The sequence below is a fragment of the Hypomesus nipponensis genome, chromosome 10 (assembly GCF_054491055.1).
Source record: "Hypomesus nipponensis isolate SF chromosome 10, ASM5449105v1, whole genome shotgun sequence".
NCBI lineage: Eukaryota > Metazoa > Chordata > Actinopteri > Osmeriformes > Osmeridae > Hypomesus > Hypomesus nipponensis.
In genome coordinates, this window is record NC_140370.1 from 12,890,959 (window position 1) to 12,960,115 (window position 69,157).

The window sequence follows — 69,157 nt, forward strand, 5'->3', positions numbered from 1 at the left end:
TCATTGATCATATCAATATTGATGATGATTGCGTGAGCACATTGGCGTTGTATCTGGTATAGTCAGGGGGGGGGGGGGACCATTCTACCACAGAAAAGGGGGTCACAGCCCTCGTAATCTAGAGCACTCCCACTAATGAAGGATCTAACCTGGCTTGGTCTAGGTGTGTCAACCTTCATCGCTCTCTTTAATTAGAGAGGCCTGCGTCCATACTTCCTCTCCTCTGAGGGCCGTGTCACACATCACTACACACGCCCCTGGTGCAGCCCACCAATCACCAGCCCGCATCATTCACTCCTACAAACACACACCCGTCTGTACACACAGACACACAGACACACAGGCACATAAACACACACTCACACGCCATTAGGGGTTGGAGGTGCTGGCTGTGCAGCTCTGGCAGAGGAACATGGAGAAGACATACTTCTATACTTTTGGTTTGTTTCGTGTCAAGCCTCATATTGCTAATCCAGCTGTTCTCAAATGTGCTTTGAAAGTGATGCATCTGTTCTCTCGCTTTCTTTCTTTCTCTCACACACACACACACACACACTATACACATCAATACCAGCCGAGTCATTGTGCTCCTCAATACACTGAGGATGGAGCATATGGGACCATGCAACTTGATAGTGTTGGCAGGTTGGCTATCAAGCCAACTGAATCACCACTGCAAAGGGCCATTGTTCCAGGTACTTCTGTGAGTGGAAATTGTAGTTCCTTTCTCTGAATAATTGCTGCTGTGTTAGTCACAACGACAGTTTGGACTGTGTAGTGTAGTCTTATACGGTCTCTGGTGACAAGGTTTTAGTGGATTAGAGTCATGTCATTGCTTTGTCTGTGAAGGAAGAACGATGGTATGTGAACACATGTAATATGTGACTTGGCATCCGGGTCCAGCTTCTACCCTAGTTGTGTCTATTCTCATTTCATCACGACCTACCAGCCCTGACCCCTGACCTCTGCACCAGCTGACCTGTCTCTCGCGCTCTCCATCACTGATTAGCTAGTATGGCTGGTGACTGACTACAGCAACCTGGACACTTGGTTACATTCACTGACACAGACAGCGTAACTTTCACACACACACACACACACACACACACACACACACACACACACACACACACACACACACACACACACACACACACACACACACACATACCCATAGACCCCACCTCCACCCACCACACACACAAACACACAAACATTCACACACACACAATCCAGAACACACACCTGCACTCACATACACAAATGCACACCAAAACACACCAAGAGCCTCTCCAGTCTGGGGTCGAGAGTAGGCTGACCCCACTTAATGAAGTGAACAGAGAACAAGGGGGAGATGGATAATTCATGGCTGATGTGGAAGTGTTTCCTCTAAGCTGGTCCCCAGCAACATCATGGGGAGTCTGACAGAAGAGAGGAGGGGCGAGGAGAGAAGGGAGGAGGGGCGAGGAGAGAAGGGAGGAGGGGCGAGGAGAGAAGGGAGGAGGGGCGAGGAGAGAAGGGAGGATGGGTAAGGAGAGCGGGAGAAGGGGCATCTACATACACGCAAGTGTACGAGAGGTTGGGGCCTGACCCGTATAGTGGAGAGACACACTCATGACTTCATGCACACCATGACTTCATGCATGCTAACCACTTTTGGGAATGGCCAGTGCACCGACCTACCTAAGTTACCATGGTGATGTTCTCTTCATCTGACGTGAGAGTGAGATAACAAGAGACAGGGGAATGAGACAGCGAGAGAGATGAAGAGGAGGTAGAGAGAAAGAGAGATGAAGAGGAGCGAGAGCGAGAGAGAGAGAGAGAGAGAGAGAGAGAGAGAGAGAGAGATAGAGAGAAAGAGAGAGAGAGAGAGAGAGAGAGAGAGAGAGAGAGAGAGAGAGAGAGAGAGAGAGAGAGAGAGAGAGAGAGAGAGCCCTGTCCCCATTCTGACCCTGGTGTGTTAAGACTCTTCTGGTTACATACATAAACCAGGTGTCTGTCTGACAAATGAACCAGCACTCTAATAACAATCACACCCCTCAGAGAGAGGCTTCATCTAAAGGGGCCCCCATATGTGTATATGCTATAAAGTAATGTTGGGGTAAGGGAAGGGGTAAAGGTTGAGGTTAGGACTGAACCTATTTTAAAATAGGGTGGTATATGGTCAGCACAGTTTGGGTAAATTGTATATTGTGTGAGATTCAAAATACGAACAATGACCAAAACTGTTTTGTCATCGAAAGTAATTATGGTCCTACCTGCTCAACAACAGTATTGTTCCAGATGAGGAGAGTGTATTCAGATTTCTTTTCTAATATCGTCTCTTCCAGGTTGTTTATTTGTGAGCCAGCCAAGTGGGATGCTGGGTAATGACACAGCGTTAAGTCGAAACTACAGGGATGATAGGCTAACTGAGGCACAAATGACTGCCACTGTACTCTGCAGGACCTTGAGTCACAGCATCACACAGCAGCACACAAACACCAGGACGTCTGCACACACACCCTCGACGATCACACCAGACGCCATTGACACAGACACAGACTCAGGCACAGGCACGCACAAACGCACACACACACACACACACACACACACACAGTCACCCACTTAACCCTGTACACAGAAAACTTCACAAAGAAAGTTCTGATGTCACCAGCCAAACTTCTTTGCTCTCTTTCACCGAGCTTCAACAACTCCTCCATCCGAGTTCCCCCTCCTCCGTCTCCCTTCCTCCTACCCTCTTTGTCTCTTTTCCTCTGCATTCATCCACCCCCATTAAGCCCATGCCGTTCTCCACGGTGGCAGCTCTCCTCTACTGTACTGTTGAACCGGGAAGAATGTTACGGAGCAGATGACTCCAGGCCCATTGGAAAAAGGGGAGGCTGCTAATTATGACTTTGCTCAATGGAGGACGGGGAGCGCACAAAGAAGCTCCTCTCTCTCCTCTGGGGTGACGCATACTGTAGCACTGCAGTCTGAAACCCACATCTCGGAGCAGATTGAGGCACAGTGTTCCGCTTTCTGCCATGGAGAAGGTGACAGGGGCCAGCTGGAGGAGAGACAGCTTCAGCTGATGGTCATTGGAAGAATCTTGGTAATGGTAAGAAGTATATGACACTATTCAGAGAGTGTTTCGGCGTCGACCACCCCGAAGGTTTCTGGGGTAAGAAGGTCTTTATCCACAAACCATCGCACCTGTCAATCCCTTTCTCACTTTGAAGCAGGGCAAGATAACCCAGAAAGAAATGGAATATAATTTGTTTTTCATATCCCACCCACCTAGCACACCAGGCAGGCTACAGCAAGCAGACATGACCTTCAAATGCTTTTTGTCTCGGCTATAGAGATCTGTTTTACTGAGACTTGCCAATATGTCATTGGATCAGAACAACCCATGTGTACAGTTATCAGAGCTTCATAGCAGGTATCATATTGACTGGCTGTCGCAAGTAACACTGGAACAAGAAGTAAAATACAATCTGATCCATTTAAGGTTTTTGTGGTTTGTGACCAACAAAGCTTGTCTATTATATATTTTTTTGTGGTTCTGAAGGACGTTCAAGGATCGCCTCCTTAACAGACAGTCTCTGTTCTGGCTTCCAACCAGCCTGTTTCTCTGCCAAGGCCCTAACAAGGCATGGATAAATGAGGATGGGTACTTGGGCGAAATGGATGGTTGAAATACGTTTTTGACAGACTCCACTCACAAGATATACAGAGTAGATAGTAAAATGGAGGTATAGTGTTTTCAGTGGGTTCCTCCGAACAATGCTTCTAGGGGATGAGAGGCCCTCAGAACAGAGAGCCCAGCTTTTGGGTTGAAAGGATGCTCAATGGAAATATGTCCCATCAAAGGATGATTCACACAAGTACTACATTACAAGAATGATATCTGGAGGCTTGAATAGGCTGGATAATTGCTTGTACCTTTAGAGGAGAGTGCTGTTGCAACAGTTGTGTTTAAAATCTTTGAACCTGGTCCCCCCACAGTGCTTACACTCTCTCTTGTTTCTACTGGACTAAATATTCTCCCACTATCCTAACTGGCTCTACTCCTCTCTTCTCTTCTCCTTTCCCCTCTCCTCTAATCTCTTCCATCCCACTCACTCACTCACTCACTCACTCACTCACTCACTCACTCAGCCTCCCTTCACAACAACCGACAAACAGAATATATCTGCTCTCTAAACCCTCTCTCTCTCTCTCTCTCTCTCTCTCTCTCTCTCTCTCTCTCTCTCTCTCTCTCTCTCTCTCTCTCTCTCTACATACATATATCTGCTACCCCTGTCCTTTGGCCTCTCTCTGTTGTCTTGATATTTCCCTCAGCAGCAGCCCTCTTCCTCCTCCACCCTGTGCTGTCCTGCTGCTACTCAGATATTAAAACAAATCAGCCATGAAATAAGCTCCTTCCTCCCTCCTCAGTCCAGCTGTCGGAGCTTGTTTCTCCCCACACCAGGAAGACTTACCCACCCACCTCTACCACGCGCCCCCTCCCTTCCTTTCCTCGCCCTATCCCTCTTCTCCCCCCTCATCCCCCATTTCTCTCTCCTCTCAAACATGGATCTGTCATTGTGTGTATTGATCTGGGTTCCCTACTGTACTCCAGAGCGTCTGGAGGACTGGTTTGGACTGGTGCACATGCCTCATCTGAAGACACCATCCCCCCACAGATAAGCTCCTCTGAGTAAGTAAACGTGCTGTAGCAGACCTGTGTGTTCCACCTGGACCCTCAGCTAGAACATGCTAATCATCATAATTAAGAAAATGTCCATCATCCAAACAAGAAAGAGAGAGTGAGAAGAGAAAAGAATGAGAGAGGGATATAAACAAAGATGGAGAGACCGTTGAACAACAAAAAAGAGAGAAATACGAGGCAGAAGAAGTAGTCCAACACAGGGATTATCCCTGGTCCTGGTCCTGGTCCTGGTCCTGGTCCTGGTCCTGGTCCTGGTCCTGGTCCTGGTCCTGGTCCTGGTCCTGGTCCTGGTGCAGGTATGGCCAGGCTTCTCTAGTTGCCATCATAGTGTAAGTGAATGGCACTGCCAGCAGCGGGTATATGCCACCTTCATAAGCCCATCCTGAACATTTAATTCAGCTCAGTGGTCCCTCAGGGACTCCCTCCAACTCAACACTGAATCTTCATGAAAGAAATGCTCGACGGGCACATCAGGCCCTCCCCTCCAGTGTCTGCCCTAATTCTTTTTTTTTTGAAGGGGGTAATGACAGTTGCCAGGGGGGTCTCTTCCCTGTCTCTCTCTCTCTCTCTCTCTCTCTCTCTCTCTCTCTCTCTCTCTCTCTCTCTCTCTCTCTCTCTCTCTCTCTCTCTCTCTGTCTCTCTCTCTCTCTCTCTCTCTCTCTCTCTCTCTCTCTCTCTCTCTCTCTCTCTCTCTCTCCCAATCCCCCTCACATAATCCATTCTTCTCTTAGTTGTCTAAGAGACAAACAAAAATGTTTTCCTTTCAGGTGTGTGTTTTATCAAAAGTATCAAGATTTTTATTTTTATTTGTAGATAAAGAGGAAACCTGTACAGGATATTTGGTAGAAGAAGTCTTCCGGATTCCTCGTTACACATGAGTGAATGTATTTCAATGTTCCAATTTACCAGTTCAAACTCAGTAGTCACCTCCAAGTTTTTTTTCCAACCAGGACTAATCCCATTATCAGTCTGTCCCCTGCCACCCCCACCTCTGCTGTCTCTAGAATCACTGACCCTTCATGTAACTCTGCTAATCCTGAATGCCAAACCGCATGCTTCTCAAACTGTTCTGTGGGCGTAGTAACAGCAACCTCCTCAGTCCTCAGCCATTGTTAGAAAACACAGCGGCCATATTTAATATGAGCTTCGCCAGCTTACTGCCCCATGAAAAGCCCTTTCTGAGCTCCTCTGGGAAGTACAGGCTGATCTGGAATCAGACTGTGATGTCTCCCTATGTGGTTGGAGGATAGATTTAGGCTGTGGGGGATCTGATCCCAGGTCAGTCCCTTCGGGGCTCCTCCACCCTGCCAGTATGAATACCCAGGCCTGGGGGCGGGATTTGCAGCCAGCGAGGGGGAGTGGTGTTAGAGAATGGAGAGCCGTGTCCCTCCCTATGCACTCTGACCCCGAGAGACCCAAGGCCGTTCTGGGAATGTGAGGCATGACAGGGTAACAAAGACCTCCTCTGTCCCCCAGGAGGGGGCCTGGTCGCTGGGTTGCAGGGCTCTGCAGGGTCCCCTGACTCCCCTTCGTTTGTCTTGCCCTTCAGTCACACTGGCCCACAGAGCGGGCTTCTTATCAGGGGCTGGGGAGACCTACGCTCGCGGGGAGTATGTGTGTGTGTGTGTGTGTTGAAGAGGCTTGGTGAAATGAGAATGGATGGAGTGATACGTTCCTTCTCCTTGGTAATAATGCAGCTGAGACAGACGTGCGTTACAGGCCCGCTGCCTCGTCCATTGCCTCATCCTTCCTTCATACCTCTGCCTCGTCCATCGCCTCATCCTTCCTTCATACCTCTGCCTCGTCCATCGCCTCATCCTTCCTTCATACCTCTGCCTCATCCATCGCCTCACCCTTCCTTCATTCCTCTGCCTCGTCCATCGCCTCACCCTTCCTTCATACTTCTGCCTTGTCCATCGCCTCACCCTTCCTTCATACCTCTGCCCGTGCCTCTTCTCTCAGTCCTTTGCCCCCCCCCCCTGCTGTGAACATGCTTCACATTCTTCTCCTCTTTTCTCTCTCTTGTTCTCTCTCTGACTCGGTCTCTGTCGCCTTGGGCCTGGCAAAGGCGGGCAGGCAGAGAATGCAGATTTGCATAATATCTTTATTAATCATAAGATTCTGCTGCCTCCTCACATTACTGATGCCAGTGTTGAGATGTCGCAGGGGGAGGAAAAGTTCTGGAGTGTCGAGCGTGCTGACAGGATCGATATGACACGTCATCACAGAGACGTTGTGTCACTCAGACTTGGGCTTGGGAAGAACAGGCAAAACTGTTGATTGTAACCTGTGTGTCTGTTCCATCTGCAGTTAAGTGTGCAGCATAGCACCAACTGTTTCGCCCAGTGCCAAAGTCTAACACCATTTCAATCACAGCCTGGGATTCATGCTAGCGCCACTGGAAACAAACCCCTTTTCAATATCCCAGAGGATGTGAAGAGATTTGAAAGACTTCCTGTTTTACTGGGCACAAGTACGTGCACTTTGAAAGGAACCATTTTAAGTTGTACAGTCGGTATAGAGGACTGAATGCTTGTATGGTGCGGTGTATCATTTGTACAGCTTATACAACTGTTCTCAATGGATTAAGTTGAAATCAGATTCATTTTATAGCAGGAGAAAAGCCTCATTGCTAATTGCCTTCCTTTTGGTTTGGAGAAAGAAGCTCGCCGGGGGAGAGCCACATGAGTTCTTTGAGACACAAATAAATGCAGACAATGTGTACAATTAATGTAAGTTAAACTGTACAGGAGGACTAATTTCCCACTCTTTTCCCCCCTCAATCGCTCTTTTCAGAGACAAGAGAACTTTCAGCCAATTACCACTCCGTTACCATGGTTATTACAGATAATTCCAGGTTATTTATGCTCAGAGTGCCAATCACGCAGCAGCCTCACCCCTTCATTATCTTAGCCAGGTTATTTTCTCTCCCCAACAGACAAGTGATTTAGCTGGCATGATTGTAATCACTATTGGGACCCTGCAGTTCAAGCATCCATTGCAAAATGGCAAGAAAAAGGTCTTCTCACTATGAGCTGAGGCCTGAGGAGAGGAGAGTGGAGTGGGTGTAGTTGGAGAGTTGGACCTCAGTCACATGACAAGGAATAACTAACTCCAACAGAACATACTGTAATACCTTACTACTTCAAGCAATATTGGCCTTTGCTCAGCTTGCTAACACAGTCCTGTGTCCAGCTGTGATCTGCTTGTCTCCTTACTGCCCAATTGGACGAGCAAGGAATCGAGACAAAGATAAGGTAACCAATCCGGTTTGCTTATTGGTCTGGGACTGCCAATCAGGTGTTGTTTGTTTGACAAAGACATATTGCAGGGTGATTGCAGCATCACTGCTCAACCTGCATGGACCAATGGCACAACAAAAGCAACCATCTCTCATGATAATTGTCCAATCACACAGAGGTCTGATTGCGTTTGTTGATGCAACCACTGATGTGTGAAGCTCTTTCTTGTTCAAAACAACACTCCCCCCCCCCCACACACACACCCACAGCCTCGTCACACTCCTCTTCCTATACCTTCTCTCCAGGGGAAGACAACCAGTGGTCGTCAAGGCCACCCCACCACCACTGTTGCAGCACTGGTTGGGTAAATTGATTCTTCTGATGTTTACCTTTCCTCCATCTTATTAATTAAGCCATAAATTAAGAGACGGACGGCTTTTAAGTTACTCTGTGGGGCTTTGGGAAGTAGCTGGTTAATTACCTGATTGTGTGCTTGGCTTGGAGCCATGGATTACAGAGGAGAGGAGAGTAAAGGAGTGGAGAGGAAGCAGAGGAGAGGAGAGTGGAGTGGAGAATTGGAGAGGAAGCAGAGGAGCGGACAACTGGGGAGAGAAGACAAGGGGAGGGGAAAACACAGGCCGGTTGTTTCTCTGATGTTTTCTCCTTGGCCATGAGAGGAATTGATTGCTGATTGAGACGGATATTGATGACTGGATGAATCACTGAGGAACAGGGGCAAGGCTGACGATAAGAAAGGGTCACAGTCATGACATTATCCCCTTGTACGCCCCCTTGCTTGGTAGTCTCACTGACAACATGACATCAGTCAAATGCACACAGTCTGTCTGTCTGCCTGCCTGCCTGCCTGCCTGCCTGCCTGCCTGCCTGCCTGCCTGCCTGCCTGCCTGCCTGCCTGCCTGCCTGCCTGCCTGCCTGCCTGCCTGCCTGCCTGCCTGCCTGGCTGCCTGCCTGCCTGGCTGCCTGCCTGTCTGCCTGTCTGCATCTCTCTGACTGTCTCTGCTGTTCTTCTCAACAGGAAAAAAGTACATGTGATAGAATTCTGAATTAGTTCCTCAGATTCGCTGGTCAAAACTGATAAGGCGCTGAAAGTTACAGACCCCGAGTCAAGAAAGCGAGATAGAGAGAAAGGAGGACAGAACATCTAACATTATCTCCTGACTGCCATCCCTAGCTCTGTTCAAAATGTCGGTGACCACCATCCAATTAATCTGCTTCTCTAATCACTCAGTCCAATCACAGAAGACCTCCCTTCTCTCAATCACCACTGTCTTAGTATGCTACTAATCTTTCATGTGGGGAAAGGATAAGAAAGAAAAAAGTGACAGTAAAGATTTCAAGCACAGATAAACAGCCTATATTTTTTCTTTTTCTGTACGCTAAAAAAAGAAAAAGGAGGATTTGTGGTGGATAAATGACGAAAAGCCCTTGATATGTAAATCAGAGCCCATTAATCACAGAAATTGGATAAAGATTCCCAACTGAGATTAAGAACAAACTCATTCTCACATGAGTGTCATGTTTAATAACCCTAGAACGCCATGGCAACTCAGGGTGGGGGTTGAGGTTGGGGATCTGGTGATGAAGGAGGATTGTATGTGTTAGGTGACACAGATACACAGACACTAGAGTGTGGGGGGTAGTGAGGTGAGAGAGAGAGAGAGAGAGAGAGAGAGAGAGAGAGAGAGAGAGAGAGAGAGAGAGAGAGAGAGAGAGAGAGAGAGAGAGAGTGAGAGAGAGAGAGAGAGAGAGAGAGAGAGAGAGAGAGAGAGAGAGAGAGAGAGAGAGAGAGAGAGAGAGAGAGAGAGAGAGAGAGAGAGAGAGAGAGAGAGAGAGAGAGAGAGAGAGAGAGAGAGAGAGAGAGAGAGAGAGAGAGAGGGATAAAAAGAGAAAGAGAGAGAGAATGTGAGTAACTGAAGGTGGAAAGAGCAATACAAAAGGAGAAAGGCTTGTGAAAAGTTTCTCTGGGAGCAAGGCACAGTCCGTGATTAGCAGGACTATAAGTGTGACCTCTGTAGTGTCATATGGCATTGTCTCTGCTGCCACCTCTCTACAATCTGGGTACAGAGCTGCTCCATCTCTCTCTGTCTTCACACACACGCATGCATACATGCATACATACATACACACAAACACACACAAGGATTTTCTCACTTGTACACACACAGTCCTTTCATTCATTTATTGCAGTGGAAGAGAAGACATGTTTTCCCAGGAACAAAGGAGAGAATGGCAGTAGTGTAAATGTAAGTGCTCTGTTGTTGTAATCTGCAGCATCTCAGGATTGATTCTGACAATCTTCTGGCTTTAGGGAGCCACACAACAGCCACACAGGACAACCAGGCCCTGCTTTCTTGCACCCCTGGAGCTCCACAAATTATGCCCATATTAATATTTCATCTTATGAGAGGCCAGGGAATGCCCTGTGTGCAACAGCCTTTGTCTCTGTGTCAAGTGAAATATGTTTGGATGAGAGGGAAGCAGATCAGAGGAGAAGGAGATGGGAGGGGGGGAAGGGGTGGATTCAACTAGAAGAAAATGTCAATGTTATTTTACATCAACAGTCCATCAGTGTAACCCACAGACGGGGTTATATATCCTGGCTAACTGGCATACCTGTCCCAGTCAGGGTCAAATATAGGTCAGGGGTATGAGGTCCAGTGGTAGAGCACACAAGTGGTAAGATTGTCAAGCCTGCAGAACCTTAAAATGACCTTTTGTGTTCGGCAGTCATTTATAAAACATGCTTTTTTGTTCCTCTGAGAACTGAACACAAAATACTGTCAGCACTGTCTGATGTGAAATGTGTGCAAAATGTATTAAAGCATAAAGGAGCAAGCAGAAGAACAGCCTTCGTTTTGTTGGACTGCAAACATAGACTATGATATTTGGTGTAATATCCCTTTATAGCAGGGAGCCAATCCCTTCAGAGCTCAGCATGGTCAGGTGGCTCACTAGAGGGCACTGAGGAGAGCCATTGGATGAGGAATATTCCTCTATACAAGAAAGTGTTTAAATTCCCTCTGCAGCACATTTGCATCGACGATGGCTTTCATTAACAGTGCTGCACCCAAACCGCTGCAGAAGACGAGGACTATAATGTCGAATTGGTTACTGAGCCTAACCGTCCCTCCTAGACTATTCTGTGGTAGCCCTTGTGATGGACAAAGAAAGCCATAAATCTATCTTATCCACCTCCATGGACAAATGGTCTGGCCGAGTGGCATTGATACAGGGTCATTGGGCTCATCTCACTGTGGTGTAATTGGGGGGTGTCTGAGACAGATGGTAACCCCCCCCCCCCCAACCCAAACAAAGGGCCAAGCCGTGACACAATGCTGGTGCTCGTCCTACGAGAGACAGATGATCCGTCAATGAGTGATGAGCTTTGACATGTCAAACTCAATCTGAAGTTTCTACAGTCATTTGTATGTGCTTGTCCTTTTGTCCTTCATTTCGCTCTCTCTCTCTCTCTCTCTCTCTCTCTCTCTCTCTCTCTCTCTCTCTCTCTCTCTGCAGCCCACTGAGAATGGAATTCACAGAATTGGAGGGTCGGAGGCTACAATAATTGGACTGGAGGCAACACTGTACAGAAGGCCTTGGCGTTAGGCTCCATGCAGGCTGCTGTTCGTTGTGCATTTGTGCTTCAGAATGCTTTTCACTGTCTCGCTTTGTCTGCAACACTTGAGATTTTGGACTCAAGTTCAAAAATCTTCCGGTGGAGTTTGTGTTGAGTCCTTGGATTTATATAAATTCGATATGTATAAAACTGCGTCTGACGAGAAACCAAATGGTTAACACTTCATGTCCCATCTCTGCCTCCCCCACTTACGTGTAGACCTCATTTCAACACGTTCAGCACCTCCTCTCAGCAACCCTCCCTCCCCGCGGTCGAATCGGCGGCTTCAAGAGAGATGCTGATTGGCCGACTGAAACAAGAGGCAGGGGATGAGAGCGCCAGCTGAGATTGCTCACCCTCTTGTTAACCCTCTTTGTGGTGAAACCAGTGTGTTCACCTTCAAGCACTCTCCCTGGCCCCCCTCCTCCCCTGGTCCTCGCTCCCCAGCCCCTCTCACTGACTGTATGATTACAGCCCGGTCGAGCCAAGAGAGGGCTCAGCCTCCCCTTTAAGTGATTACAAATTACAGTCCACGGATGAGGTAGCACTTGGGGTTACCGCGGAAACCAACAGACCAACATGACCGGGGTCCATCTCGACTTTTGGACAGTTGATGTTTCTTTGTCTCTGGACTGTGAAGGTGAGGAGGCCTTGTTGATCCAAATGTGTTTGCTTGTCTGGCAGGGGATATGTCCGGGGAAGTATGGTGGCGGTTTCATGTGGGTGGTTGTTAGATACTGGCAGAATAATGTGATCCAGTCTACTTCACAGCAGAAAGGAGGAGAGATGCAGGCGGGCTGAAGGGGCCTCTTCCGCTGGCATCCCCTCCAACTTGAGGCGGATTGCTTGCAGGAGGACACTGGGAGTGTTCCTCTGGAGCTGTTAGTGTCTCGCTGGAGAAACGAGCCCTCATCAGCACGATGCTGTGACTGCACGCCCGAGAGCTGCGCTGTGGATCCCTGTCAAGTGACAAGTCAGAATGTCCTTTTGGCAGTCAGAGAGAGAGAGAGAGAGAGAGAGAGAGAGAGAGAGAGAGAGAGAGAGAGAGAGAGAGAGAGAGAGAGAGAGAGAGAGAGAGAGAGAGAGAGAGAGAGAGAGAGAGAGAGAGAGAGAGAGAGAGAGAGAGAGAGAGAGAGAGAGAGAGAGAGAGAGAGAGAGAGAGAAGAAGAGAGAGAGAGAGAGAGAGAGAGGGGGGGGAGGAGGGAGGGATGGGGGGAGGGGGAGAATTGAGAGAAGGAGTGTGACAGCAGTGTACTAGCCAGCAGCATATGGTGAGGAACACCAGCCAGCTGTAACTAGGGGAGTCATTCACACACAGCCTACACGCTACACGTGGGCCACAAAGGCCCCCAGTGTCCCCCTGGTCCTGACAGGCCTCCTGAAGACGTCAGGGGCCTGGTTCCACTGTGTTGGGGGAATGTGGAGCTGCTCTTTAACTAGACAGCTGCCAGGCCTGCTATTCAAGCCAGCAGGAGAATGCACAAGCGGACAGTGGCTCTGTGACACTGCAGGCCTCTACGTCAGGGCCAGGCCAGTGAGAACGGAGAGATCTGTGCCAAGGGTGAGAGAGAAGGAGAAGCGGGTCAGGGTCTCTGGGTACCCTACCCTCTATGACACGCATTGTTTTTCAATACAGTGCCAACTGCCTGTCTGCATGAAAGCGGAGCGATCGTTGGTGAATGGTATTCACGTGGACGGAGTTTGGAACTGTCAAGGGATGAGCCGTTCCTGTGCTATGAAGCTGTCAGACCGTGAGGCTTCAGGTTCATCGGGTGACCGTGACTCAGGAGGAGTCTTCCCCTCTCCCTTTGAAGTGTGTTCCTTTACTACCGAGCATCACAGAACACTGGAGGATGTTAAGAACTCTGTGCATGCATGTCTGTCTAGTCCATTCTCACACTAGTCTAGTGCTTTCCAGTCCATAAGTAGGAGTGAATTACAGAACGAGGCTGGAGAATGGGAGTGCAGCCCAAGATAAGGACAGAGTCGTCACAGTGGGAGGAGCTCAGGCCCTCTAAGGACACTGCCAGCTGGCTGGTGATTGGTAGAGCCCCAGCCAATGGCTCTCTGAGACAAATGAGGTGTCATGGTGGGAGATTAGATAGATAAGTGGAGAGGAGGAGGAGAGAGGAGGAGGAGGCCTGTGCGGGTTTATTTCAATTTGGCAGAGTCGCCAGAGCGTGGCTTGGACTTCATCCCTAATGACTAGAGGGGGATGGGAAGACAGAATGGACGATGTGAGTGAGTGTGTGTGAGTGTGTGTGTGAGTGCGGGTGTGTGCAATGCGTGTGTGTGGGTGAGTCTGCTGGTTTGACATCAAGAACAAAACCAAATGTGTATGTACGTATGCGTGAGTGTGTGTGTCTGCTTAGATTATAGGAAGGGCTAAATCAGAGGCTTAGACGACATGCAGATAAAGCAGCCTGAAAACAACAGCTTTACTGAGAAACTCGATAAATATAGAAAAAACACGACACACATAGTAAAGACAAATAAATAAGTTTCCATTTGCTCTTGGAGCTCCCTTATATCCTCTTGGCCTTCTTGGTGAGGTAACTTTGGTAGTAGAAGTTGCTGAAAAGAGCGATGAGGCTGAGGGAGTAAGCAAATACCACAGCATTCATGGAGTCTGGGAAGTCACAGTCAGTGAAGAGGTTGTAGGTGGTGTGGATTGTCACAATGAGGAACTGGAGCTGAGTGAAAAGAGAGGACACATTTTTGTTTAAACCCACACACAGAGAAACATAAGTGCACAAAGGCAAGGTCAAATACGTATTGGTTTTTGCTGTTGTTGTGAAACTTGTCTAACCTAGATTCAGGCATATTTTTTAATTGTTCTTCAAGTCACAAACAGGTAGAAGTCACAAACTGAAAAATGATGATTTCACAGCAGATAAGCCCTGATGGCAGTTGGCTCATTCCGCGCCTTTTCATAACAACACACTCAACCTGACATACGTTGTCATCAGACTCTGACCAGAGTTGGGGCAGCAGCCTAACAAACAACTGTGTAGTTGTGTGAGTCAGCAGAGTTAATGGGAAATACATATGGTGCCATTGTCTGTCTGGACAGAACCTTAATCGCTGGGGCGATTTAAAATCCTGATTAGAGTCAAAGTCTGTTTGGATTCAAATCATTGCTCCGTACCCACCTTCAGTTTTCAAATAAAAAAATAGTTTAGACACTAGAACACTTAACTCTTAACTCTTCTATATCGTAAGATATAATTTAAAATATTTGACTTTGCTTTCAGTCAAATAAGGAACTAAATGTATGAGGGCATGATAATTACGAAAGACAATGGATTATTCTAATCTGGATTAGATGTTCAGTTAAAACTGTCCTCAGGTCCTTCCAGATGGGGGCTTCCTTTGAGGCCCAGGCTCAACAGACTCTCCAGGGGCCAGGCCTGGGGTTGTGGTTAGGGCCAGGCCAGGGTCCAGGCCTGGGGTTGTGGTTAGGGCCAGGCCAGGGTCCAGGCCTGGGGTTGTGGTTAGGGCCAGGCCAGGGTCCAGGCCTGGGGTTGTGGTCCAGGTCAGGAGGGGGGTAGGGTGGGTAAGAGCTATAAAGCTCTGATGCTGATTATCTCCCTGACTAACCCTGTTAACTGCCCTGCTATTGTCCTATCCTACCAACGCTTAATTAGAGAGCTTCAGGCACTGAGGGGTTAAAGCAGTTTGAGGTCCATGGGTTTATAGTTGTTAGGGCTCAGTCAATTAGACAAGCCTTGGTTGTATTAAGTGTGACAATGTTGATAGTCATCAACGGGACAGGATTATATTTTTAGTTAGGGTATTGTTAAGTCAATCCATTGATGACAACATCATTCTCCCAGTACAGTCTCCCCCAGTCCAGGGTTTTCTCTACAGAACTGAATATGTGGGATGGGATGGACTAAAAGTGTGGAGATAAAGATATATAGCTGTAGGCTTTCTTTGTCCAAGATGAGGCTTAATCTTTGTGTGTGAGTATATACTGTGTGTGTGTTCCTGCATGTGTGTGTGTGTGTGTGTGTCTCACCAGCTGCAGGGAGGTCAGGTAACGTTTCCACCACAGGAACTTTTGCATGTGAGGACCCACAGCAGCCAGTCCATAGTAAAGGTACATCACCACATGGACTAGAGAGTTGATCTGGCCTATGAGGAAGGCTGGGCAGACAAACACACACAAATACAAGGATGCATCAACATACAGTACTGTAAAAACACACAAAAAAACACACACACAAACACACACAAAAACAATGAACAGCTAGGATACGCACACTGGCCCCCGGCCACGTATTTGACTCCAGCCCACCAGTTGAAGATCATGGTGCCATGATGGTAGACATGCAGGAATGTCAGTTGGCTGTTCTTCTTCCTCAGGATGAAGAACACCTGGAAAACAATCACACACACACACACACACACACACACACACACACACGCACACATACTATCAACAGGCAAAAGTGCTTAGTGCAGCTTTTTGAAATCTCATCTGGAGCACAGATGACCCCGGTTGGAACCCTCTGGGTTCCTCTGTGTGTGGATCTATACTCACTGTGTCACTGAGCTCAATTACTTTGGAGAAATAGAACCACCAGCACACCTTGGCCATCTGGCACACACAGGAGCCGGAACACACACACACACACACACATGCACAAAGAAGATACATCTCAATGAGCTGTTTGAACTAATATGGACAATGGTGAGCTTTGATGTTGACTGATGACGTGAGCCTGTTGTAGTTACTCTCATTGCCAGCGGGCTGTGACTGTAGTCAACAGGTTGACAAAGCAAACTGTAGTTGGCCAACCAGGCTGACACTGTGAACTGAGAAAAGGGAGATAAATAGACAGAAAGAAAGAGAAGGAGAGAGCAGGTGAGATAGAGGGGGAGACAGAGAGACAGAGAGAGAGAGAGAGAGAGAGAGAGAGAGAGAGAGAGAGAGAGAGAGAGAGAGAGAGAGAGAGAGAGAGAGAGAGAGAGAGAGAGAGAGAGAGAGAGAGAGAGAGAGAGAGAGGGGGGGGGGGGGAGAAGAAGTAAATGAAAAAGAAACACATCTCTAATTGTAACCATATATACTCCACCCCAGTCTTTCTTTACATTTATTTACTAGGTGGCTAGATAGCTGCTAGTAAAACGATTTCTAGATAGGCTGGAAAGTTGGATGGAGATGAAGATAACAGGTAACATCAGTGGCTGGAAGAGCCTGGGATCATTGTGAATACCTCATAGAACATGTAAGCTGACAGGCAGACCATGGCGAAGTTGTAAACAATTAGCACAGGCTTCAGTTTGACTGGCTGTCTGTGTTCCATGAGTTTAGGTCCCGTCCATATGAGCAGCAGATAACACAGGAAGATGCAGCTGATTGGCACAGGGGAGTACACCAGCAACCAGCCATCCGTTCTCCTGTCTAAAACCCACACAAGAAAGACAACTATGGGACCAGCAAGGGCAGGAGATATACTGGTGAGACTCTCCCCCCAAAAAAAAATCCAGAGCAAGACAAGCCTTTTTTATTTTAAACATTGAGGACGTATTTCAGAAATGTATAGTGCTTTTATTCGTGTTTATTGGCTACTCAGCCTACCTCCATTCTCTAGAACTCCTTGGTAGAAGAGCTTGATTTTCTGCCATGTGGCCATTTGAGAAAACCTGCAACCAACAAGTAAATGCCATTTCTTTACTCACAGTGGACAGCATTTAAAAAAGTAAGACGATGCTGCCATCTATCGATTAAATGGTGCATAATGCTTTTGAGCAACAGACGCACTATTTGGTCTGAAGTGTTGGGTGGCTCAGGATGGCTGTATGCAGAGCCATAGAAAAAAAAAAATTATGGCTCTGGCTGTATGATAACATGGGACATTGTTTAACCCTTGTGCTGCCTTCGGGTCACATGACTCAAAGGTTCATAACGAACCATCGTTGTGTTTACTCAATTTGACCCAATACAAAAACTAATAAAAATAATTATATTTTAACCATCGCAATGTCCGGGGGGTCTGAGACAGCCCAACAGTTAAAAGAAAATGCTTCACTTTGTTTTTGTATGCGGTAAAATTGTCGCAATACGCCGGTGGGTCACAATGACTGATGGGTCAGGATGACCCGAAGATAACACAAGAAGCCAACCAATGTTGGTTAAGCTAAATAAGCTACTTTATCTTCTTGCTTCAGGATTTAGAAAATCCCTTACTGCTTTAGACTCGCCCTACAACAAACGTTACATCAGAGACAACCAAACTTTTAACAAACTGCGTAAATAATAGTAGCCTACCTGAACTGATAAATAAATATTACACAAGTATAGCCTAATATATTGATTCAACCTTTAACCTTTCATTCTATTAAAGGTTACATTAAAAAAAAAACGTCCCTTTTGTGTTATTAGTGTTTTAGTTATGTAGGATACTCTATCAAGAAATGTTAAACACAACGTATTTATAGGCTACATTTGCGTCTATCAAAATATTAAAGCAAACGTGCGCTTACATTGTCTATAGGGTACTCAGGCTACATCCATCCTACTTGCATAACATGCTGTCGATACATGCTATGGTTATTCACTTACTTCCAGAAGGTGACCCGATCCTCGCTAAATTGAAATCGGACCAGTTATTGATCAGAATAAAGTTATCTCCGTTGTTCTACCACAGACTTGCTATTGTTATTGATTGGAGTATGTAACAGTGACATGAGACGTCTCTACCCGTCATCCTACACCGAACTTTCATGTCCACCTGCTGGACATCGTGCATATGGCTTTGGTGTTAACTGAGGGAGGCACGTTAGGTCAAACCTGTAGGGCCAAACCCCGAGACTGTATCAACCAAGCTATGCAGTAAAGCTTGAAAAAAAAAAAAAATGTGGGTGAATATGCATTGTTTACGACACAGTTTCTACACAATGTTGCTTCATCCATTCATAATTTATGATTTTCTCGACTTTATTGGAACACACATACACACACTCCTTTAGTATCCAAGCAGACCACAACATTTGGCGACAGTTGACATGGTTTGTACACACTTTTCCCCAAATGTGTGGAGGTTTAATTCTCCCAGTGTCCCAGTCCTGGCTGGGTGACGGTCAGGCCTGATCTCTTGTGCAAACCATCCGCCTGCAGGCACCTCTCTGTGGTTTGACCCACAAACTTCATCAACTGCACAAGAGAGACCGTGTCACCTCGCCACATGGAGGAACTGGTGGACATTACCGGTGGCTAAACAACTCCATATCCAGTTCTGTTCTTAGATCACATTTCCACGTATCAAATGACCAAAAGTCAACACTGACGGTGAGAAGATACACAAAACAACTGTTGTTGAGAAGTCCCTGACTAACTAAAATATTAAAATAATATGGTAAACGTGCAGGTACATCACATTGATTTCCAAGTAATTTACATATTACATATGCCTGATGCTGCAGTTACTCCAGGTCAGTGAACAGTCTTCTAATTTAAGACTTGCTGCATGTCACTGTGAGAGCCATGATGTTGACTGTGCTGTTGATGAGGATGGTGATGAAGGTGGGGTGCGTTACCCCTCTCGTCTGCCTCGGAGACATTGGGTTGCACAACTACATCTGGAGCGGCACTGTTGAGACTTGTGGGTACTGTAGTCCTGACTGTGATAGGGTTTGTAATGTTGTCATTCTCACTCATCTCTGTGCTGCTCGTCGTGTCATTGCTCTGGGTGTTGTTCCCAAGACGACTTGACATTATCGAAATGTCCTTCTGCCAAGGGTGTGACATTACAGACCATAGAAATGCAATGTTAGAAATCAACTGGAAGATGCTATCCGATCCCACATGCGAGACCGCAGCCTAGATGAGGTTTTCTTATAGAATTCCAATCTGTGTGTGTAGGTCTACTCACAGTACAGTTGCAGATGTCTTTTTGGTAGGTGGCTCTGACCGCTGCTTCCACATAGGGGTAGTGGAGATAACTGTATGGCAGGACAATGTGGAACGTTAACCGTCCACACCTGGGAGAGAGAGAAGAAGGGACCAGAAAGAGGGAGGAGGAAATACAAGTCCTTTTAGGCTCATGTTGTAAAATATCAACTCAAAGATGTATACATAACATTCAACTGGTACATTTCCAAGGTGAAGCAACAGTGGGGTCCAGGCCGACCTGTCATAGACCAGGAAGTCATCAGACCTACCTTGACATTATCTTTTATTGTTTTTACTGTACAGCACTTTGTGTTTCACTTTGGATCTTATAGTGCTTTATAAATAAATTGCTTGCTTATTTACCTGTCATAGACCAGGAAGTCATCCTTGTCTCCGTTTAGGGCCTCCCACACGTCTTCCTGGAGGGGGGACTGCTGGTAGACGGGGATACCGGGGGGCGCTCTCCTCTTCAGCTCCCAGTACATGGCTCTGGACTGGGCGTCCTGCTCGTTCACAATCAGGAAGGACACACCTGTCATGTTGCTGCGCAGCACGCGCTCACGCAGACCCCCGAGTCTGGACAGGACCACACATCTCATCATCATCATCATCTTCATCACCATCTTCATCATCATCACCATCATCTTCATCATCATCATCATCATCATCACCACCATCATCTTCTTCTTCATCACCATCATCATCACAATGAACATAATTACATTTAGCAGACATTCTTATCCAGAGCAACTTAAAGTAAGTACGGGGACATTCTCTTTGAGGCAAGTAGGGTGAAGTGCCTTGACCAATGACACAACATAATTTTGCACGGTCAGGAGTCAAACCGGCAACCTTCTGATTAATAGCCCGATTCTCTAACCGCTCAGCCATCTGACTGATGATTCTAAAGGATTGGTATTTTTAGAACTAAATGGTGATCTATTATCAATATGAAACCATACTTGACATGCTTATATATCTGCAACCATGCAATACATATCCATGGTTGCTTTTTAAGTCCTTGCCTACTGCTCTCTGACAAGCCTATGATTCCATGATAATCACTAGTTTATGAAGATAGCCTCCCCTTATCTCAAATTTAGACTTTTCAAAGATTACATTATAGTCTTTAACTTTTTTAATTAATTGTAAATGAACAAAGGTCTGTTCAGACCCTTTCTCTCTTACTTGGAGGCCTGAATGAGACAGAAGTGTCAGCTGGCCTTCAGCAGAGCTACTATGACTACATCTCCCAGCAGCCCCTCCATAGGGCTCTGTCCTTGGATCGTCCAGTGAGGCGCAGGCTTGCAGATGCTGGAGGTGTTGCTGTCGCGCTCCAGGAACAGGGGCGATGCCCAGAGCAACTCTGGCAGGGCTGCCCACAGCCACAGAACCAAGACACCCCACATCGTCTCTCGTGTCCTCCCAAGCTTTACCTGAGGAACACATCCAGGAGTTACAGTACATTCAATGTATCTCCACCAAATTCCCGAGTGTTCATTCTAAATGACGGTGCTCACGGTCACTCATACCATGTCTCCTTAAAGGATTATACGCTATAAATACCACATGCTACGGATGAAGCATTGGCTTGATGAGAATGTAGTGTGAATAACCTCTTAGTCCAGTTTCACCCCCTTCCTCTCAGTGACTCAAACAGCTCAGTCCTGTTTTTTAAGCTGGAGTTTAAGCCCCCCTGGCCTTAAGGACTGCCCCCAAACTAACTGGCTAAACCAATCTGTTGAGGCTGCAAGTGATTGTGAAACCAACGTAGTCAATACAACGATACCCCACAGGTTAAGTTTGCTCTTCAGCAAAAAGGAAAGGTGTACACTAACCAATAAAAGTGCCAACATTATTAGTATTTTATAAATGCATATCACGTCAACTCTACATATTTAGCCCAGCAGAAGGCCCATTTATATATTTTTACACTTCAATAAAAACATTTCATAAAGTAATCAGTCGATGTTTACACTACCTGATGGGGTGATAGTGACTACCGTTAAGCAAAGTTTAGGCCATGTCCAAAAGGGTCAGGGTTGCTGTTGCAGTAGGGGGTGGACAAACATGGGACTAAATCTTCATTGTTGGCAGTTAGCCAGAGTGATTTCGATCCTTCAATATGTGGAAATTCAAGAGAAGAGAGTTCCTGCCCACGCTGCTCTCTCCAGTTAGGCTTTATGGGACCAAACCAATGATGAGTTCACTGGATGTTGATTTGCATCATAAAAACAAAAGGCAATCAATTATAATGAGTGGGTGGGACTTTGATCCGGTCAAAGTACAGACGAGGATGTCTGTGGTGCACATTCCATGAACACTGACTTCACTCACTTCATCTACAGGTATTTTAAACACAATACAACACATTTGATATAGGCTTTTATTCTTTTACACAGTGACTGTGTTCATCAAGGTATATTACATGTGTTCTAAAGTCCCTTTACTGTGTGAAAAAGATGAAGAAGTAGATACAATTGATCCAACTAGCATGAGGGTTGTTTTTGCAACCCGCTTCACCCCATCTGAGAAGAGGAGTGCTTGAACATGGTTACTATAGAAACCAGCCAAACCCGTCCTAAAACAAATCTGAACTTCGACACGAATGCCATCGAAGTCTCCCCTCCTTATGAATGGGGTCCCTTCAGATCACCGTGTGAACACGTGCTGATTTGATAACCTTGTGTTTGATAAAGCACAGGTGTGGAGGGGTACTGAGTGTACGGCTGGAACCTTTAAAGACTTTACTTGAAGCACTTTGAAGCAAAATCAGGCAGGTTTTGGTTTCATTCGCATACTTATGATGAGCGTGAAACAAAAACCTGAAGCAAATCCCTCTTAGAACAGAGGACACCTGCACACCACGCAGCCACATGTCCTCATCACCCAGCAGTCCAACGTGGGCCGGCTACGTCGTCATGGCATCCTGTGCATTTGCATCAAATGGAAAATACACATCACGGCAAAGGTCAAGTCTCTCAGAAGGGTGACCGGGCTTTGGAAGCCACAGGTCACAGACTGCCTGGTGTGGAAGGGTAATGCCTGTGCCTTCTGTGGCAGCAGGAATGAGGAGGAGGAGTCAAAGTCAAGTGTGCGGATCAGGACATGACTCCTAGTAGCTCCTCGTCATTGTCCCCATCTTCCTCCCCCTCAGGGCTGTCGCAGGACGTCATGAGGCCCAGTCCCAGCTCCGCCAGCTCCTCGCAGCTCATCGCCGTGGTGACCATGATCTTGGTCTCCAGGCGGTTACACAGTGTCCTGTAGGAGGGGAGCGGGTAGCCCATCTCCCGCAGGAACTCGTAGCCCTTGGTGCCCACGGCGCAGCGGATCTTCCGGGCCTTCAGCACGGTCTCTGGAGACCAGACGGCGCGCCGCGAGCGCTTGGTCAACGACAGGGCCCGGATCTGGTCCTCGTACAGAAAGTTCTGGAGGCCCTTCTCAATCTTGTCTAGTCTGTACAGGCGCTTCTTCATGTCCTCTGCCTGGAACACAATAGGTATGATTGAAAGGATTTTTAGGTTACAACAAACGTGTTTTGGGGGTTTTCTCTAGATGGTTCTACACTCGTAGTCTGAGTGTAGAACTGTCTAGATCTGGCAGAAGGTTCTGGCCACCCTTCCACTTGAACCAATTTTCCTTCGACCAGAATCTGATCGGGCCAATCACAACAGTTAAACCAGCCCATATCAGGTGATCTGGTTTAAGAGATATGTTTAAATAAAACATCCAACATTATGTTTTGTTGCTCTGATTTGTTGTATCGGGCCAGTTCCATTTTGAGGCATTTTGGTCTGAGACCGTTCATTATGCTCCTTAGAAATCGGAAAGGAAATGGAGAGGATCAAGACCCATTCGTGCTACAACGCTATGAATGTTGTTGTCAGCATTACATTACAGTCAACGACAACAGTTACGTTTGGTAGCATGTGCACACCTCTCTCTGCAGTCTGGCTGTATGCTGCATCTCCTGCTCCAGCTGTTTCTTGTACATTTGACACTTGGTACAGGGGTGCTCCAACTCCTCCATGTCTGCATCCTCATCCTCCATCCCTGGCAGAGGCTGACGCCTGGCATAGCCATGGTCTCCCACATTCAGATCTCTTTCCACTAGAATGACAGGACAGAATGACTTTCACATACACTCACACACAAGGCAAACTATACATATTTATATGTACTGTTATTTTCATTTAAATGATTCCCAATCCATATAAGCAACCATTTCAGTTTACAGTCACGACTTGATATTACTAATTCTGGTTAAAAAAGTTAGTTGTAGTATGCCTACCTGGCTCTGGTTTCAATGGCAACAGAATCTGAGGAGTGGCGATGGGATAAGGTGGGTCTCTAACACTAAATAAAGTAGGAATAGCGTTAGGTTTCAGCTTCTTTCCCCCTGCTGGCGACCTCGCTATTTCTTCAAACTGGCTGGGCTCAAAATGGTCCTGAAAAAAAATTGCGCAAAACATCAGTTCATAAACAAGGGCTAGTTTGGAATCACATGGAAGAAACTGCGCTGCTTGCATGCAATGGAACCAGTAGAGCTCCTTCTTACAGTCAGTTCAATTCAATGAAGACAAAATAGTCAATGTAAAACACTGTAGCTTTTGGAGCGTTATCGTTGTTAGCTAGGAAACTGTTTAGCTGCTCAGTACTTTACTTGGCTGGCTAAAAAAAGTTACTCATACTGCTGACCATTGAAACTTTACCTGACACAATCTGGAGTGTGGAGTGGGTACAAAATCACGCCGACAGTTAACCAGCCATTTCTTCTTTCGTACAGGATCTTTGGGAAATCGAAATAGTTGTTTCCCAATGGTTGTTGAGTTCGAACAGTTTGGAGCTGAACATCCACCCATAACTAGCAGCGAGCTAGCTAGCCTAACGTTAAAATTAGCAGAACTTTACAATTGTTATGAGAGGACAACAACAAAATACTATAAATATGTAGAAGAAACAAGAATATGTAGTGGAAATATAGACATGCCTTGATGTCCTTCCTGTAAACGTTTTTAAATTAAAACATTTATTTACAAAACGTTTCTGACTTTGTTTGAGCCAAAATGGCGCACCTGGCCTTAACCGTTGAGTTTACCGACGCAATAAGCACAGTATGTTCAAATACTGCCTTTGTAGAATTCGATTTTCAAGAGAATAATAGGAAATAAACAATGACTAATAAATAAAACTGGTATTAGGTATCGATCTGTATTCAATAAGTGGTCCCCTACTCACAATATTTTAAAGATTTTGGTGAGCAAAATACAAAATATGGTGTATTTTCAAACAAGTAATGTAACTACTGCCTTCGGGGTCCTTTATCCTAAAATGACGTTCGCCTCATGAACCAAAGCAAAGCGGAGCACGTTGGAGTATTTTCAGTTTTAGCGTCCTGCGCTTTTCTTTATTCGTCAATTCCAGAAATACTCAACTACCTTGCACAGATATAGCAACTAAACAAATGATGATATAATGATAATGAATTCCCCAGTATATCTGATAATTGAATACTACACGATTCAGTTCCATTGGTTGTTACGGTTAACCGTGAATTAGCGTCAACTAGCTTAGTAGCTAGCTCATTCATTGTAGTAGTATGCATTTGAAATCTTAGTATTCATACTTTAATATAGCTGTGTGGCACACAAAACTAGCCAACTAGCAACATAAACTCAGTTTGTTGGCCGAAGTAACTGTCATTAGGTGCTACGTACATTGTTAGTTACATTTATAAAAATCCACATGGATATGACGTCTTCTGTGGTAGTCCCAGTCATTGACGTACAGAATGATAACTTCAAAGAGCTGTGGCCTGCTATGGTCCTGGCCATGAAAACCGCCTCCTTCATTGCTGTCGATACGGTGAGCGCCATATAAGCTGTGATGAAGTGGCTATAACGAAGTACTTAAATAAACTCATACCACTTATCAACACTGGTCTCTCTGTCCCTGTTCTGATATAGGAATTGAGTGGCCTTGGATCCAGAAAAGCTCTACTGGCAGAGTAAGATCCATGTCATATTGTCTAACGAAGCAATGGGATATCAACAACTTTTGTCGCTGTAATGTTCAAATATCCAATTCTAATATGGCCATTTGTCGGTTATCAGATCCATAGAGGACCGTTATAAAGCCATCGTCAATGCGGCCCGCACTCGCTCCATCCTCTCCCTTGGAATAGCCTGCTACAAGAAACTCGACAGCAAGGTGCAACTACCCGTCACAGCTCCTGCCGAACAGTAATTTCAAATCTGATTGATCCATCACTTTGATTTGACTGACTAAACGTTCAACTTTGTTTCCAGGCAGCCGACACATACATGGTACAGGTGTACAATCTGACGTTGCTCTGCTCTGAGGAGTACATCATCGAGCCTCAGTCAGTGCAGTTCTTGGTGCAGCATGGTTTTGACTTCAACAAACAGTACGCGCAGGGGGTCCCATACCACAAAGGCAATGACAAGGTGAGAATCTGAAACACACACACACTCACATCACACACAATGATGGCGATTAAAATCCTCCCATTCACCAGCCCAAATATCTCAGATTTCAGGAAATGCAAAGTGAACAAGGATGTAAATGTTTAGGAATGTATTGTGTCCTAATCAGAGATATCTTCCTCCTTTCTGTCTAGGGAGGGCCTCCCCATGGTGTCACTATACGTAACCTGTTTATGGAGTTTCTGCGTGCACGCAAGCCTGTGGTGCTGCACAATGGCCTGATAGACATGGTCTTCCTGTACCAGTGCTTCTACGCTCACCTGCCTGAGAAGCTGGGCACCTTCACTGCAGACTTGTCTGAGATGTTCCCAGCTGGGATATACGACACCAAGTATGTCACTGAATATGAGCTCCGGTTCCCTGCCTCCTACCTAGAGTATGCCTACAAGAAATGGTTAGTATGCCACCATGGTTAGAATATTGTATACTGTAGATTCTTGTTTGTATAATATGCAATTTATTGTGCACTAAACCAGCACTGCTCTCCCAGGATGTAGTTCCATGTTTTGATGGAGGGTTCTTTTCTCTTGTTTTCCCTCAGTAAGCTGGACAACTCGAGGAGTGTCGAGGCTGGTGAGGCCGAGGCTGGTTCCGATGGTGCGGTTCATGTTTTCTTGGAGTTTTGTAACTACTCAGGTCACATGTCTAGCTATGTGGACTACAGGCCGTGTCTGGCAGGAAGCAGCCAAGAGGGATCTCTGACAGTCTGCGAGCGCTTCTCAGTCAGTAACAAACTCCAAACATATGCAACAAATGTCCCATCATTTAAAATATATTTTCTTCCATGGGTTTAAGTTCAATAATATAGTTCCTATCTTTTATTTGTTTTCCCTTTCATTCTAAATCTAAATGAACTTAACCTGGTTGAAGGTTTAAAGTCTTCTTGTCTGCGCTCCTCAGGCATACGGCTGGTGTCCCAATGGCTCCCAGTGCCCCTTGTCACACGACACAGATCTCATCATCCAGCAGGATGAGAAGAGCAAGGAGGACAAACGGAAGAAGAGGAAGAGGAAGAAAAAGCAGAAGGGAGGGGCTCGGGCAGAGGGGGACTTTGAGGGGGCTCCTGAGAACAAGAAAGCTCACACAGAGCTGGAGGTCCAGGAGACGACGACAATAACGATGGCGTCACCCGACAAGGTGCCACGCAGTGCTGACAACACAAAGACGGGCTTAGCCAACAGCAAGGGAAACGGAGTCCCAGAGCCACAGTCTCCCCCCAAGCCTGAGGCGGCCAAGTTGGAGGCGGCGAAGCCTGAGGCAGCCAAGTTGGAGGCGGCCAAGCCTGAGGCAGTCAAGCCTGAGGCAGTCAAGCATGAGGCAGTCAAGTATGAGGCAGTCAAGCTGGAGACAGCCAAGCCTGAGGCAGCCAAGCTGGAGGCAGCCAAGCTGGAGGCAGCCAAGCCTGAGGCAGCCAAGATGGAGGCCATGAAGAAGGTGGAGGGAGGCTCCCACAGGGCAGGGTTTGATGGCTTCATGACCGGGTACATCTTCTCCTATGCTGCTAAGCTGGCCAAACGAGAGAGTAAGGAGGGAGAGGAGGCCTCCTGGCTTCCTGAATGTCACAACAAGGTGTACCTCAGTGGAAAGTCTGTTCCTCTCCACATTGTCAAGAGCACCTTCTCCAAGTCCTCCAAGGCCCACACACACAAGATGGAGCTGGTGTGGGGAAAGGCCAAAGAACAAGACAAACCTACAAAATAGGACTTGAGTTTATACAGCCTCGATGAATTTTGGTTTAGAGATTGTTAAATGATAATGGCTGGATTTTAAGTTAGTGATATTTTCAATAAAAGACCACCTTTGTTAATCGTATCTTTGAATGCATTGAAGACTACTTATGTGATTTAATTTTAGTTTGTCAACACCTGATATCAATTCTTCTGGAAAACCCATTTAAATCCACACATGTTCCAAAAGTTAACCATTTATTATGAAGCATACATGTTCTCTTATAATCAAGTAAAAAAAAAAAAAAGACAAATATTTTAATGTGATTTGAAGAGGAAAAACAAAGTTATCTGTGCTTTGGCTGAACACATCCTGTCACATACTGAATACTTAAAATAACTTGGAGGGCTTGGGACTGAACAAGCAGTCTAAGGAGAAACACAAAGCAAAAGGAAAGTTACATTAGAAAAATATTTCAGTTCAAGTTTAGCAATAACATATGCCTTTCGACAAAAGGTAAGACATCAAAATGTTTTTTTCTTGTTCATAAATATCAAAATAGATCCTCTACGTAAAATCGACCAGACACAATTAACATTTATTGCATAGAAATGTAGTGACAAACGAGTGGGTTAACAAAACATCATTTTTCAAGTGCAATAGACTATTTAAGTAGTTCTACACTGGACTCTCCAGAACCAGGCAGGGGAGTGTGAGCGGAGGCTGGTCATGGAGGCTGGTCATGGAGGCTGGTCATGGAGGCTGGTCATGGAGGCTGGTCATGGAGGCTGGTCATGGCTCCATCTACACCTCCCAGTCTGCTCTTCACACCAGGCTGAAGGAGCTGCTTATGTTAAGACTAGGTGACACTGAACATTAAAAAGGTTGTGGTGGCTCACACATTCAAAAAAGTACACACACATAAAAATATACAACAACAAAAAAGTATGGGTATTGAACATCAAGTTCTTAACATAAGAGAACACAAGTAGGTGAGAGACCTCAGGGTGATGAAAGGGAAGCAAAAGCCATTTGTTTCAGGCATCTTCTAGGCAAACGTACCTCAATGAGTAATGATATCACCATCAGAGAGCTTTTATATAAACAATGAACATTTAACAAAAGGTTTAAGTGCTTTCAAAGCTTTTTTCAGTTGGATTCCACAGCTTTTATTAATAAGGATTGGATATATTCCAGACACTCCTTGTCCAGACTTCCTCCCTACTGTCTAGTGAAGTATAAACCCACTATGGTACCAAGCCTGTCTTCACCCCCACCTTGTCTCTGCTAAGGCTGTTCAAAAACTAGTAGCATTAGATAGCATGTTGTGTAAGAGGATTTCATTGTAGACAAACACTCATCACACAGACTGGATCTTCAAGATGCAGGCAGGAGTTGAAGCACACACACGCACAACCTTGAGGAAATTCTACATCTTTTCACACAGTACATCTTTGAAGTATTAAATAAACACCTTATCATTAAAAAATAATCTCTTTATTTTCAGGGCACCGGTTGCAACGATCACTCGTCCTTGTTGTTTGAGGAGTCTCTCTCTCTCGGGTTAAAAGACCACAATTCCCATGATGCTCCTCTGTTGGTGAGCCACTGAGCTAGATGTCATAGGAGGAGGGGGGTTCTGGTTCCGAGGGCTGTCGGGTCATGCAGGGGATCAGTACGATGGGACTCAGACTCTCTGCTCTGGGGGGCCTGAGAGGGGGTGACGGGAGGGTCTCCTGGGACATGTCCCCCTCCTGGTCCTCTGCTTCCATCTCTTCACACAGCGGAGCCCCTACACCCTTGAACCTGTTCCTGGTCCTGTCCTCTCCCGTGTGGCCGTTCTGGGGCTGGAGATGGGCCTGAGTTTGGTAGATTAGAGGGCCCCGCTCTAGCAGAGTATAGTTTGGGGTCCTGGTGTCCTCCTCGTCCCCCCTCTCTGGGCTCCCCTGACTGCTAGAACAGTCCATGGCCTCCTCTCCTTCCCTATCACTGGGTGTCATGGGAGACCCAATCCTCCCCTCCTCCTCCTCCTCCCTCCCTTGCTCCGTCTCCTTCTTGGGGCAGAACGGGGGGATCTCCATGACGGCGTACTTCTTGGCCCAGACGCTCAGCGCCTTCGGACGGACGTCCTTACCCGGCTGCTCCGGGTCGCCCTTGGAGACGGAGGCCGAGAGGGTGCAGCCGGCAGGGGCGGGGCAGAAGGCGTCGTCGGGCTGCGGGGAGACGGGGAGGGAGCGACACTGGCGGCCGGGCAGCTGCTGCCAGAGGGCGTCCTGCTGCCAGCCCCCCGGCAGGGCGGCCGGGTTAGGGGAGGAGAACACGGAGCCCTGGGGGGAGTGGAGGTCGAACATCAGGGAGAACACAGACTTGCTTGGCACGTCGTAGAACTTCACCTTGCCACCCCTCAAGTCCTCCCTGGCGTTGAAAGGGTTGATCTTGCGAGCTCCCGGCCCTGCCCTAGGGGCGGGGTTGTAGTAGGGGTCGTGGACGTTGACCTTCCTGCCAGGCTTGCGGGAGAAGATATCCGATTGGCTACGGGAAAGCCAGATATTCCGGCGAGGGCGGGGGGATTTGGGAGGGATCTTGTCGTCCTGGAGAAGCGGGTTTAACCTCTTAATGCCCTGTAGCTTTTCACCTGAGGAACAGAGACGAGGGGAGAGGGAATAACATAAACTGCGTTACAAAACGACTACAGAAGATATAGAAGGACAATTTAACCACCAGAGGGCAGTCAAGCCAACATTCCAAAAAGACAGGGATCATGAGATCAAAAGAAGAACAATGGTATTTTCACATGACAGTACAGTTCACAAGAAGCAGAAACTATGAGACATCATATCCTAGGAGACACTCAAAACAAAACAAAAGTATCACATTTGACTGGGGCTTGAGGAATGTGGCGCTACCAGTTAGAACTGACCAACAGGAGCGAGGAGAGGACAGCCAACCAGAAGAGGTGAGCAGCTCAGAGGAGAGGAGAGGCGCAGGAAGGGCCAAGCCAAACAAACAACACAGACCAGTCCAAAGCCCAGTGCTGGTAGACGAACAGAACTGCTAAACCCAAGTCAACGGAAGATAACATCTGAGAACTCACCTAAATGATTTATATCCTTCTACGGCCCTCAGTTCCTTCAACCAAACAACACTGATCACCCCCCAACCAACCAGGATATTGCGAAACCAAACACTCTATAGTTAGATTAGCATCAGACACGCCAAAGCAGCAACCCGAGACTGCATGGGAGGCAGGCATGGGGGGTGTGGTGAATGTGGAGCAGGGGGACGAGGGAGGCAGGCATGGGGGGTGTGGTGAATGTGGAGCGGGGGGACGAGGGAGGCAGGCATGGGGGGTGTGGTGAATGTGGAGCAGGGGGACGAGGGAGGCAGGCATGGGGGGTGTGGTGAATGTGGAGCAGGGGGACGAGGGAGGCAGGCATGGGGGGTGTGGTGAATGTGGAGCGGGGAGACGAGGGAGGCAGGCATGGGGGGTGTGGTGAATGTGGAGCGGGGGGACGAGGGACAGTAGCCCAGCAAGGAGTCACACTGAGCTCTGGGGTCAACAGCCACCAGAGAGAGTCAGAGAGACAGAGCCAGCCGAAATAGAACAGAGAGAGCAGAAATACCGACATAAGAGGCCGCAAAAAGAGCAGAAATAGAGTAAAGAGAGAGAGCAGAAATAGAGGGGAGAGATAGAGAGCGAGCAGAAATAGAGGGAGGGAGAGAGAGAGAGAGAGAGCGAGCAGAAATAGAGGGGAGAGAGAGAGAGATGGTGAGTGAGTGAGTGGGGTGGAAGAGATTAGAGGAGAGGGGAAGAGAAGAGAGGAGTAGAGTTAGGATGGTGGGAGAATATTTTGTCCAGTAGAAACGAGAGAGAGAGAGAGTCATTCTGAGGACGAGGGCAGGAGTGGGGACACGCTGCAACTCTCCAGACCAGCTGGACATGAAGAACCAATATATTACAGCAGAGAGAGAGATTACTTGTGTTTTTCTGTTCTTAACACTATTATGACTGGTGTTATTCCTGTGTAGTTGTGCTAACTGTGGTATATTTGTTGGCACTTTTTGTTCATCTGAGCGTTTTGTTGTTGCCACATATTTCCAATTGAATATGAATTGACTACTACTACCCCCCCCCCCCCCCCCCCCCCGCCTGTTCCAGGAAGTCCCAGGTCTCCAGTCTTTAGAAGAAAACTGAGTGTTAAATGCGGGCTAAAGCACGGAGAAGAGTAAGTGAAAGGAGGTGGGGCTGACAGTGAAGGGATGACATGAGTCTTTTCTAACCCGTAAACATGCAGCTGTATTACAGTACCCACACACGCACACACACAGGAGGGGCACCTTTGGGCAGGCTCTTCTTGTCGTTGTCTCCAGACAGGGGGATCCGGTCTCTGTCGGCCTCCTCTGCCCTCAGCCTGGACAGGATCTCCTCCAGCCTCTTCACCAGCTCCAGGAAGGAGGGACGCAGCTGGGGGTCCATCTGAGACAGAGGGAGAGAGAGGGAGAGAGAGACAGAGGGAGACAGAGAGAGAAAGGAGACAGAGAGAGAGAGAGAGAGACATAGGAGCTGCTATTATTCTTACTATATTTCTTACTGACTCAACATTGCATAGCTGATCCATCACTGTAACCAAGCGATGATGAAAATAGAGGGGAATGGCCCTGTCAGGGGCCAGCTTAACTGACAGGACATAACTGCCACATCAAGTAGCAACCAACCAGTAGCTGGTAATATAGCGAGTCAGGTGACGGGGACGCGGTGGCATGGAGTGAGCTGGCAGCTACTCACGTTACAGCAGTTGAAGGCCAGCTGGAGGAAGTCAGCAGGGCAGTCACCCACCATGTGCTGGAAGGCGTGGTAGTCCAGACCAAAGTTCTATATGGGGGCGGGAAACAGCGTTAGAGAACGAGGGACAGAGAAAAGAGGTCAAACCAGAAATCCATACTTTGGGCCGTCATGCCTAACAATTAGTGGCATGCGAGACAACGTATTCTGATGTATGAGGAGAGCCGTGTCCCGTGGCCAAGCTCTGGTGCCAACATCCTGTCACCCTGATCAACATGAGACCGGGGGAAGTCTTACATAACCGGCTGTGCCGGACTGTGTGATAGAGGAGGACAGTGGGGAAACACGGACAGACAATCACACCCACGCACGCACCTCGGTACGAGGAAGGTAATCAGGGTCGGCCTGTATCCTAGCGATGATCTCACACAGGACAATGCCATAGGAGAAGACGTCCGCCTGTAGACAGAGAGGCACAGGTCAGTCATGCTGGGTCCCATCCTGTCCCGTCCCGTCCTGCCCTGCCCTGCCCGGGGCGTGAGGTCAGAGGCCTACCGTCTCATTGTAGGGTTCATCTCTCAGCACCTCGGGGGCCATCCAGTATGGAGAGCCCACCACGGCCAGCTTCTCTCCCTCCACACTGCAAACACACACACGCACGCACGCACGCACACGCACACACACAGAGAAAGAAGAGAGCTCTTGATGGGACTGACATTTGTAACTTTCCATGTATATAACTGAAAAGAAAGGTTCTAAAATGTAGATCAAGAAATAGCTCAAGATGAGGTTGTAAGAGATGTGTTGGTATTATTTGTGCTGGTACTTGAACAGGCTGTTCCTGAGTAATCAAATGAGCCTGTCCTACTGGCATAGGACCATCCCTTCTCCTCTCTCCCCTGTCCTCCCTTCTCCCTCTCCCCTCTACTCTACTCCCCTACAGCCTCTCCCTCTCCCCTCTACTCCCCTACAGCCTCTCCCTCTCCCCTCCCCTACAGCCTCTCCCTCTCCCCTCTACTCCCCTACAGCCTCTCCCTCTCCCCTCTCCTACAGCCTCTCCCCTGTCCTCCCCTACAGCCTCTCCCTCTCCCCTCCCCTACAGCCTCTCCCGCTCCCCTCTCCTCCTCTACAGCCTCTCCCTCTCCTCTCTCCTCCCCTACAGCCTCTCCCCTGTCCTCCCCTACAGCTTCTCCCCTCTCCTCCCCTACAGCCTCTCCCTCTCCCCTCTCCTCCCCATACAGCCTCTCTCTCCCCTCTCCTCCCCTACAGCCTCTCCCTCTCCCCTCTCCTCCCCTACAGCCTCTCCCTTTCCCCTCTCCTCCCCATACAGCCTCTCTCTCTCCCCTCTCCTCCCCTACAGCCTCTCCCTCTCCCACATTTAACCCACAGGAGTGACCCAGACCTTATCATACTGCTTGTCTTAGAAACTAGGACTTCTCTATATATACATATTCCTCAGTTTGGAGTTTCCAGAACTTCTCAACATGTAACAAAACACAAGCTATGAATGTCCACCTGTGTGTGTGTGTGTGTGTGTGTGTGTGTGTGTGTGTGCGTGCGGTCAGGTAGGCAGCGAGACCCTATCTAAAGACTAAAGCGCCCTTCAGACTGCAGGGTGCGTACTCATGGTTTGGGATCTTCTCAGCCAGGCCAAAGTCCCCCACCACGGCTGTGTATCCGTGTTCATCACACTTAATCAGGCAGTTCTGACAACAGAGAGACAGGACAACAGAATGCAGGCAGATGACGTTAGGCACACATTCACCAACAAAGACTGTCGCCCTCCCCCCAAAATGTTATATATATTTTTGTTTGTGTTGACTTACGCAATGTAACCACAGCGTGCAGTGTTTACATGCCATTTACATTTGACATTTTGTTTAGGGTAAACGTAATGCTCAGCTGCCCTGTGTATCGTGTTACAACAGTTTGCTGCTCAGTGTTTCCCACAGATTAAGCTATTTGTGGCGCACTGGTTGAAGCCTGACAATATTGTAAACAATGTCTGCATGTATGCAGGTAGCAACGCTTGTGCTTTATAATTATTTAGCTGGTCGGCTCCATGACGCCGGGTAAGTAGGGCTCGTGAGACATCTCACCAAAAGAACGAAGGGGAACCCACTTGTCTAGCAGACATGTTTGTAGGTACCTAGCGAAAAGTAACCTCAACTTTCCTAGACTTTTAGCTACGGTACTAATACGGGAGTCTCGCTGATATTGCATTGCATTGTTGCTAACGCGTGCTGAAACTGTGACTGTGTGTGTGTGTATATTTGAGAGACGCGTGAGTGACACAGAGACAGAGGGAGAGCAGGGAAAGGAAATGCAGCTGAGCAAACACGCTGCATGTTTTAAATGGCGTTAATTTTTTATTTTTTTATTATAATAACGAAACGTAATATGTGCCGGCCGGTGTTGATTCTGTGGCGCACCGCCACAAATGAGTTTATCTGTGGGAAACCCTGCTGCTGTCGTCTCTCACTTAAGATGTGACTTGTGTGGCTCACAAGCAGATAAAGAAGGGCAGATACGAGCGACGAAAAGCTGACTTGTCAATATATTATCAGAAATATCTACACCAAGCAAACTGGGGCTGGAAAACTGTTGTGCTGTCCCGTGGACTTTATACTTAACCAGTGTGCACTTATCAGGATGGTATCTTACACATCACACAGCATCAGTCTGAATGTTCAACGGCTGCTCTGTGATGGCTGGCTGGCTGGCGCGTCATGTCCACTTGGTGTGAATCTGTCACCAGCAGCAGCTTCTAAACCCCTGCCTGGAGAGCAGGGTCCAGCACAGGAGAACAGAGCACAGGAGGCCAGAGGTAAAGGCTATATGACCCCTGTCTCCTTGGACCCGTCTCCTACCATCTGCTGGGGGGCCACATTGCCCAGAAAGTTGAAGCCCTTGTTGAGTTTATGCCCCTCAACCTGTTGCTGACTGTGCCCCAGTGTTCCTCCAGGATGGGCTGGCCTGCCTTACCTTGGAGGTGAGGTCTCTGTGGAAGATGCCTTTGGAGTGCAGGTAGCCGAGGCCCATAGCGACCTCAAGGGCCAGTTTGACGCGTGTGGCCCAGCTTAGCTGCTTGTTGCTGTCCAGCAGCTGTTCCAGGTTACCTCCATTGATGTACTGCAGGGAGTAAGCCAGTAAGGGGTCAGTTACTGTACATAGAAAGGCAGTGGTCCGTTAGGGATACAATGATGGAGTTACATTTAGGCTTTTGTAATCAGGGAAAAAAATGCTGAACAAAACATTAATATCGAAACAGGCAACAACTCAAGCTAAACTGAGTGCAGATGTAACCCGTTAGATTTACATTCCCTGAACCATATCCATGAGTTAGGCCACAGTATGTACTGTCATGAGGTTCATATGAGGTACTTGTCATTGTTAGGCCACTTCCTATCGGTCCTTTGCGGCAAGGGCATCACTCCCTTCAGGAAGTTAGGTCAGAGGGCTGTAAATCGAGTTATGCTGAGCGCTCCAAATATAGCACAAGCCCATTGGCTGAACAATGACTGGGAGAGCAGAGACTGCGAGAGTGAGGGAGCGCCAAGCCAACTGCGTACACCACGGAATGATAAGTTGGGAATCCGCTAAGTGGGGTTAAAAGTAGAGTGCTCTCTCTCTCTCTCTCTCTCTCTCTCTCTCTCTCTCTCTCTCCCCTGCATGTCAGCTCTGATCATGACAAGTTGGCCTTGCATGTCCCAGTCCTAAACAACAGAATAAGCTATGGCTAGATGCACTACAGAATACAACCACACGGCACTAGCCTCCATGGAGAGGGACTAGCTGACTTGGGGCTCCCTGACTGAGGTGATTATCCAGAGTGCCAGTCAGATAACTAGGCCAGACAGAGAGTCCTGGCTGACCTCGTTAGTTTATGCACGGCTGGTGCTTCTGAAAACTGGCAGGCTCTGGGACCAAACAACCATTCTAAGTGGACCTAGCCTGTGCATTTCTGTTGACTGGATGCTAGTCCAACTCCAAGTTGTCACTAAGGCACACCAGATAAGCGCATACCTGATCGCAACCAAATCTATGTTGCCTTGTTCCTCAAACTCTTTGACCTTCCTGCTGGATTATAGGGCATAGTTTATCCTCTGGCCACATTGAAGGAAGGTCAGAACTGATTGGTCTCTGCCTCCAGCCGCTCTGCAGGAACTTGGAGCAGGAGCCTCCAGAGTGTGAGGGGCGTCATGTCCGTGGATGCTAAGGATGCTATGCTAGGGTTAAAGCCCCAGTCAGACTGCTCCGCTCCCCCAGACAGACCCTTCCCAAAGCTCCACCCAGACACAGCATCAGAGGATTACATCGTCTTTAACTACAAATTCCTCTGTAGACCCCCTGCCCCTACATCTGTTGTCTACCAGCCCTGGTGTGTGTACATGTGCATGCATGTGTGTGTGTGTGTGTGTGTTAGAGAGAAGAAGAGATTGTTAGGGTTAAAACTGATTAATCCTGCTTCCTGAACCGTGGGACATTACAGTCATCAATATAATAATCCACATGCTCATTTCAGCAGCTGGGTCACAGACAAGGAAACAATGCAATACTTCCTGTTTGCAAGACAGAAGTTACAGTTAACTGACAGCATGACAAAGGTCGGGGGATCTAGTAAACGTTGCCATCTGAAGCGGAAAGAATGGGGATAGTCATCTTTACTAGGTGCAAACAGCTTTAAATGATAACGTCATCTAATCCCCAACATGGGTTGTGGATTAGCTGGGATTATAATTGCACTAATACGTGATGTGTATGAGGCGACGGGGAGTCAGACCAGGGGTTTCCGTGCCGATGGCAAGGCCAAGGAGATTTAGGCAGAGCCATCCTGCATCCTAGCTTTCCATCCGGCTCCTTACAAGCTGCATGTGGACAGGACCTCTCTCTCTCTCTCTCTCTCTCTCTCTCTCTCTCTCTCTCTCTCTCTCTCTCTCTCTCTCTCTCTCTCTCTCTCTCTCTCTCTCTCTCTCTCTCTCTCTCTCTCTCTCTCTCTCTCTCTCTCTCTCTCTCTCTCTCTCTCTCTCTCTCTCTCTCTCTCTCTCTCTCTCTCTCTCTCTCTCTCTCTCTCTCTCTCTCTCTCTCTCTCTCTCTCAGCATCCACTGCACTGTCTGCTACCATTCATTAACAAAAGTATAGCAGCTTGTAAAGCATTTTCCCCTGACTAATCAATTTGCTAATCATTGGAGCAAGGTTAGAGGCCTTATTTTTTGTTACAACACCAACACACGCACATACACTAACCTACACAGAGACAAACACAGGCTACACACACACACAACACAGACTTAGGTTAAAAATAACTGGAGCTAGAAAACACAGCCCACAGTGCTAATAGTAGACCCAGCTGGCCTCTCATTGCCTATGTAGACAGTTTATGTTTGTCATGCCTGCAGGAGAGAACACTTGGTACTGCTTCTGTACAATTACAGGCTCCAGTCCCAGCAGCTGACATGTTGCTCACCTGACAAACCCCCCTGGTAGAGACCAGGTCCAGGCACAGAACACACACACACACACACACACACACACACACACACACACACACACACACACACACACACACACACACACACACACACACACACACACACACACACACACACACACACACACACACACACACACACACACACACACACACACACACACACTGTTGTTCTCTTTCACAGGCATGCACACATAACTACAGATAATGAAGTCTGTGTGTGTGCGTGTGTGTGTGTGTGTTAGTCCTACCTCAGTCAGAGCGTGGAGTTGGCCTTCCTGAACACACACTCCCATGAACCTGCAGAAGAACAAAAACACATTCAGTCATCAGTCCATCACAGACAGACATTTGGGCCACAAGGCTTCTTGACCCACAGGCCCCTCTCTCAGCTCCCTTACAAATACTTCTGGATACTTCTTAGAGTTTTAGTAATATATAGCGTTATGTAATGTACCGTTGGTAAATGTATCTAATTGTAAGATTTTTTTATTAGGCTATTTGTATTGTTTACCATCTTCCCGCCCAGGGACTGCAGATGTAAATCAGCTATATGTAGTAAACTCTGAACCAACGGTTGTGTTGTGCATGGCCCCTGTTAAATAAACAAATGAACTAAACTCATATCTCTTGGATTTCATTGTAGGCTGACATTGCATTAAAACCTCATAATACAGGTAAGCCCAAGACCAGATCTTCCCTGTTGATGTCTAAAAGACAGTGAAACAGCGAGGAAAGGGTTGAATGCTTCTGCGCTGGTGGGCAAGACTGAACAAGGAAACGCTTAAAAAGAATGTCATTTCTCCCAGGAAGGGTAAGAAAAACAAGGTTCTTTACCTGCATTCCACCCTTCCACTTTACTACCACCCCTCACATCCCTTACAAGCCAAAGCCGGTCAGAAAAGGCAGATTTCCCCCCATGAAGCATAACACACATAAGAAGTATCAATGTCTTCATACAGGAGCCACTCCACACGCAGTGAAAATGGGAGCAGGGCAGTAATGACCCTATAAACCTTGAGACTGAACTTGAAGGGTCCTCCTAGGATTTCACAAACAAAGACCCCCTTCTCGGTTCTCCTGTTAACACGTGCACACAAAAACACCCCCATAGGACCGACGACGACAATGCTGGGATTGTATGACAAACACACACACGGGCGCGCGCGCGCCTGCACAAACACGCACACACGCCGTGCAGTGGGATACACACCACAGAAAAAGGAACCGCCATCATTCAGAGCCATACTGTCTCTATGAGAGGATGTGGTAACATCTAATATAACGGTCGAGGCATCAACAAGTAAAAGACGATGCAACAAAGCGAATAGTTTGTGAGTGTGTTCAATGGTTCCAGAAAGCCTGTTCGAACGCAGGCCTAGCAGGTCCATGGCATGAGACTCTCTCAAGGAAGACAAACAAACGAGGAGGGAAGAGAAGGAGACAGCCCGGTTGCTTCCGGCCCTTTCAGATGTCGCTGGAACCTTAACAGACCCTGGCGTGGCAAGAGGATCCATTGTTAATTGGTTGGTGACCTGCTTTCTGAGGAGCAGCAGAGGCGGAGGTCACGGTTCCAGGCTCACTAGAGGCTCCTTTACAAAGCTCAGAGACAGAGTCCGCCAATGTCAGGTTCCCTCAATGTGACACAGACCCTGGGCGCCCCTTTAAAAAGGACCAGGCAACTTTTTGCATGATTGGAAAATGTTCCACTACCCCTTTAACATACGAACAGAGCACCAGGGACTGATATTAGGTCACTTTCAGGAAATAATGACGATTACAAACTGGGGAGTTCATGTCCTCAGCCCCCCCCCCCCCCCCCCCCTAGCCTATTTGTTGTGTCCAAATTCAAGACCTTTTGAAGTAAGCCTAATTTCAGACTAATTTCAACTCATTTCGCAAACTTGAATTTGGTCAGTTGGAAGCAGTACTTATCTCAGACTTATTCAGCCTGTGCCATACTGGTCCAAAAGTTAGGTAGAGCAGTGTCCTAACAGGCTTCTGACTAACCTGAGGATGTTCGGACTGTAAAACAGCTTTTTTATCAGCTTGATTATCAGCTGCACTTACTGTATGCATTATTTGTATGCCGCTTTGGATAAAAAGCGTTGGCTAAATGAATAACTGTCTATGTGAGTCAGCAGAAAGCCTATCAGGCATGCGGTTGTGTCCATGTGGAACTGGCGTGACTGCTGTGGACTCTGACCTGAGGATGTTGGGGTGGCAGAGACGGTTCATCAGCTGCACCTCCCGCAGCATGTTGGCTCTGTTGCTGCTCAGCTTGTTCATCTTCAGAGCCATCACCTGGCCCGATGCCCGATGCCGCACCTGCGACACACACACAGTTTAGGAAGGTTAAACTCAATATCTGTCTGTTTCATTACAGATATCATGCTCTAACTGCTTGAACTATACAGTTAACATTGAAAATAGCTATTTTCAATGTTACTGCCATGAACTAAACTTGAACATTTGACCACCAAAACCAGATGCTCCGGTTGAAAAGCTAGCGACACACAGCCCCTAGTCCCGACATGTCGAGCGACTCCCAGTACTCTGCTCTCTAAGAAGGGGAGCAGAGATACAGGATGTGACTGCGTCAGGTAGAGGATGTGTTGATCAGTGGGGCCTTCGTTCCCCTTATGTTCACTTCCTCCTGCAGACTGCGACAGATACGAACTGGCCTAAACACAGTGTGACTCGGCTGAGACACTGACACCTGCAGTGGTGATCGTAACCACACAAGGGTTATTGCCATCAGCAACTTACCTCTGTAGAAGTCATAGGCCTGCTGCTGTTGTACTTTTATAGTTCTACTACGACACAGTAATCCCCCCAGACAGATATGATGAGATTATCAAGCACAGGAGGTGGAGAGAGATGCTTCGCTTGGATAAGAATAACTTCTAGTCTCCTAAGAATGTTCACGTTCAAATTCAGAGGGAGGGCTCGAGAAAATAGGCCACATAAAAGAACCACATAAAATGAACTTTCTAGAAGGCAGAAACAATTTGTTATGAGCTATGGAATTAGGGGCAGGGAACAAGGAACTAGGGAGTCAGGGTCTAGCAGTTGGCTACAAGGAGCTGGTTTTCCCTGCAGGAGAAGAGAGGCACCAGATGGTCTCTCCTCTAGCCCACCTCCCCCATCGCTCTACCTCTCCCTCTCTCCTTCACCCCCCCCGGACACTCCCCCACCCCACTAGGAGAGGGAACAGCCTGTCTCAGAGTAAAGCCCAGACGCTGGCCCAGCAAGACCCCCTCTACCTCAATCTGCCCTGCCCTGCCTCTCCAGTTCTCTCCTGGCTAGCCCCCAAACCAGGTTGAACCATGATCTCTTTCATGTATTTTAGGCAAATGACTAAATCATGTTCGTATGTGAACAGATTACATTGGCGGTTGGTTCAGCAAGAAGTGTATGAGAATGTACATGGTTGTTGGAATATATGTAAACACTTAAACTTTTCAGTAAAATTCCACCAATGAAAAAAGGTGAATCTCTCACCTTTGATGCATATTGATAAAATGACTTAAGAAGGCATCATATTAAGGATGACTATGGAGTCAATCCCAGAGGATCACAGAGTAGAACTGTTTCTGACTTCCCCCACAGCATCAGTTTGAACTGTGTGTGTGTGCGTGTGTGTGTGTGTGTGTGTGTGTAGGGAGGTATTATGCATGCATGTCCAGCCTGGGGGAGGGCCCACAGCCTGGAGGACATGACTTGTGTGCTACAACAAACGTATTGGTTTGGGGGGGGGGGGGGACAGAGAGTGAAAAGAAAGAGAAAAGAGAGAGGGAGGGGAGGGGGGGGAGCTCTTGAACTGACCTCAAAACATTGGCAACTTACTACTGACCACAACGTCCACCTGGAACTAAGCACCAAACATGTCACCTTGAGTAAGTGTAACTGACAACAGAGCTCTCCAACAACCAAGCAGGAGACGTCATTAAATCAGTACTTCAAAGGCAGCCATGATTCATTAGCAGCAGACTTAACCTACATGGAAACAGAAGTACTTTTTGCACACAGACCAAATCGGCCTATAGGGATGAGTGGAAGCGATCAGTCACGACAAGACGTCACATGAGCGGGCCAGCTCTGAAGATCTGTCCGACCTCCAGTGCTATCACGGCCAGACTACAGAATAGAGGGAGGGGGGAAATAGGTATTATTGCCCCCAGACTCACCCTAACTTAGCGATATCAGGCTGTGTTCTTTACCAGCTCAAAGGTAAGTCTTGAGGCTTCCTCATAGACAGGGCCACTGAGATATCCCAATATTTACATTTAGTCATTTAGCAGACGCTCTTATCCAGAGCGACTTACAGTACCGGGACATTTCCCCGAGTCAAGTACGGTGAAGCGCCTTGCCCAAGGACACAACGTCATTTGGCATGGCCAGGAATCGAATCGGCAACCTTCTGATTAATAGCCCGATTCCCTAAGCGCTCAGCCATTTGACCCCCTACATATTGCCACGCCTTGCTGTAAAGCCTAGTGGATGGCAGTAATCAACCCCAGGGAGAAGAGCTGAGGCCAGCACTGACGGATCTCTTCCAAGACGCTGAGTTGCGCTCTCCACACCAAGTCTCCCAACAGCTCTGTGGTCACCACAGCGACAACACCACCATCATCACCATCACAACCAGTTCGCAGAGCAACGGCGTCCCCATCCATTGCGGTTAGGCCTCACGTCAGTAGAGCCTGCGCGGGCAGGTGAGTCGTGCAGGCCGAGCTTACCTTGTAAACCTCGGAGAAGAAACCAGAGCCGATCCACTCGCAGACGAAATCGTCTAGGCGCGTCAGGCAGGAGAAGGCACTGATGAGGGCGCGGTAGGAGGACGGGCACACCCTGCCCACCTGAGAGGGCAGGGGTGTGGTCTCGCCCACGCCGCCTCCGTCCCGCTCCTCCAGGAGACGCTCTGGCCTCATGGGAACGCCGGAAATTGAGTTGCGCTTCCTGTCCATGGCAGCGGCGCCGCCCTCGTCTTCCTCTGGACGACGGCGACGAAGACGAACTGTGTGGGTGACTTCTGGAGGGCGAAGATCTCACATGGTCGATAGGCGCTCGTCAAGTTGAGGCTGACCTTGGAAAAGTTGAAAAAGACCCATTGGCTATAATATTGAAATGAACTAATGGTCCAGTATGGAAATGATGTAGACAAATGTTGTCACTTATATTTGTTTAAACAAGTGTGCACGAACAAATAATTCAGTAAGCTCCGAGCGACATGCCATCAAACAGAGCATAGAACGGCTAACGGGCCTAATCTATTTTTCACATTCCTGTGACAGACTAGTGTAACATTTCTTTTTTCGCTTTTTTAAAGAACTAATAAGACCAAAACCTTACTTCTGACAAGGCCAGACCTCTTATAAACACAGAGGAGTCCAGCCAGGCTCTCTAAGTAGACGAACCCAGATATAATGGCTCTAATAGGGATTGATTGTCCAATTATATGAGATTAACCAAGATAAAGCTAAAGTCCAAGCCTGGGATCCAAAACAAGCCAATGAACAAAGGACACAGCAGAAGAACCCTGCTGTTTTAAGTCGCACTGTCTGGGGCTCTTACAAAGATCATAGAGCAGCCATTTGATTGAACATGGTCCTGTGCTGACCTTTCACATTGTCCTAGTTCTTTGAAGCCACAGTCACCAGTCTGAGACCAGTAGCTTCGCAGCTAAGTCCATTTACAGCTTAGTTTGTGCTCAAGGGGCTGGTAGATGGAGATTGGCTTAAATATGTCACTTTCCAGTTGTCTTTCCTTTCAGCTGGACACAGACACAGGTGTAATTAGCGTAGGATTGTTGTAGGTATTTTGCCTTTAGCTCTCAATTGAATAGCCTACCTCTTCTATTTGGAAAAAAACAGAGATTACACCCTGATAGACACATGCATCCTTAAAAAGATGTAGGCTTATAGTTGGGGACTTTGAGGCATGTTTGCCCTCCTGTAATATTACAGCTTAAACTACCTCTCAGCTCTGCCAAGAATGTTTCAATGAGTCTGCCTCGGGTTTCTCAAAGACTTGTTGCTTCTCAAAGACAAAACAAATAGATGCCAGCTAGCTACAGCGGAGCATCTTATAACCCTCTCCTCAAGTCCCATGGGCACACAAGAACAGCCTAGTACAATGTCCCTTGATTCATACCACTAAGCCCCCTTTACACAGACCCCGACCCTGAGTATAGGACATGAAGTCAAAGAATAGGCTTCTCTATCTAAACAATCACAAGCCTAAACATTGGACATCTCATGCACTGACTCCATGTCTGAGTCCAAAATAGAGAGAACTTGCTGGGGCCTATGCAGCTCATGCTTTCCCAGTCATAAATCATCTTCCCTCTGGAGATGCTAGGGCCTAGTCAACATGGACAGAACAAGGAATCTGGTTAGTTAAGTGTAGCTGATAAAGAAAACAGATGTGACATCTCTGTGGTACCCTGGGGGTAAGGCAAAGACACAGGCAACACTACATGCATACTGTAGACATGCAAACGGTGGTATGCGTGTGTCTATGTGTGAAATTCTCTCGAAAAGTCAGCTGTAGTCCATACAGAAGTTGTGCAAAAAGAAGAAAAATTCTGCATTTCGCCAGTCCTCCAGACCACCTGCTTAACACGGTGGATTTCTGAGAAGCAACATCCCCGACATTTCAAGGATAAGAAATGATGCTATAAATAGTGGAGGGACCATTTACCTTAGCCTCAAAATAAACTCATCAAAACTTGATACTAGTTGATATTTGAATAGATAGCAAATATACCTAGCTTGTTAATGTTAATCCTAGGTAATAGACTAATTAGCATAGCAGGCTAATTTGCTGAATTTAAAGAGTACTACAAATGAAAAAAAACTCACTAACTTAATAATAGCAGCAAAACAAATTCTACAAGGTAGCTCTACGTCTTTAGATAGTTTGGTTCTTACCTGCCTGTTGGTCATCAAGATAATGTGATGGCGGACTGTTCAGCAACAAGAAGGACGGTGTCAAAATCTTGACAGTTCAAACTCAGTTCCACCATGTCATATCAACTCAGCTAAGCTAACAACGTTAGCAATAGCTGGCTAAGTTTGTCAACAAAGCCAGCAGTCAGCTACCCAATTAGCTAGCTGGTCGAGCTCGAGTCGTACTGTAGCTACCTAACAAACGAGAAGTTTCAGATACACAGTTTTAAAACGTACATCAAAACTATTTCTTAAAAAAGTAAACGAGTAACTTTGTTTAAGGTGGTTGTGTTGTCTAACCAACCAAATGCAATAGTTGTCCGCCTCCGATAACTCAAGCATTTGACAGCTCAAGCTCTCTCCTCTTCTCTCTTGATGTGTAAGAACTATGCCTCAACACTCCCACTGTCTGAACTGCACGCCCCTTTAAATGATTGACGGCTGAAACCACCACTCAGAGACGAAAACAATGTTTCCAATGCTGCTCTGTCAAGCAGGGTTTGTCGTCATCTGCTTGAAAACTGCGCCCCCGTGTGTCGTTTATGCCACATCGCCACAAAACAGCCCTGCCATGAAATGCACCGTCCATGTAATTTCTGTTCTGTGTGTCCTAGCATCTACCTATTACATGGCTGAAAAGGTCTGAAACACCAACCAAACCATCTCAGGTTACTTATTTGTGGAAACAAGAGGTCACATATTTTGATAACTGTCGTCAGGTTGAATTTTTTTTTTCAAAAGCTAAAAAAAATATTTCCCTCAAAAAATGTTTTTCAATTTTTCACATCTGGACCTGATAGCTGTCGTCAGAATATGTGACCTCACTTTTACATGGCTTATCTGTCGTGGCCATGTATAACTTGAAGAAGATCAACCATCTGGTTAAGATCTGGACCTGGAAACAAGGGGACTATCAGTAACCACAGTGGGTTTCAGGCGTCTGGCCTTTACCTAGTCAAAGTTAGCAGGGGATGCATTTCCTGGCAAGGCCCAACACAGCCCTGCCCTGAAATGCACTCCACCTATAATTTATGTTCTGTATATCCTGCCATTAAATTATTCTTACTGTATATTGAAGGGCCCGTATATTTTGAAGTTTAACTCCTTTATTAAGCAGTTACAATGGGGTCACACATTTTGACGGCTGTCAGATGTGGTGACCTCTGTGGTACTGGCTCTGTGATGATTCCAAATAAGAAAACATGTTCCCAGATTAGTGTGAAGGGATGACATAACTACCCCAAACACTATTTTGAGGTTTAACTCCTTTATTAACGATGCTGTAAATGGAATTGAGGTATAGTGCTAAATGTACCGTCTGTGATCTGACGTAGATAGGTCGCTGTTGAACAAATTTCACGTATGAGTAACATAATGCAACCGTCTGTGATCTGACGTAGATAGGTCGCTGTGGAACTAATTTCACGTATATAATGTAGGCCTACTGAGAAGCAAATCATGGAATTTTCTTTACGGCATCTTTAAGCTTGCCTGATTCTGTGTTCACAAATAAATGAAAAGTGGTTCCTTGATTGCCTTGCAGTTTACCGTTCTCGTTATATATATATATATATATATATATATATATATATATATATATATATATATATATATATATATTTTTTTTTGCATTACTTGCCTTCGGCATGATACGTTATGGGTAGGATATGACAGTGATATTACAGTCAATTTAGTTTTTTTTTTAAGAAACAAAAGAAGTAAATATCGAGTGTATACTCCGCCCACCTGACCAAAGATCCTCTGGCCCTGGATTACAAAACAGCACAATTCAATGAACCGTGCAGGAATAACAACGGCATCAACGGACTAGCTAGATATATTCGTACAAAACATGGCAGATGATGGCATAGACTACAACATTGTATTTCCAGATGCTCTTATTTCGGGTGAGCATTATCAACACCATGTTGTAGGCTACTTTAGCTTGCTGCTAGCTAGTTAACAACGCACAATCAAACAAGGCAAGCTGTGCAAACTGTAAGCTAGCTATCTAACCAGTTCCTCTGTACAGTAAATTAGCTTGCTACCTCGGTCCTCTGAGTTAGCTAGCTGCCTAGCTAGTGGAATCAGAGTTGTATGTATTTATAGTGGTAGCAGCACTTCAATTATAAATGATTATGAAAGATTTAAAACGTATCGATGCAAGCTAAACTGAGAGATAACTAGTCAAACGCTTTCTTCTTTCAGAGAGACACTGGCATGCGACCAAGGAACCGGTTGTCGTCCTGCTTGGGTGGGCTGGTTGTAAAGACAAACATCTCACCAAATACGGCTCAATCTACAATAAACAGGTTAGTTGGCCCCCCAAAATATGATTTCTTATTTCCTATTCAATAGACATCCCAGCTACTTGACTGTAGATTCACTCATTAGCCCCACCCATTGTCGTTGTCTATTGCAGGGATGTGTCACTGTCCGCTACACAGCCCCCTTGAAGACCGTTTTTATCTCTGAATCCTTTGGCTTCAAAGAACTGAGCAGCACCGCCCGCAAACTTCTGGAGATCCTTTACGACTATGAAGTGGAGAACAGCCCCATATTCTTCCATGTGTTCAGCAATGGAGGGTTCATGCTTTACCGTTATGTAATTGAACTCATGCACAGTGAACAACAGTTCAGCTCCCTGCGCGTGGTAGGGGCTGTAGTAGACAGCGCCCCCGGTAGTGGTAACGTCCGTGGGGCGGTACGCGCCCTCACTGCTACTCTGGGGCCCAATGTCAACACTGTGTTGAAGTACGTCCTCCTGACGCTGTTTGCCGTGACTGTTTTCCTACTACGGGTGGTCCTGTACCCCGTGACCAAGTACATCCACAGGAACCACTATGATGCTATGAGGGAGCGCCCGGCCACCTGGCCCCAGCTCTACCTCTACTCCCAGGCCGACCAGGTGATCCGCAACAGAGACGTGGAGCTCATGGTCAAGGCCCTGAAGGAGAAGGGGATGCCAGTGGACAGTTATGACTTTGTGACCACTGCTCATGTCAGCCACTACCGAGACTTTCCCCAGGAGTACACCACACGGTGCCTGGCTTTCCTCGCCGACTGCATGAAGACCTCCGAGGGGACCCAGAGCAAGAAGCAGCGCCACCTTATCCAGTAGTGAAAACGAAGACGCGCACGCCACTAACTTGGCTCAATATGTTCATAGCACATATGGTAATGTGATTCTACTGTTAAGTGACACATGTATAGGCTCAAACTGTCATTTGTGAACTGCACTATGGTACTGCTGGGTTACTTGGACCAAACAAGCGATGAGTTTGGAAAAGGGCAAAAGCTGAGTGTGTTTACTTGCGATGCTGTGAAAATAGGATGGATTGTTATTGTTGCCTATTGCTAAATGTTTTAAATCCCAAACTGTGAGACACTAAGTGATCTTTCAAGAAAATGTGAACAAAAGTTAAATATGGTTTTCCCATCAATTTGAAACATTGAAGACTGTCTGTTCAGCACTTAGGCTACTTATTTTACTAATGTGCCTTCAATAAATGGAAATAACATTTAACTTTGTCAACTTTTGCAATGTACAGCTACTCCTCTTCATACTCACTATACCTTAGACACAAATTGTTTTCGACTGACAATTATGTGCATAGCCACACAGCTTTCACATTTACTGATTGTTTTCAGTGTTTGTGTTTGAATGATACACTCTCAACTCTTAGCACTCTCCAGCTGAAGACTGAAGCACTGTCAAATGAAGCACCACGACGTTGGTTGAATCAAGATTCTGCTTGGCTATCTTTGGCCTTGTCTCAGGCATATCATCGCTCCCGGCAGACAAACCTAGCCTTTCCTTCCCTCCAGACGTCAGCGATTGTTTGAAGAGCGGGTCTCTAAATTGGTCAGGCAGGGATGATTATTGAATGTCTCTGACTGTCAGAGTTGACATTTGGGAGCGAGTCATTGGCATTTGTCTCTCTCCGGCAGCCCAAGCCTGGCACTTCATGTATCATTTTGAGCCACTCGGGGAGTAAAGGAGAAGAGGAAAGTTTATGGATCTGTGCAGGCAGATGAACATCGCTTATTGAAGTGCATATGAGACAGACCCTGTGCTTCACATTGACCAGTCACCAGCGGACATGCACACACTTGATTCCATCCTGATTTGAACTTCTCCTGAGTCCAGGAACAAAACTTTTTTTTATTGGAATGTAGTCTTGCGTATTGTTACATGTGCACAGGAATGCATTGCATGTCTTAGTTTTGAGGGGTACACAGCATCAGGCCAGACACTTACATTGCATACTCTAGTCTAAACACTCACTGTACACTCACACATGCATGAGAACATTCTTGCACAGAAAATAGATACATTGGATTCCTTGTTTTGGATATTGTAACCCCTTTAATCCTGTGGAGGGCAGCATTTGCCCATAGTTTGCACCAAACCATACTGCTATTGATAACGGTTGGGCACTGCTGCTAGGATATTATACGTAAAAAAAAAAAGCATGCTAAATTATTTAGCATTGAATTTCCCACAGAAATATAAAATGACAAATGTATTTGTTACCTACTTAGGCATATTCCATTTTTCTTTACCCCAAACACCTGTATAAACTGCTGAACATTTGATTGTAGTCACATGGTCACAGTGTGTGTGTTGTCTGTGTGTCATGGAGAGTAACAAAATGAGCAGAAATCTTCCTGAGAGGTAATGAAGTCAACTTGACAAGCATCATGTTCCTCTGTAGTCAACAGCTTAATTTGAGATTCACAGTTACTGATGGAGACCAATACGCAGTCAGCACAAAGATATTTTATGTATGTTGGTTGGCATGTGTGTTGATTTATTTTAATGCTTCAACAGGGCAGATACATTTGTGGTTGTTCTTGTGACATTTTTATTTGTATCTTTCGACAATTTTATTGTGGACAGAAAACTCTATTTACCTGGGCCCAAAGAATAAATCAAAAGAGGCTTTTGGTTCTGAAGCTCAGATCAACAGAGTTTGCATGTTGTGCCTCCAGAGAGGGTGGCTTGTGTTTGGTCTCGGAGTTTTAATGCCAAGCTGTTGGTCTGGTTCAAAAGGATGTTTTTTTTCCTATAGTTGGAATATTCTATTTTGACATACAGTGACACAGTTTATAGGTCCAAACAGGTCCTTGATTTAAACAGGCCCTTTGTGAACCCATTCTGGGTCAGTGGATGATATGTTAAGATGATCTGATATCTAACTGTGCATACATTGACATTTAGATTGACCAAGTCTGACTGTCATGACCTCACATGTTCTTTACATGTTTCCTTAATGATACCTGCAAGTGGAAAGTGTGTTAGATCACCTTTTCCTCTTCGACTTGCTCTCTTACCGTGTGGTCTTTCGTTTCCAACACTTTGAATGGGATCTGAATCCCGAAACGGCAAAGCCCTCATCCCTTTGTTTGTCATAGGGCATCTCAAACACACACAGCCACACGCAGGTCTTCTACGGAACGGCAACCCACTGAGTTGACTCCACTCCTAGCTGTTCCTCTGCACCTGCCTGCTTCAGGCTCTCTTGTGATGTAGTAGAGCAGGGAGCCAGTCAGCCAGTGTGTGCAGTCCCCTGTTCCTGGCCTAATGAGCAAAGTGTCCCGTGGAAAGATGTGGATGACAGCATGAGTACGCTCATCCCCTCTGCCTGGATGAAAGGCAGAGGGATCGGGACCAAAGTCAGACACGCCTCTGAGACACTTTAAAAGGTTTCCTGATACCGGGATTGAAGAATGGAGAGAGAGATGGGAGAGAGAGGTAGAAAAGAGAGAGAGAGAGAGTGTGTGTGTGTGGTGGGGTGGGGGTTGTTTAAGCTGGACTAGACAGGGAACCATCATCAAAATCAAATCCCCCGTCTCCCCTCACACCCTCACTCAGCCAGCCACTTAAGACGAGGAAGAAAGAGAGAGAGAGACAGATATGGAGGAGCCCTCAGCGTGTGTGCAGCCTCTCTCAGTGTGTGCCGGGGCGAGCTTGGCCTGTTCAAAGTCACTCTGCTTTACACACACACACACACACACACACACACACACACACACACACACACACACAAACACACATGCACACAGGAACACACACACACACGCCCGCCCTTGAAGAGAACACCTCCAGCTCTGCTCCATCTGAGCTGCTGGTACATTTGACAAGCAGCAGGCCCTAGTTAAAGCTCTGTCAAATTAAATGTAGAAAACAAACTGTGTGTCAGCTAGGCGATGCCTGTGAGATGCTGCAGGTGAACTGGGCCATGTGAGTCAGAGAGGTGTGTGTCTGCGTTTCATTTGACTATGAGGGGGAGTGAGGCACATTGGGAGTAGTGATGGAGGAGCGTATCTAATGAGGGGGAGCGGAGTTGCACTGTCTGACAGACACACACGCATACACTCGACACAAAACATCCTTATCATACTTGCAGTATGCCTATTAATATGATTTATTTTTCTTTATTTTCTTTCTTTTTGTATTTGCCAATTTTTTGAGTTTAAATAACTCTCATACCAATGTCATAAACACCAGTAATGACATAAGAAATGTTTAATTTTAATATTAATATTTACTGTAATAATTATTTACAAATAAATGCAGAGAGTTCATCGCTCAGCTTGCATTTGTATCAGCCAAATGAAAACAGTCCCCATGAAAATCACAATAAAAATACAGTGATTAATTGAAATAAAGAACACTGATGGATGACTTTATTGCTAATGTGAAGCTAAAGCTGGTCTGCAGGTCGTGTGGACACAAACCCTTACGCAAATATAAAAGGGGTCTTTCACTATGACATCACCAACCTAATCTTCTTCTCTGTGTGTGTTCTGAAGGTGGCTGTGTTTAACTTTGCTCCCATTAGTAAAATGTTATGATTTATGCAGTTACTGGGCAGACTAATATCTTTAGAGCTTTTTTTTTCTTTCTTTAGCCTGGGAAGCCGATTCATCTTAAAGAGCGATGAGAGGAGGTTGCTCTCTATGCAAAAGGCATTAGAGCTAAATGAGGAGTCTATTACTCAAATCTTGCTGATAATACGTTAGCTGGAGCCCCCTAACTAAGCAGATTTAGATATGTCATCACGGTGACACAACCACCTCTTCAAGAGCATTACATGAACTCCACTTTCACAGAACCCCACCCCTCCTCCCATCCACTCCTCTCGCACAACCTCTCTGACACACCACTTATCTGCATACAGTACATCTTCCTTTACTATCTCGGGTTTACTTCCTGGAATGACTCCCCTCCTCGTCCCCCTCATGTCCTGGACTCCCTCCTCCCTCTGTGCTAGTTGTTTGAAGAATTCACCAGGGACTCGTGGCCAGCCTGTGTTTGTGAGAGCGCAGGCCCATTCATCAGAGCTTGATTAACATACAAGTCCTTTATCTCCCTCCCCTCATCTAACGTGGTGTAGAGAGAAGTGGCTCCTCTCCCTGTTCAGACGACACACACTCGGGAGCCGTGTTCCCCTGCTCGCCACCGTGAGAGGATTTCATCAGTACAAATCGAATATTTATCATTTCTTCTTAATTATTTGTAGCATTTGTTCTGTATGACAAAAGATGCAGATATTATCTTATCATTGGTCATTTGTTTTTGTTCATAATATTACTGGCAAAACATTTTGCACTTGATTTTTGTCTTATATAACATAGTATTGTTTTCTATAACAATTTAACAATAATTCATTGGTTAAAAAAAATAATTTTGTACATAATTTATAGTTCCTGGCAGCTGAGTAGGCTAAGAGGTTAGGGTATTGGGGTAGTAATGAGAAGGTTGTCGGTTTGATTCCCTGCCGTGCAAAATGACGTGTCCTTGGGCAAGGCACTTCACCCTACGTTCACCCTATTTTCCTCAGGGGAATGTCCCTGTACTTACTGTAAGTCACTCTGGATAAGAGCGTCTGCTAAATGACTAATTGTAAATGTAAATAAATATATATACTAATATAATATAAATATATAAATACTGTTTTGGTTTAAAGCAACTACATGAACTGTGCTAATGTTTCCATGGCCTGCCTTCCAATAAAGATAAACACAAAAAACCAACAACACAAAAAAACAATTGAACTACTCTAATATATCACAAGCAACCAGACCAAAATGACATTGGCAATTTGATCATCCCGATGACAACCTGACAGTGACCACATCACCATGGTCTCCTCAGTGTCAATATGTCATTTAGCTGTCTACAGTATGGACGCCTGCTGTCAAGGCCCACTCAGGTACTGTACACCACGCATGATACAGATCTCCTAACAAGGAGTCCTAAATTGGCCCAGCCAAATGAGCACGGGATATTGGCTGGTGCGGAGAGCTTCAAACCTGCAGAATGGGCGACCTACACACGGCCCATCTTGTTTTGAATGGCCGTTTGGTGCTAATTAATTGACTGAGGCCCATTCCAGCGCCCGAGTGGAACACAGGCGGTATGAATTAAACATGGCCATGCCTCATCTTGGCACAGCAAACTCAGCCTGGCTGCCCGGGCCAGCCCGGAGAGTGACAGAGACACGGACGAGCCCCCGCTGACCGCCCAGCCCTGCCACGCGGGCACTAAATGCATCCCAGAGTGCTTCACTTCACCCCCTCCCACATCCCTCCATCCCAGCCACATAAATTGTCGTCTTCATTGCTGCCAGTGGCAGTCTAACACCCAACAAAATCACCTCCGCTGACAAAAGTTAATTTGCACTAATGATGCTTTATTCCTCTCATTATATTAAATCATTGTTCTCCTCCCAGCAGGAGAACCTCCCCTACACAATGTCATCTGAATAATAGGCTGCTACAACCCACATCTGACCAACACTAACACTAATCCTCCAGCCCAGTAACAACCCGGACCAGACAGTATTTGCCTAACCTCTGGATAAACCCCCCTCTCGAGGACCCTGTATGGCTGCCTGTTTCATAGCAGCCTGAAAACAATGGGACTCTCCTATTCCTGCCCTCTCCAGCACCACAACGGTCCTCAGACACGACGCTGACATGGTGGCCTGTGTGCGCGAACCACAACTTTGTGTAATCAACCCAGTGTATTACATTTCTGCATTGTATTCAATCAACATTGAATTAAGGGGGGGTTTCACGTTTTGGTAAGAGCGGTTAGATTTGTTTATCTGACATCTTAAATATTTTGAGCTTTTTTTTATTTAGCTCTGAGTGTGATTTTGTTTTAGAAGTGGACTTGTAATTAATTATAAGTGCCAACATATTTTTTTTCTGTGAGTATTACTGCACTTAAAATGTTTAAAAGTAATAACACATTGTGGTGTTTCATTGATAGTGAAAGCTTAAGTGGTGGATTATGTAGTGTCCATTGATTCTAGAGTAACACAGAGTGAGAGTTAATGTGTGAATCGGGTCTTGTACTACTTGTGACTTAAAATTGTAATTCACGTGTCTTTTACAACGTTGTCCATACAAACAGCCCCACAGCATCGCTGGATTCACTGCAGTGTTGGAGGGATGGAGGTGGTTTAGCATCACGGCAGCGAGACCAACCTAGCCTCAGCAAACAACCAGCCTTCCGTTTAAAGAGTTTGTGGCCATCGTTCACGTGGCTCCTTCAAACGAGTCCTACTTCTTTTGCAACGTTATTGCACTCTACACCGACAACATCATTAGCTGACAATTGATGAGGAAAACGGTTTTAGTCTGAAACATTATATTTGCAGCACATTCGGAAGAGGTCAGTTTACAATTGGTTTAGAGTTATGAATGCATGTGGGATCTGTTGGAAAAAAGGAAATGTTCATTTGTTACATTTAATTGTTCTAGATGAGGCTTTTAGTAGGGATGACTTACAGCCCTATTAGAAACCCTTCCTCTGCCCGTCGAGGTCCAACAGATGTGAAAGATCCCAGTTGGATTGCTTTCAGGACCAAGAACCGTGTTCGATCATAGTTTGCTTGTGTGTGTGTGTGTGTGTGTGTGGACATACCTGGGTCTGTGCATGGTTACATTTGAGGACAGAGAGTGAAGAGAGAAATAGAAAAGATTCCACTTTTTATATCCTCCATGGAAATGACTCGGACAAAGCACACGAGGCCATGAGGTGACCTTTCAGAACAAGTTCATTTGTTGTGGCGCTCGTAAATGGGCCTGAACAAGACGTCCACTCTCAGAGGGAGTTTTATTGAAATACATTTGATTGAATTCTCGGCTGAGCTTCAGCCTGTTTTCAGTCCTTCATAAATATGAACTGGGCTTCAAGGTCTAAGGCTGCAAACAGATATCCCATTTGCTGTGCCACATCCACAAATGTTACCTTTCTGTCTGTGCTGCTCCTCCTGTGCTGGCCTGGTCAGTTCTCCCTAGTGGACGATCACGGTCACAGACATCCTCTTGTGTTTTTAGGTCTGAGAGGACAGAGCATGTTTCTAACTACCTCTGTTTGATGTCAAGGAATCAAAGATCTATTGACAAATCATGGCATCTCTGCGTTGAGATGTCATGATTGTCATGATTTACGAAAAAGTCACTTTCATCAAGGGTTTTCATCTGTCTGGTCTGTGTTTTGTGTTCCGTGTTCCGTGTTCCGTGTCCTGTGTTCTGTGTTCTGTTTGCTGTATCCTGTGTTCTGTATCCTGTGTTCTGTGTCCCGTGTTCTGTGTCCCGTGTTCTGTGTCCTGTGTTCTGTATCCTGTGTTCTGTGTCCCGTGTTCTGTGTCCTGTGTTCTGTGTCCTGTGTTCTGTATCCTGTGTTCTGTGTCCCGTGTTCTGTGTCCCGTGTTCTGTGTCCTGTGTTCTGTGTCCTGTGTTCTGTGTCCTGTGTTCTGTGTTCCGTGGCCTGTGTGTCTGTCTGTGTTAGTCATGTCTGAGTCCTGTCGTGTTTTCACCTCTAGCCAAGAGCAAGACCCATGTCAAATGCAGGACAGTAATCCACTTGTCCATAAGTGACATATCCATTGTACACACACCCACACACACACCCACACACCCACCCACACGCACACGCACACACAGTGAACCGGGGGAAGATGGGGACTGTGTCTGACGTAGAGCTGCTATGATAGCAGAGGGTCAGTAGCCGGGCATCGTGGAGGCTCTCCAGATCAAATGACAACCCCATTAGGACTCAGACCCAAAGATGGAGGCTCAATGGAGGCTGACATTTAGATGCTTTAATTCAGAGACAGTCTCTCTCCATATGGATGTGATGTTTGTTGAAGGTCCATCTTCTCTTATTCTCGCTCATCGAGATGAAGGCCAGAGGGATGACAGAGGCAGACATTAATATCATTGGTCCCTTCAACAGTCTGCATTTGGATAAAACCGCGGAACCTATCTTGTGGAGTAACGTAAGTAGTATTTGTTTAATATTTATACATATTTAATGTTTTGGATTTCATAAAGATACTTCATTATGTACTGTTTACAGTATGTACCTTTTATTAACATTCCCTGTTCTGTGTTCTGTTTCCAGAATCATGAAACAGCCCATACATATTCAAGATTCTCTAATCAATCAGCTTCTTCGCCCTCCAGCCAGACAGCGGGGTCCATTAACGATTAACCATTAACATGACCAGCGCAGCGGACTCTCCACACCCCCTAGGAGTTAAGTACAGCCCTTTTGCATGGACGACATGTGAACGAAACACAATAAAGGTAATTTACTGCAAGGCAAATTCCATCGCTGAAGGGTCCCCCATGTTAAACAGCCCGCTGACCTTTAGGGGCTGATTTCATAAAGAAGGCACAATCAGATTAGTCCTGAAGAGAGAAAGGTCAAGCGCGTTGCCGGGACTGGACGCTCAGGTCTACCTGACCTAGATGATCGGTGCAAGCCACCTCACCCCTCCCAAAGAACAGGGCTGTTAGCCTTTGTGGCCCTGAGAGCCATCTGCAGAAAGGGCAACCATGTATCGGACATGGATGGCCTGTCCTGGTTTAATGTTCCAGTGAATAAACAGAAAGGTAGACAAGATATGCTTCAACGTCAATGCTTCCTTTTGTAGGGTATTTGTTCCAATACTATTTGTAGTTATTTGAAATGATTGAAAGTCATATCTCAATGGATTTACTCATGATTTGAGTGAATTCCAAACATTGTACTGACAAGTGTCTGCCTTTGCTGAAAAGTATATTTAATGCATAACTTGTGTGTGTGTGTGTTTGACATCATCACCCGTTTATGTGTGTGGCATTATTATCCTTTACAGTATGGTATCTGAGTGCGTCGGTGTGTGTGTGTGTGTGTGTGTGTGTGTGTGGGTGTGTGTGAGAGGCAGTTTGTCTTCTGTGTGGATTCAGCGCGGCTGCAAGGCTGTCAGCAGGTTTTTACTGCCTGCCCATTAAGGGCCTGACATGGTTAATGCTGATTGCGTAGGGCGCAGCGAGGAGCTGACAGTAACTCCGCCACTGAATGACGGAGATGATGTTAACAAGCTGGAGGAGGCGACTGGGGCCCTTGTTTACAATGTGGGGGTGCTAAACCTGTCTCCCAGATAACCACCTCCTCCTCCTCCTCCTCCTGCTCTCCGTCTCCTTCTCGTTGTCTCTCTTGCTTTTTTGCTGCCGAGCGACTTGGCACAAACACACACACACATATGCGAGCTTGGATTCACACACATACACACGAGGCAGTGTCGACGGGTAATTAGGGACCTGGCAAACAAAACATGCGAAGGTGCCCCCCCCGACACACACACACACACACACTCTGAGGGGCGGTGTGCAGAGGTGTCTGAGATGTAACAGTAAGGTATGCCTGTCGGTGAGCCCGCGTCACACACTTCCCTTTGTTACTGTCAAAGAGACAGTGCTGTTAGTTCAAACACCTTTTTGAACCTTGACGAGGAAATACTTTTTGTCAACGTTCCACGAACCAAGCCTCGTTCGTTTGTGGCGCCAGACGGCGGGCTGCATTGTTATTTTGGCTCGTCTCTGCCGGCCCTGCGTGGCTTCGGCTCTTATCTGAGTGGTGACAGTCACAGTGTCCCGGTCCAAACCCCGCACACCCCATTGCCTGTAATAGGCCACACTTGAATTGATGTTGGCCAAGTTCGGTCTCTGAAATGAGCCCCATTTTCTTGATGATCGGAAGACAACATACTCAAAAACAATTAGTGCTGAGAAGTCCTCGTTCCCAATGAAGCTGTAAAGGCCTGTGAATAAATAAGTCCTCTTGTCAGACGTACTGAAGTGACAGCTAATGAGGCTCATTAATATGCTAAACAGGCCTCATTTTGCTTCGTTCTGCACTTGCTGTGTCCACTGGAGTGACCAGCTCTGGAATATTTCTAATTGCGAGTCAATTATGTCATTGAGCCCATTTAGAACTTCATTTGTATGCAAATTTGGGGTTGCCTGGAGAAGGAATGGGGTTCCAAACCCGACAACATAGGGTGTATAAATAGTACATGATCTTAGGCTACTGGTTGGTCCGTGGTCTGGGTCAGGGATAGGGGGGATGAGGAGTCACAGGAGGAGAAGGAGTGTTGTCAACCTTGAGGAACATACATGTCAACGTTAAAGAAGCCAGAAGACAAGCTTCTACCCTGCTGTCCCTGATCTTGACCAAACCAACCGGCATCATGCAGCGATGCTCCGCGTTTGAACACCAGCTCATCAAAGGACCATCAGTTGTGGTCCTTCAGACCGGCTGTCCCAGTCAATGATTTCCCGATGCATCATCCAGCTTTGATCCTTCCTTCTGTTGATCACAGGTTTACTGGAGTGGAAAGCAGCCTCATCGATAGGTGTGGACCAGGAAGAGGACTTAGGAACGAAAGTGCTCCAATCCGCCCTCTAGAGGTCCACATGGGAATGGCCTGCTTTTCTTCTGGCTAAAGATAAGGCACATTCTAGTTTTTATGGATCACGATCACCTTGGTAGAGATGTTTTAGATCACCATACTTGCCTAACTAGACGGAGTGTAGGAGTTCTCAGCTCTTGTTCCGATGTAAAGTTTTAAAGGTGATCTTCAACTTCCACACAGCAAGGAGGAGGTCTGGTTTCTGCAGCTGTGCTCTGTGTCTCCCCCTCGTCAGGCTCTCTAACCACCATCCAGACCTGATTTTTTTCTGAGCCTGTAGAGGAGGAGGAGAGGGAGTGGCCTGGCCCCGCTCCGGCTCCACAGACAGCACAGTAAATTAGCTGCCAGATCCCGGCGTCAATACCCCGAGAAAATCCTCTGACATTGTGAAGTCTGTCACCCATCAGCACTTAATGAATGGATGAAGTTAACACCATTTTTAGTAAATTCATTACTGTATTGGACTTGACAGGGCAGATTAATAATTGGTTTGTCACCACTTTTTTTCCTTCTTCCGAATGATTAATATGGCTATTGATTAGAAGCCGAAGAAGCGCGGGGGATAATATGGAGAAAAATGCATGCACAAGCATTGAGATACAGAAATCCAATGGGCACTTAGAGAGGGGAGCAGCAGTTCAAAACACAGTAGGTCAGCTTAATCAAAGCTGCTACTGCTCCGGTCTGGGTCCACAGTGCGGTCGGGCTGAGGAGACGTCTTCCTCTCCACAGCGCTGTCCTTCTTGTCCATTGATAAATATTGATAAGCCATAGTTTGGTGATTAGTGATCCTCACAATATACTGATGTACATCACTCCCTGCAAAACCCATTAATATGCTTCTGCTGCAGAGATAACCTGTCATGATTTAGGTGAAAATGGTGGTAGTACAGAATGCAACAGTACACTGTACACTATGCAATGCATGTCGACATTTGAGATGGACTGCCTTTATAGATAAGAGCAAATAGATTCCTGTGAGCCAATATACTGTAAAATAAGTCTTATTAAATCATTTAGGCTCAAATGTCATAATACTCATGTTCAAAAAGGTAGTGTTGCATTGTTCCATTTCTTATCAATGATCACATTACTTCAGACACACCATTCAACACAATAGATTATATCACGTTATGTTTTATTCAGTATAATTTTCCTTTGAATCACATTTATAACATCCAAGATCAGACATGGGATTGACCAAGATCACAGATTGAGTTATCATTTTATATATTAAACCTTATAGGCTACAATATAAAATAATCTGACACATACCCTCTTTTTCTACACACAAAGATGGGTTTAATTTACGCATAAAAGGCATGTTGTTTTGTTGATACTATCGAGGTCCCATCATCAAGGTTCTCGATAAAGTCTCTTTTTCAGCTCTATTTCAACACAGCGCAGATTAAGAAAATCTCTAGCTAGCCTGTAACAATAGAACATTACCATATGAATATCACCCCGGCATAACGCTCTCTTTAGCACATCAATCTCCCCCGCCACGCACACCCCAGCCAGATAACCTCCAGGATATCTCCTCTTAACCTCAATTTGGAGGGATGTATTAAGAAATCGCTGCAGAGCCGGGTATTTGACTAGGAAGGCAGCTACGCCATCATTCTTTCCCAAAACGAGTTATAATGCTATTAATCTTGTCCAGAAGGAAAAATATGGCAGTTAAGTGAATTTTACATGAAGATCCACCCACTACTTATCCCAGCCCCTGACTGGCTAGGTAGTAATTGCTTTCTGACACAGACAGACATTGACTGCAGGGGGGGGGGGGGGCGGGGGGGGGGATGGAGGCCTTGCATTGAAGCTACAGTGTGTTCTGACTTGATGTTGTGCTCACTAGTGTCCAGTACAGGCACTAGGATGAACTTGACATCATCATATCATGGCAAAAAGGAAAATTAAACTTACCACATTTGAGTTTTGGATGGTCAAGTGATGCCCATCACTATTTCACATGTTTTTGTGGAAAAGCTTCTCTTTTTTTTTCTGAAAACATATACAACACACAATGTGTTGGTTCTGCCATGGAACAGCATAGAACCTGTTTTGATACCACAGGGTCTTTTCTCCGCCTCTCCTCCACACCCACAACGCAGACGTGGTACTGAGAGCACTTCTCTCAGACAGCTTCAGAGGCCCGTCCACGCCTCCTCCTGTTCTTTAGATGAAGGAACTTGTTTTCACTCTGGTGTTTCCGCTCAGAGTCAGTACAACATGAGCAGGAAGCTTTCTGAATCACTTCCTGTCTTCCAGGTGCGGGGGACAGCAGCTGTGTGACACACCTCTGACCAGCCAAACAACGCAGACTTTTTTTTACTTTATCATCAGGCTGTGAATAACAACATGACATATCTCCATATCAGGACTCCCTGGGCCAGGAAAACAATGCACATGAAGTCATCAGTTTTGGTTAGTGTACCCTGCCGGTTTTTATGATCTGAAGAGAGTGAGATGAGTGGTGGCTGTACTAATTACTGTGAAGGAAACCGAGGACACAGAACGTCCTTTCTAAGCTCCATTGAACGGCATAATGACCTTAGCTTCCCATCACACTGAAAAATGACATGAAAACGTTTCCGTACAAATGTTTTTCTGAAACATCGATACAAACTTGTAACATCATACCACGACAATCATGATACTTGCAAATTAATTATCACTGTAGCTAAAAAGCTTGGGAGCTTCAAACATGCTGTAGTGATCAATAAATATTCGAAATGTTGTCTTTTTCATCTTTTCCAGAGACTGACATGCAGAGACGCTCTGATTTCTCCAAAGGTCACATCATTATTGAACGTAATTGACGCTTCCATTTTCCGCCCAGATGCAGCAGTAGATAACATAATGTGGGTGTCAGAGAGACACAGGGGCAGATCCGTTCCCAGCACAGCCAGCGGGGTGTTCACTGGTGTAGGGGGGGAGCAGAAAACACAGGTGAAATTGATTCCCGGTGTCTATATTTCATGTTGAAAATTGGCTCGTACATCCACTGGTTTGATCTATGAGGCCCGTCGTCTTAAGAAAAAACCTTAGTAAATGTGTAATTTCTCCCTTGATGGAACACAGGCGAAAGGCGATCCTTCTTCTTCCTCCTGCCTCTCTCTCTCTCCCTCTGTTTCTCAACCCTCTCTCTCTCCCTCTGTTTCTCAACCTTCTCTCTCTCTTTCCCTCTACCGGCCCCCGTCTCTTTCTCATTGCGGACAGCTTGGCTCCTACTGGATTACTCCCCCCTCCGCTCTCCTCCCTCGTCTTCCCTCTCTCCTTTCCTCTTCATGCTCCTTGATGTCTCCATTTCATTACCACCCCTCCATCTATCACTCTGTTCTATTCCTCTTTTAAGGAGTGACTTTCCTCATGCACAGTTTTGGGAGGGATGGGGGGGGGTGGCGGTGGCCTGTGATTGCGTGAGTGTCTGCTTGGGACGCAGAAGGAGAGAGAGATGGAGGGGTTGGGGAGAAGGAGGGATTGGGGGGGGAGGGGGGGTCACATTTGTAGCTTGGAAAGGAAAGTTCTTCTTACGACGAGTCCTGTGTTCAGAGCCAGTGCTGGGTCTGTTGGGTCTGTAGAATGGAGATGAGAGAGAGAGGTTAGACTTGGCTCATGTGACTGCAAGCAGAGCAAGGTAGACAGAGCCATGAATGTGGCGATGGGAAGAGAGGGGTGAGAACAAATGGAGCAGTGGAGAACAGTATCACTGATGTGTAGATGATAAAGAACCCCGCGTTTCTCTCTGCAGCCAGGCCCGGGTGTGTGGACGACCGGAGAAAAGAAAAGAAAGAAAGAAGAGAGGAAGAAGTGAAGTAGAGAGACGAAAGACTAAAAAAAAAAGAAATCGAGAGAGTGCATTATAATCAAGTGCTGGTGATAATAAAAATAATGTGAAATTAGTTCTCTCTATCACTGGGCAGGGTGGGCATTTTAATCATGGTCTAAAAGGTGCGAATGCACTTTATCATCATTGAACTGTGTCCAGGGCTAATTGTAGCCATATTTCACTGTCCGGGGAACGTGGGGGCAGTGGGGGTGGGGGGTGCTCGGTGGGGGGTGAGGAGGGGGGGGGGGGTCTGGCCTGCTGGAGCGCTCCTGTGATTGAACGCTGATACAGTCCAGTCACAGCCAGGGCTCAGCTGGGAGCAGAGGGGAAGAGACAGACACTAAGTGAAACAGAGGGGCCCTTTTCTTCTATTCTCTTATTCCCTCCATCTTCTGTTCTGCTGTTCTCCTCTAACATACAGACACACACTCGTACGCACACACACACACACACACACACCTCCCACTCACCTGCACAAAACTGTCTAACTACTGTCTGTCCACAGAGCTATCATATCCTCTCCCTTCACTCCCCTCCTCTTCCCTGTCTCCTTATCTCCTCTGTCACTCCGCTCAGGCTCCCCCTCACCTTGAGACGGAACGCAAGTCGCCAGATGGGTGAAACTTTTAATTAAGCTAAAGCTTTGCTGCTGCTATCCTACAACCTGGGTAAGGCAGAGTGAACAGGGTTAGCAGTGTCCTGCCCCCTCATCTGCCATCCAGAACAGACCCCAACATCACATGGGAGAGGAACTCATTTCCATGAGTTTTACCTAATGGACAAGGTTGTGTCCTTAATATCCAGCAATGGATTGATGTTGAGAGTGAAAGTGGTTTTCCTTGCCAAAAACCTCCACCTTCGAGGAAAGCGTGGGTGTGCAAAAGCATTGGACAGACACACAAACACACTAGCACAATGATACACTAGCACACACTCACACACCCCGAACTCCCCCCACCCCCCCCCCCCCCCCCCACACCACCACCACCCAAAACCCTTTTTCCCTCTTAATATACGATGACATATTATTGTGGCACAATAATATGTTGAGTGGTTTTGCTTGTTGGTGGAAATTCAAGTGCATTTGTGGCAAGGTAATGTACAACCCTACTCAGGTCTATTGTCCTGTCTTGTTATGAGTCATTAAGCAGTGATTGTGTTCGTCTGGGATAACAACTTTACCCAAGCAGCAACCATGTTACCCTACCTAAAAGCACTCTCACATACAATCCAAATGTCTTTAGAGTCTAGCTTGTATATCCGATAGCTGTGGGCTGTCAATGGTTCTTTCCAATATGGCTCAGAGATGGGAGACTTGCAGGTTTTTTTAAAGACATTGTGGCTGAGGATGTGTATGTGTGTGTGTGTGTGTGTGTACCTCTTTTGTTGTTCCCTCAGGTCCCTCAGGTGGATCTGATTTCACACACATGTACACACACACACACGCACACACACACACACAGGCACCTGATACCAAGAACATGTGGGAAACATTGCATCCCAAAGTAAACTGCATAATCTAAAGAGCCATATAACAGAATTAGGAGGTTATAGTTGTTAGATACTGTGCTGGTTTGACAGAGAGAAAGAGCGAGTGAGATGTAAGGGGGGATTGACGAGAAAAGACCATTGTAAGAAAAATGTGGATGAGGTGTATTTCTTAACACATTGAATAGGCTCGAATTACAGTAATGTTTGACATTATATCTCGGACATGCAGAAAAATAAAACAAATAATCATTTTGATTTGTTTATACCATTGCAATCTGAAGTATGAGAATATCTGAGAACCAGATAGAGCACAAGCTCCAGGAAACAAATTAGGTACCAATTCTTTATGAGAAAGCGAATGTTAAAGGAAATCACACCAGTGCTCTGGAGAGAGAGAGCCAGACACAGAGAAAGAAAGGGATAGCGAAAGAGAGAGGAAGAGAGAGAGAACGAGAGACAGAAAGAGAGAGCGAGGAAAAGAGAGAGATAGAGAAAGAGAGAGAGAGAGGAAAGAGAGAGAGAGAGAGAGAGAGAGAGAGAGAGAGAGAGAGAGAGAGAGAGAGAGAGAGAGAGAGAGAGAGAGAGAGAGACATCTCAGGGACATCAGACAGAGAGCTAGCGTTGCTGCCGTGTGGTCTCAGGCCTCCAGGCTCCAGGAAGGAAGTGTTCTCTATGGAGACAGATGAAGGCAATCCTCTCCTACCATCAACAATCCTATTAAGCCTGCTCCATAAACACCTCCCATCAGACAGGCCTGTCATAACTCACTTTACAACATTGATTTTAATCAGACCAAATGTAAACATACGTATTATCAATATCAATGCAGAAAATAACGTTGTAATATGCAATTACTGGATGGCATTGATTTTTTTCCTTCTCCCTTCTCAACGTAATCACCCCCCCCCCCCAACCAATTGATTCAATAAGGCTGTTATGGCAGGGCTTGGGTGAATATTAGAAACACAATTTTCATAAATTTCCGTATCCATTGAAACAGCTGTATTCTGCTTCAGGGTTGATGCTGAACAAAGAATTCTGCAGGACTGGACTCCAGCGTTTCTGTTGTGTTATCCACGTCTGCCGCACACTGAATCAATCTGTCACCACTTGTCTCTGACCGTATCTTCTGTGGCACGCGCGTGTGTGTGTGGTTCTGATTGTGTGTGTGTCTCTCTGAGTCTGCAGCCAGTGATTGAGTGCAATGTTTATGTCCAACGGACCCAAATCAACTTTGACAGGTGTATTGAGGATGTTGGTCACATTGCACATGACTGGACACTACAGACTCTTGACTCAGTATGGATCAAATTACCTTGAAGTCACAGAGAGAAGCTGAAGAGAATTTATTTTTTTCAAGATGGATTGAGGGATTAGTGAAACACAGTAGTGGAAATGAGGTAATTTTGTATTCTTTACCGTACATCTGTATTCAGGAAACAAAGCTTCTAACATTTGACAAAACCTGTTTTATAACCCATCTCCAGGCAGTAGGATTTGAAGAAGTCACCACAACCAAGGATTAACTGCACCTCTAACCCTTTTTACATGCGTGACACACGATGTATGCCACCTCAGCATCCACATACCTGCATTTATGAAATGGTTTTAATCCTGAACAGCTGTGAGGAGGTGCCCACAGCAGAGGATGTCAGAGACAGGCCTGTACATCATCATGCTGATAATGCAGTCATGACTTCTCATAGTTACCATAGTATGTGGTACCACGGAATCGTTGTTCCTATGGAGACATGATTCAAAACCTGAACTGCGTAGGCAATAATGACTCTGTGTCTGTCTGTCTGTCTGTCCACCGCCCTTGTGAAATGAGCAGATCAGAGTGTTGACTCCAGCATGAGATGAAGTCAGAAAGCAGTGACGTCATGTTTGTATGGTACCATCATTTTGTTATTTCTTGTTTGTTGTCTTGTATTTCATTATGCTAAATACGTAAGTGTGAAAGCAGATGTTGCAACTGAACATTGCTGCATGCCAGCATAAACAACAATAACAAAAGATTGTCCATATCCCGTCTGCTCTCTTGGGATCTGTCTTACCTTGGACACAGAACAGCATCCATTTTTGGCCAGATCATTTCCTAGTCGCTAATGACTCTCTCTCCTTCTTTTTCTGTCCCTGTATGTCCTTGTCTCTTTACCCCCCTCCCCCCAACCCCCAGCCCTCTCTCCAGGTTTATATTGACCATCCAGAGATCATAGAGCCATCAGGCTCCCGGCTGCAAGAGATGTGTTCATTTGTGTCTCGACGGTGAGCCACCTGAGCTCTCTCCTTCTCGCTTCCAAACTCCATCCTTCTCTCTCTCTCTCTCTCTCTCTCTCTCTCTCTCTCTCTCTCTCTCTCTCTCTCTCTCTCTCTCTCGCTGTCTCTCGCTGTCTCTCTCTCTCTCCCTCTCTCTCTCTCTCTCTCTCTCTCTCTCTCTCTCTCGCTGTCTCTCGCTGTCTCTCGCTGTCTCTCTCTCTCTCTCTCTCTCTCTCTCTCAGAGAGGGGGGAGGTGAGCGGAGGGTGAGAGAGACAGATAGCCCGGCAGGCCGGGCCCAGCAGGTCCATATTTAAATTGTCTCTGTGTTTTATAGCCGGGTATGTGAACCGGTGGCCGGGCGCGGTGGGGCCATACATCAGTGTTCAAATGGCAGATTACTGTTAATGAATGATATTTGTGTTCACTGTGTCTGTCGGGGGGTGGGGATGAGCCGCCAAAACAAGCCCACCCCCCGACCCTTCTTCTTTCAATCCCCCCAGCCCCCACCCACCCCTCCCCTCCAACCCCCACTACAACACAGACCCTCTCCACCTGACCCCTGCTGCTTTGATCTGCAGACCATCCCCCTTGCACCCCCCCTCGCCTCCCAGTCCCCTCTTCCCCTCTTCATCATGTTTATATGACAGCACTGAGAGTGGGTTTCATCTAGTCTGTGATATTTAACTGTGCTTAACACCGGCGGGCTGATCCACACTAATGCTGGGGAACCTTATAACCCACTCCTCACAAACTCTTATGAGGCTCACTCCATATGCATAGCACCCAGCCCGGTGTAATGACGGAGAGCCTTACGAGGTCCCTGCAAGACAAACGCACTGCCTCCCCGCCGCAACCGACAGAACTGACTGCAACCGGCTCAGCCGGAGCACCTGACGTCAGTGTGGAGGGGAGGGCTGTGAGTTCAGTGTTCCGCCCCGGCTGTGGAAGCAGGAACCAGCACGGAGGGTGCCGCGTCGGGGAGAGAGTGACTGAGAGGCGAGGCTGTGTTTTCTCTCCCTCACACCACAGTCCCCAGTAGATGTCACTCAGACATCAGACTATGATCCACTGGCACAGGCTGGCCAACCCTTCTGGGGTTGCTGGAGTTTGCACAAACACACATGCATATACACACGCACACACACACACACACTGTGCGCACACGCGCACAACGGGCATGGATAAACACACACGCATACGGACACATACACACGTGCATCCACATACGTGCACTCAGTAGCGATGAGAGGTGGATGAGTGCTTTGGTACGACGGACTCAGACAGGGCTGTGTCTACTGTATGACTGTGTCAGGGATTTCACCCCATGATCACCGTCATCCAGACATCTCTGTTTACGACACGCCAGCTTCACCTTGACCGTCAACATCATATGAAGCGCACAGGAAGTGGACGTTCCCTCACAGCCGTGGTATTTCCTGCAACTGCAATGAGCTGTAATGAGAGGAGGGGAGGTTACACGAGACAAACATCCTTTGCTGAGTGTGTTTGTGTGTGCGTGCGTGTGTGTGTACGTGCGTGGCGTGGGTGTGTAGGGTATGGGGAGGTTGTGTGTCATAACTGTGAGAGAGGACCTCCAAACAAGTCCAGTCCCATGTCGTGTGCTCTCGTGTTTGTTGTGTGTATGTGCGTGTGTGTGTGTGTGTGTGTACAGGTCTGTTTTTATGGGCATGTATCCACGTGGCCAGGAAGGGACCAGGAAGCAGCAGGACAGTGGACAGGAAGAGGAAGTCATTAGGTTGAATGACACCGTTCTGACCACATGCACTCTTGCCTCGGGATGACTACACTTCACCTACACCTGCATTCTTCTCTGACTCACCATCCACCCACTCACACAAAAACTCCCCCTGCTATCTGCCAGCTCATTCTGACCTCCAGGCCCCTGGCTTCCAGAGAGGGAAACACCTGCCTGCCGTGACTAAATGTGGAATAAGTAGGAATCTATTGAGGCGCATAACCTTAAAGGCCTACAGACCCAGACCCAGGTCCTGGCTGGGCCAGGCCAGGCCAGGCAGCAGAGCAAGCCAACAGCCACCTGCTTCCTCTGGAACATCCAGTCGTTTGTATCCCTCCTAGAACAGCTTCCTGTGGTCAAGTGCCAGAGTAAGCAGGCCCCAGCACGGAGCTCCGCCACAGGGCCCACTGAGGCAGACCTAGCTGACAGCTCAATCACAGGGCCTGCAGGGTATCATGCTCAACTCAGAGCCCACAGAGCCAACAATAACCACAGAGAGGAGGAACATCATTAATATGTCCATGCTGTAAAAGGCCCAGTGCGGCGCTCCTCTACAAGTTCCATGTTGGTTTTTGATATCCGATTTCTGTTTTCAGATCCTAAGGTGAGGAGACAAGCTTAAGAAGCCACTTAAGACTGTTGTTGTCAGTGCCTTTGTTGAGAAGTCCTCCCCTCTTTCCCATTTCTTCTCTCTCCTGTCTCTCATCCCTCTCTCCATCTAGAAATCCTGATGGTTTTAATTGAAAGTCAGAAGAGGGCACTCTTGTGGTTTCATTATTAATTTAACACTCAGGGTAACCTAAAGTGCAATTTTCACCCACATGTGAAACAGAAAAATCAATGGCAACAACAGGCACTGAGCATCAAGGTTAATTACAGATGCTGGAGAGGAGAGCAGAGGAGAGGAGAGCAGAGGAGAGGAGAGCAGAGGAGAGCAGAGGAGAGCAGAGCAGAGCAGAGCAGAGGAGAGCAGAGCAGAGCAGAGCAGAGCAGAGCAGAGCAGAGCAGAGCAGAGGAGAGGAGAGCAGAGCAGAGGAGAGCAGAGCAGAGCAGAACAGAGCAGAGGAGAGGAGATGGATTTACCCCTTGGATGCAGTGATACTTGTGCACTCTTTCTTGTACTTAGCACACAGGGTAAAAAGAGAGACTCAATGCCTCACTGATTGAATATGATATCTTAT

At 46.7% G+C, this 69,157-nt stretch overlaps 6 protein-coding genes across 9 annotated transcripts; 2 read left to right on the forward strand and 4 right to left on the reverse strand.

Moving 5' to 3' along the window:
• Positions 1 to 14,023: 14,023 nt before the first annotated feature.
• Positions 14,024 to 18,258, reverse strand: elovl8a (ELOVL fatty acid elongase 8a). The gene is made up of 8 exons (XM_084708392.1): positions 18,144 to 18,258; positions 17,160 to 17,224; positions 16,795 to 16,982; positions 16,316 to 16,396; positions 16,122 to 16,178; positions 15,841 to 15,955; positions 15,597 to 15,724; positions 14,024 to 14,268 (listed from the first exon to the last, which is right to left on the reverse strand). Exons 2-8 carry the CDS (start codon positions 17,212 to 17,214, stop codon positions 14,101 to 14,103), a joined length of 792 nt encoding a protein of 263 aa, XP_084564518.1. The 5' UTR covers positions 17,215 to 17,224; positions 18,144 to 18,258; the 3' UTR covers positions 14,024 to 14,100.
• A 239-nt stretch (positions 18,259 to 18,497) lies between these two features.
• selenop2 (selenoprotein P2) lies at positions 18,498 to 21,180 on the reverse strand. 2 transcript variants are annotated; one of them, XM_084708391.1, is made up of 5 exons: positions 21,089 to 21,180; positions 20,661 to 20,908; positions 19,836 to 20,048; positions 19,453 to 19,561; positions 18,498 to 19,310 (listed from the first exon to the last, which is right to left on the reverse strand). In XM_084708391.1, the coding sequence occupies exons 2-5, from the start codon at positions 20,879 to 20,881 to the stop codon at positions 19,029 to 19,031; spliced, it is 825 nt and encodes a 274-aa protein (XP_084564517.1). In that variant the 5' UTR covers positions 20,882 to 20,908; positions 21,089 to 21,180; the 3' UTR covers positions 18,498 to 19,028. The 2 variants fall into 2 exon arrangements, with proteins under 2 accessions (XP_084564517.1, XP_084564516.1); XM_084708390.1 differs by having other exon boundaries at positions 21,005 to 21,119.
• A 664-nt stretch (positions 21,181 to 21,844) lies between these two features.
• On the reverse strand, positions 21,845 to 24,588 carry LOC146271821 (THAP domain-containing protein 1). The gene is made up of 5 exons (XM_084708389.1): positions 24,463 to 24,588; positions 24,185 to 24,356; positions 23,764 to 23,920; positions 23,410 to 23,582; positions 21,845 to 22,957 (listed from the first exon to the last, which is right to left on the reverse strand). Exons 2-5 carry the CDS (start codon positions 24,332 to 24,334, stop codon positions 22,574 to 22,576), a joined length of 864 nt encoding a protein of 287 aa, XP_084564515.1. The 5' UTR covers positions 24,335 to 24,356; positions 24,463 to 24,588; the 3' UTR covers positions 21,845 to 22,573.
• A 202-nt stretch (positions 24,589 to 24,790) lies between these two features.
• toe1 (target of EGR1, exonuclease) lies at positions 24,791 to 27,790 on the forward strand. Its single transcript, XM_084708388.1, has 7 exons — positions 24,791 to 25,337; positions 25,439 to 25,479; positions 25,586 to 25,682; positions 25,781 to 25,939; positions 26,113 to 26,372; positions 26,520 to 26,700; positions 26,879 to 27,790. The coding sequence occupies exons 1-7, from the start codon at positions 25,218 to 25,220 to the stop codon at positions 27,677 to 27,679; spliced, it is 1,659 nt and encodes a 552-aa protein (XP_084564514.1). The 5' UTR covers positions 24,791 to 25,217; the 3' UTR covers positions 27,680 to 27,790.
• Positions 27,791 to 27,886: 96 nt separating this feature from the next.
• Positions 27,887 to 45,280, reverse strand: tesk2 (testis associated actin remodelling kinase 2). Of its 3 annotated transcripts, XM_084708385.1 has the most exons (12): positions 45,179 to 45,280; positions 44,857 to 44,891; positions 42,664 to 43,010; positions 40,128 to 40,249; positions 38,173 to 38,221; positions 35,415 to 35,561; positions 34,053 to 34,135; positions 32,985 to 33,069; positions 32,805 to 32,888; positions 32,433 to 32,519; positions 31,985 to 32,123; positions 27,887 to 30,281 (listed from the first exon to the last, which is right to left on the reverse strand). In XM_084708385.1, the coding sequence occupies exons 3-12, from the start codon at positions 42,889 to 42,891 to the stop codon at positions 29,260 to 29,262; spliced, it is 2,046 nt and encodes a 681-aa protein (XP_084564511.1). In that variant the 5' UTR covers positions 42,892 to 43,010; positions 44,857 to 44,891; positions 45,179 to 45,280; the 3' UTR covers positions 27,887 to 29,259. The 3 variants fall into 3 exon arrangements, with proteins under 3 accessions (XP_084564511.1, XP_084564512.1, XP_084564510.1); XM_084708386.1 differs by having other exon boundaries at positions 42,664 to 43,005; positions 44,857 to 45,259; XM_084708384.1 differs by having other exon boundaries at positions 44,857 to 45,259.
• A 1,322-nt stretch (positions 45,281 to 46,602) lies between these two features.
• tmem53 (transmembrane protein 53) lies at positions 46,603 to 48,400 on the forward strand. Its single transcript, XM_084707850.1, has 3 exons — positions 46,603 to 46,781; positions 47,083 to 47,186; positions 47,297 to 48,400. The coding sequence occupies exons 1-3, from the start codon at positions 46,727 to 46,729 to the stop codon at positions 47,993 to 47,995; spliced, it is 858 nt and encodes a 285-aa protein (XP_084563976.1). The 5' UTR covers positions 46,603 to 46,726; the 3' UTR covers positions 47,996 to 48,400.
• The last annotated feature ends 20,757 nt before the right edge of the window (positions 48,401 to 69,157 follow it).

What these genes read in the sequence shown, in the direction of transcription:
- elovl8a (XM_084708392.1), bottom strand. Translation starts at nt 17,214, where the DNA reads ATGGCCACATGGCAGAAAATCAAGCTCTTCTACCAAGGAGTTCTAGAG. An exon ending in AGGAGTTCTAGAGAATGGAG is followed by an intron (nt 16,983 to 17,159) that starts GTAGGCTGAGTA and finishes TGTGGGTTTTAG; the next exon opens with ACAGGAGAACGGATGGCTGG. An exon ending in ACAGCCCGCTGGCAATGAGA is followed by an intron (nt 16,179 to 16,315) that starts GTAACTACAACA and finishes TGTGTGTGCCAG; the next exon opens with ATGGCCAAGGTGTGCTGGTG.
- LOC146271821 (XM_084708389.1), bottom strand. Translation starts at nt 24,334, where the DNA reads ATGGGTGGATGTTCAGCTCCAAACTGTTCGAACTCAACAACCATTGGG. An exon ending in CACACTCCAGATTGTGTCAG is followed by an intron (nt 23,921 to 24,184) that starts GTAAAGTTTCAA and finishes ATTTTTTTTCAG; the next exon opens with GACCATTTTGAGCCCAGCCA. An exon ending in CAGCCAGACTGCAGAGAGAG is followed by an intron (nt 22,958 to 23,409) that starts GTGTGCACATGC and finishes ATTGTGTTCCAG; the next exon opens with GCAGAGGACATGAAGAAGCG.
- toe1 (XM_084708388.1), top strand. Translation starts at nt 25,218, where the DNA reads ATGGATATGACGTCTTCTGTGGTAGTCCCAGTCATTGACGTACAGAAT. An exon ending in ACCACAAAGGCAATGACAAG is followed by an intron (nt 25,940 to 26,112) that starts GTGAGAATCTGA and finishes CTTTCTGTCTAG; the next exon opens with GGAGGGCCTCCCCATGGTGT. An exon ending in CAGTCTGCGAGCGCTTCTCA is followed by an intron (nt 26,701 to 26,878) that starts GTCAGTAACAAA and finishes TGCGCTCCTCAG; the next exon opens with GCATACGGCTGGTGTCCCAA.
- tesk2 (XM_084708385.1), bottom strand. Translation starts at nt 42,891, where the DNA reads ATGGACAGGAAGCGCAACTCAATTTCCGGCGTTCCCATGAGGCCAGAG. An exon ending in ATTACCTTCCTCGTACCGAG is followed by an intron (nt 32,520 to 32,804) that starts GTGCGTGCGTGG and finishes GCCCCCATATAG; the next exon opens with AACTTTGGTCTGGACTACCA. An exon ending in TGGCCTTCAACTGCTGTAAC is followed by an intron (nt 32,124 to 32,432) that starts GTGAGTAGCTGC and finishes CCTCTGTCTCAG; the next exon opens with ATGGACCCCCAGCTGCGTCC.
- tmem53 (XM_084707850.1), top strand. Translation starts at nt 46,727, where the DNA reads ATGGCAGATGATGGCATAGACTACAACATTGTATTTCCAGATGCTCTT. An exon ending in TCCAGATGCTCTTATTTCGG is followed by an intron (nt 46,782 to 47,082) that starts GTGAGCATTATC and finishes TTCTTCTTTCAG; the next exon opens with AGAGACACTGGCATGCGACC. An exon ending in GCTCAATCTACAATAAACAG is followed by an intron (nt 47,187 to 47,296) that starts GTTAGTTGGCCC and finishes TGTCTATTGCAG; the next exon opens with GGATGTGTCACTGTCCGCTA.